This window comes from Microtus pennsylvanicus, chromosome 13 (genome assembly GCF_037038515.1).
Source record: "Microtus pennsylvanicus isolate mMicPen1 chromosome 13, mMicPen1.hap1, whole genome shotgun sequence".
In the NCBI taxonomy this organism is placed as follows: Eukaryota; Metazoa; Chordata; class Mammalia; order Rodentia; family Cricetidae; genus Microtus; species Microtus pennsylvanicus.
Genome location: NC_134591.1, coordinates 372,188 through 444,276, shown reverse-complemented (window position 1 = coordinate 444,276; position 72,089 = coordinate 372,188). Strand labels below are relative to the sequence as shown.

General features: G+C 38.6%; 1 long non-coding RNA gene across 1 annotated transcript; it reads right to left on the bottom strand.

Moving 5' to 3' along the window:
- Positions 1 to 28,526: 28,526 nt before the first annotated feature.
- On the bottom strand, positions 28,527 to 69,510 carry LOC142833447 (uncharacterized). The gene is made up of 4 exons (XR_012907409.1): positions 69,421 to 69,510; positions 36,847 to 36,973; positions 36,596 to 36,656; positions 28,527 to 28,891 (listed from the first exon to the last, which is right to left on the bottom strand). It is a non-coding gene; the product is annotated as an uncharacterized LOC142833447 (long non-coding RNA).
- Between the last annotated feature and the right edge of the window lie 2,579 nt (positions 69,511 to 72,089).

Below are 72,089 nucleotides of genomic sequence, written 5' to 3'. Positions count from 1 at the left end.
AATGCATAACTCTTTGTAGAAACCAGTAAAAACCTATGAGTTATTTCTTTTATATTTGTTTGATATTTTTCATGTGAAACAGATATTTAATATGTATTTCTTGCTGTCCTAGCAGTGATTGCATAGACTAGGCTGGTATTCAACTCAGAGGAAGATAGATATACATGCCTCTGCCTTTTGAGTATAAGGATTAGAGGTATGATTCAATACATCTGGCTTTTTCATCTTATTTTTCTTTTTGTAGGTAGGTATTAACCTTTCATACAGTTTCTCTTATCTGTACTCTGTACTCTTGATCTGTTTACATATCTTTCATTGTTGGTCAGTAGGCATTTCTCTTGTAAGGTGATATCCCATTCAAAGGGTCAGAAATGACAGAGGTGAGCCTCCTATTCATTTTGCTTCTAAAGTGACTTGGTGATTAAATTATGATGTCTGTGTCATGGAGTAAGTATGGGGAGCACCAGAATTATATGACTATACTGTCAAAGAAGTATACATTTACAGTGTTGTCAGAATCGTGCTTTTGGTTGTACACATGTATGGCATATTTTAGAATACAGTGACCCATGATGATGTGCATGTCGACTTCAATTGGGAAGAATGGACTTTGCTGGATCCTTCCCAGAAGAATCTCTACAAAGATGTGATGGTGAAGACCTACAGAAACCTCACTACTATATGTAGGGCTGAATTATCTTTCATGTTTCAAATAAGGGGACAACTGTTCATTGGTTAATGGTGCTCTTTTGTAATATGATTGAGAAAGTAGAATGGGGTAAATAAATCAGGCATGGTTGTAAGGTTTACTACAAATGGTGGCTAAATTTTTTTTACAATTTTTAATATATAATGTCTGGCACTATATTTTAGGATACAGTTGGGAAGACCATAATGTTGAAGAACATTGTCAAAGTTCTAGAAGACATGAAAAGTAATTTTCATTTATAAATATACAAATATACCTCTGAAGAATTGTAATACATCCTATATGTTTTAAACAACAGCAGCAGTGTATATAATAACATGCATTGATAATTATTAAATTCTCACAAAATCATATACCTTAATTTCAGATAGGTGAACTGCATTTGCAAGTCATTCTTTTAAAAAAGAAGTCAAGGAAACAATGTCTTTACTTATATTACCATTTGAATCATAATACAATGAGAACTATACTGTAAAATTGTCTGTTTATTTCATATTATTCATATTATAAAAGATATACATGTTGAAAAGATGATAAGTATATCTCTAAAACTCTCTATTACACTAATAGTCCATAGAAAAGGTAGTTTAACCCATATACTTGTGACTGTGTTAAGTTCAGTGAGGGGGCAGTTAGAGTCATGAATCAAGGGGCAGCTGTTGTGGAGAGGCCTTAATCCAGATGCCACAAGTCTATGAGGACATAAAGTGTGATCTCAATGTGGAAATCTTGTATTTGTTATTCTTCCTTTACTAGGTATATCATATGTTACTCTGGATACAAGCCACATGAGCATAGGGATGTGAAAAGATATAGCATACCTCTCTCTCAGAACAAACAGAAGATGTGTAGCAGTCTCCATGTTGAGTATACTTGTTGAATTTGATATAAAAGTATACAAGTAATTAGTTTTATAGCCTCATTGTTAATATATCAACAATCTCACATTTCAGAAAAGCACCATGAGTACTAGGACTGTACAAATATTTCTCTTTGTCCTAGTTTACTTAGCAAATGTAGTATCACTCACAGTAGAGGACACATGAATGCAATAAGAGTGGTAAAGCTCTGAGTTTTTTCAGTTCTCTTCAAATACACGAAAATTCTCATGTAGAAAAGAGATTCTGTAAATGTGAATCATGTATCTTCAAAGATGAAAAGCAAGCCTTAATAATGGGGAAAAACAAAATTGTAAACATGGTAATAAAACATTAACATTTAATTCCTCTTTAAAAAAGGACTAAATTGTAAAATTAATTCATACGGATAAAAAATTCAACAATGTATTAAATGTAGTAATGCTTTCACATGTACCATTATCATTGTAGGCATGAAAAAAGTCAAACTAGAGAGAAAACTTCTGCATATACTCAATGTATTAAAGCCATTACATGTGGCAGTCATCTTCACATGCCTGAAAAAACACGTACTAGATTAAAACCCTATAAAGGAAATGAGTGTGGTCAAGCCTTTTCACATCACAGTCATCTTCAAATGCATAAAAAGACATACACTGAAAAGAAACGCTATGAATGTAACCAGTGTGGTAAAGCCTTTGCATGTCACAGTTACCTCGAAAGCATAAAAGAACTCATACTGGAGAGAAACCCTATGAATGTAATCAATGTTTTAAAACCTTTGCACATAACAGTACTCTTCAAACACATGAAAAAAGGCATATTGGAGAGAAACCCTATGAATGTAACCAGTGTGGTAAAGCCTTTGCATGTCACAGTAATCTACAAAGGCATGAAAGAACCCATACTGGAGAGAAACCTTATGAATGTAACCAGTGTGGTAAAGCCTTTGCATGTCACAGTAATCTACAAAGGCATGAAAGAACCCATACTGGAGAGAGGCCCTATGAATGTAACCAGTGTGGTAAGGGCTTTGCATGTCACAGTGATCTAAAAAGGCATGAAAGAAGACATACTGGAGAGAAACTCTATGAATGTAATCAGTGTGGTAAAGCCTTTGCATGTCATAGTTACCTCAGAAAGCATAAAAGAACCCATACTGGAGAGAAACCCTATGAATGTAACCAGTGTGGTAAAGCTTTTGCACGTCACAGTAATCTACAAAGGCATGAAAGAACCCATACTGGAGAGAAACCCTATGAATGTAATCAGTCTGGTAAAGCCTTTGCATGTCTGCCTGCCTCTGCCTCCCGAGTGCTGATATTAAAGGTGTGCACCACCACCATCTGGCTTACACCTGGCTGGCTTTCTTTTGTGGTTTGCAAGGGGCTGTGAATGTTGGGTAAGGGACCAGGTGAAATTTACAAACAGCATGAAGTGGGATGCCCTATTCATATCATTTCTTGTCACGGAGAACAACATCCCAAAGCTACTCCATCATGGATCAGCTACTGCCTGAGACAATTGGTTTAAAGAAGCTTCTGGAAGGGTTTCAGAATCTTTCAGTGAGAATGGAGGGTTGATTGGGAGCCAGGCTTGGAGTGGGCCCTTGGGGACAGTGAGGGGAACAGGAACTGTTTTGTCTGTGTAGTCAGGAGTTCACACCATGGCAGGAGCTGTGAAGGTGTCCAGGGGCAGAAAACTTGTTTCTAGAGCCACGGGGAAGCCTGGAGATATGGCTCAGTGGTTAAAATTGCTTGCTGCTTTTCCAGAGGACCAGAAATATGTTCCCAGCAAGCCACTGTGGGCAGCTCACAGTCACCTGTAACTCCAGCCCTAGGTGACTCTGATGCCGTCTTCTGCCCTCTGCAAATGCTGCAAACACAGCACAGACATACATAATTTAAAATAAACAAGCTGTTATGGAGACCAGGAAGCCAGACCTTGGAGGTAATAATGCTGCTTCCAGAGCAGCAAGGCCACAGCTGTGCATCAATATCAGCACCCAGACCTGGGTTCTTCCTACCGCCCTTCCCAGAGTCAGAGCCACCTTCATTTGTTCTTGAATGAGTGAAGCCAGTAAGGGACTCCCGTCTCTGTCCTTAGGTCCCTGGAACTTCCTCAGGCACTCATTTCCTGGTGAGGATGCTGGGGTCCCTGGACTTGGCTTGGGATGGTGACAGGATCTCCTTGTCCACAGAGATGGAATTTATCGGGGTAGGTAGGCATGACCTGAGGAAAGGAATTGTGAGCACCTGGTCCACAGGGGACTTGGTCTGACTTTCCTCATGGGCTTAGCAGGGAAAGACAGGTTGGAGGTGGAGTGTGGACTTGGCCTCCGAGGCAGGTGTTTATTTCTTGAGGTCACTGTGTTTACATCCCTTTGCTGGATCTGTCATGTGTCTTGTGGGCATGGGGAGGGGCCAAGCTACCTTCTCCTGTACCCCTGAGACTCCAGGGCACCCCTGAACTGTGTGGCAGTCACTCCGTGATGTTTGGGGATGGTAGTTGTTCTCTATAGCAGGCAGTATTCCGGCCTTGGTCTGTGAGGATTCAGTGACACCATACTGCCTGATGATATTGTTCCCTGGAGATACTCAGCCCAGTGGCAGTCACTGATGTACATGAGAGACACGCTTTCCACACTACCTGTCCATGATGGCCCTAGGGCCTGGGCTTTGCTTGGTGACATGAGTGCCACCGAGCTCCCACGTGGATAGGTTTCCAGTGGGTTAGGTGGTGAGTGTCACCAAAGGTATACACAAGGGCAGGGCTTGTGGTGCTTGGTCTCCTGGTTAGATCCCTTCTCACAGGTCACAGAGGTCCTGAAGGCGGAATCCCTGTGGACTTTGGAGGAAACTGGACAGGAGTTTGTTATTGTTAATATTTGGGATTTTGTTCTCACTGTTGGAATTAAACCTGGGTCCCCGCATGCTAGGCAAGGGCTCTGCCACAGCAGAAGATCATTTCCACATCCAAACTCATAAATTCTCCCAAGCCTGGAACTTTCTGAGCCACTCACATGATGCCATGGATAGAATATTCCTCATGCGGCAACATAAGATGGATTGCCATCAACAGAGACCCAGTGCAAATGTTGCAGGGCTGACAGATGAATGGCAGGGTCGATGCAGAAGCTTTTTGGCTTATAGTTGGGTGGAATCTTCAGCATGACTTTTTTTTTTGAGAGCTAGCCTGCTGGCCTGGAACGTGCAGTCTTCAATCTCCATTGTAGCAATCTTCTGCTTCAGTTTCCCAAGTACTGGGATCACAGGCATGTATGCAGAGCTGCCTTTTTTTTGTATTTGTTGTAAAATCCAGAAATATCAAAAATCTAAAATGCTATGATCACAGGCATTTCCCACAGAGGATTCTTGACCTTTGGAAACATAGGAGACAGTATTTTTTGAGTGACTACTTCAATCCCAGCCTGAGGCCCAGCCTCACATAGCCAGTGAGATGGAGAGTCCCATGGTATGACATCACTGGGGAGTTCCCACACAGAGAGCTGTTAGGCTGGGGAAACCCACTCAAGAGCCTGACACTAGGTCCCTACCACCCTGGGGGCCTTAGATGACCCCAAATACAGAACCTTAATTGGCCTTACCTCCTACACTGTAAGTCAACTGCCCTTCAAAACAAATTGGGAGCCCAGTCACTCTGAGGCAGGAGGGTTAGGAGCCTAAGGCCAGTGTGGACTCCATGGGAGGACCCTGTTTCAGTAATCAAATGTGTGGGATAAAACCGGACTCTCTGAACATGGTGAACAATGAGGGCTGATGAGAAGCCAAGGACAATGGCACGGGGGTTTGATCCTACTTAATGTGCTGGCTTTGTGGGAGCCTAGCCAGTTTGGATGTTCACCTTCCTATATTTGGACGGAGGGGTGAGGACCTTGGACTTTCCACAGGGCAGGGAACCCTGACTGCTCTTTGGACTGGAGAGGGAGAGGGAGAGGAGTAGGGGAAGGGGGAGAAGGGTGGGAGGAGGGGGAGAAGGGTGGGAGGAGGGGGAGGGAAATGCGAGGCTGGGAAGAGGCGGAAACTTGTTTTTTTTTCCTTTTCTCAATAAAAAATAAAATAAAAAAGAGTCTAAGTCTTGCATTGGAAATGGTTTGGCTAAATCATAAGAGGAAGATAACTATGACTATCTAATCTTCAACCCCCTTGAAGGCCTGAGAAGGGAGATAATCTTACTTGAGTAGGCAGGAAGTGAAATCAAGCAGCTTCCAAAATGTGCAGTATATGAGAGAAGCAACTGGCTACCTGGGCAATCACTCAAAGTCTCATTTGCAATGTTGAAGCAACCAACTTTGACCAAGGCCTTAGTGTAACTGACAGACCATTTTCAGAGGCAGGAAAATTTTTAGAACCATCTTACCCTATTTTGGCAAGGTTTGGCAGTCTTTTTTCTTGTGTCCTGCTATACACCATGTGCTTTGTCAGTGGTCGATGAATGGGCAATTCCTTGACCAAAGGCCAATTGTGCCAAGAAGAAAACAAGCTCCAAGTGGCATATCTTTGCTGTTTAACATTCTCTTGGGAGTAGATCAGTGCTCTCAGGAGCAATTGTATTGTGTCTCACATCAATGGAACCCTAAGTTATTTAAATGCCATGTTCTACAGATCCTTGAAGTGGTTGAAAATTACCTATTTATGCACACATATTTCTATGTATCTAAAAAACCTAATTAATCTGACTATATGTATAACAAACTTGAATAACTATTGACCTATTATACTTAATACCTGTATAACTTAAAGACTAAGACTTTATATCAGAATATTAAACATTTAAACAACTTTGCAGTAAAAAGGAACAATGACCTCAAAATGTAAGCAATATATAAGTATCTTGATCAGAGGTAGGAATATATATTGTAATATGATAAATATATACTAAAATTGTATCAGTATACAAAATGTCTTAAAAAGGTAGAAACATGTATGCATACAATCTGATGAAATAACTTTGCATGGGTGTACAAATATTGTAAACAGAAATAACAAATATAATTTGAACTTTGATGTGGGAGTGTCATATATCAATCTGTTGATTTCACTGGTTAAGCAATAAAGAAACGGCTTGGCCCTCATAGGTTAAAACATAGGTGGGAGGAGTAAACAGAACAGAATGCTGGGAGGAAGAGGAAGTGAGCTAAGACTTGACAGCTCTCCTCTCAGGGGCAACGCCTCAGAGAGACGCCATGCTCCCCACTCCCAGGCAGACACACGCAATGAAGCTCCAACCCAGGATGGACGTAGGCTAGAAGCTCCCTGGTAAGCCACCTCGTGGGCTACAGCAGATTATTAGAAATGGGCTAGTCCAGGTGCGAGAGTTAGCCTAGAAGAGGCTAGATAGAAATGGGCCAAGCAGTGTTTAAATGAATACAGTTTGTGTGTTGTTATTTCGGGCATAAGCTAGCAGGCGGCCGGGGTGCTGGGGACGCAGCCCCACCACTCTTATTACAACAGAACTTGTATTAATATACAACAAACTATACAAATGTAAATTGTCCATAAGTAATAGCTCAAAAATTTTTACTTTATTACTCACTATGATTATTATTAGTATGAATAAGATCACACAAAATTACCTGTTACCCCATTCAATTTTTCTCTTTGTTTTCTCTTTAGATTATTGTCTAGTATAATTGCAAATGATTTCTGAGTAGTCAATAGGGTTTTCAAAGTTTTTCTTTGAAGTTCTGACCAGAATGTTGTGAGAACGTGCACCATTTTAGCAGCTAATACCCAAAAAACTGAACTTTATTTTAGTGCTGTCAGCATCATGATTTTATCTTAACCAGGTGGAGTCATTGCTGTGGGGCCACATCTTCCTGGAAACTTTAAAGATTATTGGAGGAAAGGGATCTGTAGAAAAATCTAATGTTTATTGTGGAAAACTAAACATCATTTATAAAGACATATATTCAATAAAAATACAATATAGACAAAATAGGCATGGAGAAAGAAAAATTTTCTATTTTGTAACCTACGTAATTGACAGAATCTCCTCTTTGAATCTTTCTAGGAACAATTTGTAATTCCCATTTAGGCATTTTTTTTTTTTTACTTTTTGAAACATTCTTTTTTAAGGTATCTGCATTTGAATCAGATAACAAAATGTCATCCATGTAATGGTAAATTACAGTCTTATAAAATTGCTTACATATTATTTTCAATGACTGACAAAGTTTTGGCACAGGGTGGGGCTTTTGAGCATTCTCTGTGGGAGGATGGTTCATTGGTATTTCCTAGTAGGCTGAGAATTTTTATAAGTAGGCACTGTGAAGGCAAATTTTCCTCAGTCCTGTTTTGTAGAAACAATCCTTTAAATTAATAGCTATGACAGGCCATCCTTTTGATAACAGACAAGGCAGAGGAATTTCAGATTATAAAGAGCCCATAGGTTCAATAACCTTGTTAACAGCTTCAAGATCTGTTGCCATTTTCATTTTTCAAATTTCTTTTTAACAACAAACACAGGAGAATTTTAAGGACTGGTAGAATTTTTAATATGTTGAGCATCTAGTTTCTCCTGTACCAACTGTTTTAAAACTTTCTGTTAGAGACCATTGTTTAAACCATATTGCTTTCTCAGTTAACCATTTTAAAGGCAAGACCATTAGAATCTCTGAAGATTTGCTGGTTGTTTTGTGTTTTTGTACAGCCTGAATGTCTGATGACCTTTGTCTTAAGTTTTTTTTTTTTTTTTAGTTTTTCGAGACAGGGTTTCTCTGTAGCTTTGGAGCCTGTCCTGGCACTAGCTCTTGTAGACCAGGCTGGCCTCGAACTCACAAAGATCCGCCTGCCTCTGCCTCCCGAGTGCTGGGATTAAAGGCGTTCGCCACCACCGCCCGGCCTGTCTTAAGTTTTTGGTACTGCAGGAATGTTAACCTCAATATTTCATTGCTGCAACAGTTCACAACCGCATAAATTTATTGCAGTATTAGCTACATAAGGCCTCAGCCTTCCTTTTATTCTTTTGGCCCAATGCTTTTACCCCATTTCATGCATTGTTTTACTTGAGATAGGGTTTTAATTCCTAGGAACTGAATATCTGCTTCTTGATGAGGCCAATTCGGATGCCAAGATTCTGGAGTAATAATATTTACATCTGCACCCATGTTTATCAAGCCCTCAATAACAATGCCATTTACATTTTTAGCTTTGGTCTTTGATCATTTATAGAAGTCTGCCAGAATATGTTTTTTTATTTCCTACTAGAGTTTTTGATTTATCCTCCATATCTATTTTATCATTCAGACCAGTATTGTTTTTTTTTACATTAGGCACTGGATTTTTTAAATTTTTTTGTGGGACATGTTTGCCACAGTAACTGAGAAAGATTGGGCCATTGGACCTGTGAAAGGCCCACAAGGGAGTTCTCCAATGGTATCGGATTGTCCTGTCTCTCCTTTGTCAACCTACATTATTGGACCAATGTTAGTCTTTGCCATGCCTCCTACAGACACCCAAAGGCTGAGTCCTCCTATTCTTGCCATTTCTATAGTAGATATTATTTCTAGGAATTTCTTGTCTAAAATCCTTTCTCAGATGTTCTATTTTACCACAATTAAAACATTTAGCATTTTGCTGTTTCCTTATACCATTGGAAATCACTTCTCCTACCCAATTTATTATTATAGTCAAATGTCTCAACATTCATTGTATCCAGATCCATTCATCCATTAGTACTGATCTGACCTTTAGAGGCCCAAGGATCGTTTTCCATTCTAAGTTGTCATTTTTAAAAGCTAAATATTTAATAAGTATACATCTATCTTCTGGGTCTGTTACTCCTATTTGTCCAGCCTTAGTTAATCTTTGAAAAAAAAGTCACTAAAAGGTTCTCTCTGACCCTGTTTAACCCTAATATATATTTTTTCTATTTTGGTTTCTGAATCCTGTACCAAAAATTTAAGGCTGCTGTGCTGCATAAGTATAAGGTGTGTTTTTTGTAAAGAGCCTGGTCCTTAGGATCAGAGTAAGGACCCTTGCCAAGAATTTGATCTCAGGACCTCTCAAGTTCTTTTGCTTTTTACTTTTGTTCAAAAATTTTTGTCTTTTTTTTCCAATAACCTTTTTAGAGAAGCTGCAGTCCATCTTGTAGGACCCCTGAGATTAACTGAAGCCAAGCTTGTAGGTTAGCCTTATTGCTTGAAGCCCACGTTTTGATCATTTTCCTAACAAAGGGTGAATGTAGGCTGTAAGAAATGATTGCTTGGGGCTGGAGAGATGGCTCAGTGGTTAAGAGCATTGCCTGCTCTTCCAAAGGTCCTGAGTTCAATTTCCAGCAACCACATGGTGGCTCACAACCATCTGTAAAGAGGTCTGGTGCCCTCTTCCAGCCTGCAGGCATACACACAGACAGAATATTGTATACACAATAAATAAATAAAATAAATATTTAGAAAAGAAAGAAATAATTGCTTACTTAATTTCTTTTAGATCACTCATATGAATGGGTTCCCATTTATATTTTTTGACTACCTTAGGGTACTTGGTGACAGATGGTCAGTTAGAACTCTGGGTAAGCCATCCAGGAGTTTGGTACATACTAATCGGGCTAAATTTTGTCTTTGTAACTTTTGTCCCTGCTCAAATTTTTGATAATTTTTTTTAATCTTTAAATTTTTTTTTACTCCTGCCTTTTGTAAAGTCTGGATCTCCTGTCCAGTATTTTTTTCTAATGCCCTCCTTGAAGATTTCAAAGTATGAAGTCTGTCCTTGTACAGAATTTTTTTACAGTTTTTTATTGATTTTTATTGAGCTCAATATTTTTCTTTGCTCCCCTTCCTGTTTCTCCCCTCCCACTTTCCACCCTCCCCTGAAGTCCCCATGCTTCCAATTTACTCAGGAGATCTTGTCTTTTCTACTTCCTGTGTAGATTAGATCTATGTAAGTTTCTCTTACTGTCCTCATTGTTTGTTGTCTAAGTTCTCTGGAGGATAAAAAAAAAAAGATGGAATCTTTTTTAGATTCCTCTGTTGAGAGTTCTCTGTTTAGGTCTGTAATCCATTTTTTAAATTGGATTATGTGTTCTTTTGATGACCAATTTCTTGAGTTCTTTGTCTATTTTAGAGATCAGACCTCTGTCTGATGTGGGGTTAAGTGAAGATTTTTTCCCATTCTGTAGGTTGTCGTTTTTTCTTGTTGACCATATCCTTTGCTTTACAGAAGCTCTTCAGGTTCAGGAGGTTCCATTTATTGTTTCTCTCAGTATCTATGCTGCTGGGGCTATATTTAGGAAGTGGTCTTCTGTGCCAATGTATTCAAGTGTACTTCCCACTTTCTCTTCTATACGGCTCAGTGTGGCTGGCTTTATCTTGAGGTCTTTGATCCATCTGGACTTGAGCTTTGTGCATGATAATAGATATAGATTTGTTTTCATTCTTCTACATGTTGTTATCTAGTTATACCAGTACCATTTGTTAAATATGCTATATTTTCTTCCATTTATAACTTTAGCTTCTTTGTCAAAAATCAGGTGTTCAAAGGAGTGTGCATTAATATCTGGGTCTTCTATTGGGTTCTGTTGGTCCTTCTGTCTGTTCTTATGCCAATTCCAGGCTGTTTTCAGTACTGTGCTTTATAGTAGAGTTTGAAGTCAGGGACTGTGATGCTTCCAGAAGTTATTTTATTTTACAGGATTATTTTGCCTATCCCGGGTTTTTTGCTTTTCCATATGAACTTGAGTACTGTTCTTTCGAGGTCTGTAAAGAGTTTTGCTGGGATTTTGCTGGGCATTGCATTGAATCTGTAGATTGCTTTTGGTAAGATTCTACTTACCCAAGAGCATGGGAGATCTTTCCACTTTCTGGTGTCTTCTTCAATTTCTTTCTTCAAAAATTTAAAGTTCCTGTCATCCAAGTCTTCCACTTTTTTGTTTAGAGTTACTCCAAGATATTTTATGCTATTTGTGGCTATTGTGAAGGCTGTTGTTTCTCTAATTTCTTCTCTAGCCCTTTTATCATCTGTGTCCAAGAGGTCTACTGATTATTTTGAGTTAATCCTGTATCTTGCTACATTACTGAAAGTCGTAGAAGTTCTTTGGTAGAATTTTTGGGATTGCTTATGTAAACTATCATATCATAAGCAAACAGTGAGAGTTTGAATTTTTTTTCTATTCTGATTTCTATCCCCTTGATCTCCTTTTGATGTCTTATTGCTCTAGCTAGGACCTCAAAAATTATATTGAATAGATATGGAGAGAGTGGACAGCCTTGTCTTGTTCCTGATTTCAGTGGAATTGCTGGGAGTTTCTCTCCAATTAGTTTGATATTGGCTGTTGTCATGCTGTCTATTGCCTATATTATGTTTAGGTATGTTCCTTGCATCCCTGTTCTCTCCAAGACCTTTATCATGAAGGGATGTTGTATTTTGTCAAAAGCTTTTTCGGCATTTAATGAGATGATCATGTGGTTTTTCTTTTTCAGTTTTTTTATATGGTGGGTTAGATTGACAGATCTCTGTATGTTGAACCATTCCTGCATCTCTGGGATGAAGCCAACTTGATCATGGTGGATGATGGTTCTGATGGGTTCTTGGATTTGATTTGCCAGTATTTTATTGAGTATTTTTACATCAATGTTCATGAGTGAGATTAGCCTGTAATTCTCCTTCTTAGTAATGTCTTTCTATGGTTTGGGTATCAGGGTAATTGTAGCCTCATAAAAAGAGTTTGGCGATGTTCCTTCTGTTTCTATTGTGTGGAATAATTTGAGGAGTATTGGAATTAGCTCTTCTTTGAAAGTCTTGTAGAATTCTGAGCTGAAACTATTTGGTCCTGGGCCTTTTTTGGTTGGGAGACTTTTAATAGCTGTTTCTATTTCTTCAGCAGTTATAGGTCTGTTTAATTTGCTTATCTCTTCTTGATTTAATTCTCATAAGTGATATTTATCCAGAAAATTGTCCATTTCCTTTAAGTTTTCCAATTTTATGGAGTACAGGTTTTCAAAATATGACCTGATGATTTTCTGTGTTTCCTCCATGTCTGTTGTTATGTCCTCCTTTTCATTTCTGATTTTGTTAATTTGGATATTCTTTTGCTGCCTTTGGTTAGTTTGGATAGAGGTTTTCTGTTTTGTTGATTTTCTTGAAGAACCAACTCTTTGTCTCACCGATTTTTTGTATTGTTTTCTTTGTTTCTATTTTGTTGATTTCAGCTCTCAATTTGATTATTTCCTGTCTAGTTATGTTAGCTGAGTTTACCTCTTTCAGTTCTAAAATTTTCAAATGTTCTGTTAATTCACTAGTGTGCTTTTTCCAGCTTCGTGTAAGTGTTTAGTGCTATGAACACTTAACACTGCTTTCATTGTGTCCCATAAATTTGGGTATGTTGTGTGGTCATTTTCATTGAATTTTAGGAAGTTTTAAATTTCTCCCTTGTTCCATCAATGATTCAGGTGAGCATTGTTTAATTTCCATGTGTTTGTGGGTTTTCTGGAATTAGTATTGCTCTTGACTTCTAGTTTTAAAACATGGTGATCTGATAAGGTACTTTGGGTTATTCCAATTTTCTTTTATTTGTTGAGGTTTGTTTTGTTACCAAGTATGTGGTCAATTTTTGAGAAGGTTCCATGAGATGCTGAGAAGAAGGTGTATTCTTTTCTGTTTCGATAGAGTATTCTATATATGTCTTTTAAGTCCATTTGAATCACAACATCTGTTAGTTCTCTTATTTCTCTGTTCATTTTTTGTCTGACTGACCTGTTTTGTGGTGAGAGTGGAGTGTTACAGTCTCCCACTATTAGTGTGTGGGATTTTAATATATTATTTAAACTTTAGAAGTTTTTCTTTTACATATGAGGGTGTCCTTGTATTTGTGGCATAGATGTTCAGTATTGAGATTTCTTCTTATTAGTCTCCTGTGACTAATATGAAAAATGACCTTCTTTATCTTTTTTGACTGATTTTAGCTTGAAGTCTATTTTGTTAGATATTAATGACCAGTGATTGCTGTCTCCTGTTAGTTTACTTTTCATTCTTGGTAATGTTAATTTGTGTGTTTTTCTCTTTGGGATTTGCTGCTATGAGACCATCAATTGTCTATGTTTTTGTTGGTGTAGCCAACTTCCTTGGGTGGGACTTTTCCTTCTAGTATTTTGTGTAGGGCTGGGTTAGTAGCTAGGTATTAGTGAAATCTAGTTTTGTCATGAAATATCTTGTTTTGCCTTACTATAGTGATTTTAAGTTTTGCTGGATATAGTAGTCTGGGCTGGCATCCATGGTCTCTTAATGACAGCATAACACTTGACCATAACCTTATGGCTTTCATTGTCTCCAGTGAGAAGTCAGGTGTAATTCTGATAGGTCTACCTTTATATGTTACTTGGCCTTTTTCCTTTGCAGCTCTTAATATTCTTTCTTTACTTTAGATGTTTAGTGTTTTGATTATTTGGCCAGAGGACTTTTTTTTAAAATTGAGTCTATTTGGTGTATTGTAAACTTTTTGTTTCTTCATAGGCATATCTTTTTTTTAGGTTGGGACCATTTTGTTCTATGATTTTGTTAAATATATATATTTTATGTGCCTTTGAGTTGAACTTCTTCTTCTATACCTATTCTTAGAATTTCTTTTCATTGTGTCCAATATTTCCTGGTTATTTTGGGTTAAGCTTTTGTTAGATTTAATGTTTTCTTTGACTGATAACTCTATTTCCTGTACTGTATCTTCAGCACTTGAGATTCTTTCTTCCATCTCTTGTATTCTGCTGTTCATGCTTGCTTTTGTGGTTCCTGATCGTTTCTCATGATTTCTGTTTCTATAATTCCCACAGCTTGTATTTTCTTTATTGTCTCTATTTCAGTTTTTAAGTCTTGAATAGTTTCTTTCATATGTTTGATTTCCTTTTCTTGTTTTTCCCTGAGGGATTTGCTGATGTCTTCCAAATTTTGTTTGTCCTTTCCTCCATTTCTTTGAGGGAACTTCTCATTTCCTCTTTAAGAGTTTTAAACATTCTTTTGAAATTATTTTTAGGTCATTTTCTTCTGCTTTATCTTTATTTGGTTGTTCAAGTCTTGTTGTTGTAGGGTCTTTAGGTTTACTGCTATTGTGTTGCTATTTCTGCTGTAGCATGTGACCTTACCTTTTCTACTCATCTTTTCCTCTAATAGATGTGGTTGGGGCTGTCTGAGATTCTGTTGATTAATCTTTTAGGTGCTAAAGAATCCAAAGCTCAGATGGTTGTTCCTTGTGGTACAGTCAGTGCCACAGTTCTAGTTTACCCATTGGTTACTCTGTGTTCCTGGAGATAGCTCAGTGCTCCTGTGTTTTTCTCTGCTCCCTTGGAGTTTGTTGTCTCAGGCCTACTAGGTTGCTGGCTTTTACCTGTTTCTGTAAATCCTGGTCTGGATCCCCTCCTGTAGATGTCCCTTGCCTGGAGTTGGTCCTGCAAAGGTTTCTGGTCTACTGACTCAGCGTTCCCAGGCTTGGGTGCACCCAGAACAGCAGAGGACCTAGCTCAAGCTTACTCCCTCAGAGGTCCCAGACTCATGGTTGGACCCGCAGAGGTTCCAGGTCTCTGCCTATTGCCTTTGATGTTCCAGAACAATGCCCAGGCCCACAGAGGTCCTGGCTAAGGCCTACTCCCTCTGACGTCCCAGACTCATGCCTGGCCCCAAGAGATCTCTGGTTCCTGCCTACTCCCTTGGAGGTCCCAGATGCACGCCTAGACTGGCAGAGGTCCTGGCTCAGGCCTAGTTCCTGGGAGGTCCTAGGAACTCATGCTGAGACCCACAGGGATCCTGGCTTAGGTCTACTCCCTTGAAGGTCCCAGGTTCACGTTGGGACTCTCAGCAGTCTCTGGCTCTGGCTCGCTTGCTCAGCGGTTACTCCCCAGTACCTGTTTCAGTGGAGATCGCTTACTCTGGATCTTGGACATAATTTTTATGGCATACATATTACCTTCATGGACAGACACTCTATCCATCAATCTATCCTAACTGTTTAACAGATTTTGCTTAATACATTCAACAGCTTGAATTCTCTCAGACAGTGTCTCTTCACCCTCCATCATTGACTGGGTTTGGGCCATCAAATTGGTTGTATCCTTCTCCAGAGTGCCGATTTTTCCTTTCAGCTGGTCATTATCAGTCTTAAAGTGCCTCATTCATGGCTCATTAGTTATCAAACCATTTTTAAAGGTGAAAATATGAAATACAAAGCTAATCCCTGGAATGAAATATAGGGATGTAGGATGGAAATCACATAAGCCTTGCATAATACCATACATGGTATAAGTTAAAAAGCTGTTGTCTTGTATTGATAAATTACTTGTTATGTTGACATTATAAATCTCACCTGTCATAAGGTATATCGAATTGAAGTATGTGCAATAACTGTTACCGGCCAGCAGGTGTCGCAGTTGTATTTGCCTGGTAGGAAAATCCTAGCCAAGGACTTTTCAAATTGGTTTTAACCCATTAGTTACTGAAAGATATGCTTAATTTAGGATCAGTTATTAAAGTGATCAAAGTGATTTTGAGAGTTGGTGACGAGGATAAAGAGAAAATCCAGAGCCTTCCATCAGTACAAATCACAAACCCTGTACTCCACAAAGATCCCTCTGTGGCCGCAGCATGGGTACTGGAGGGACAGGAAGGCAGCAATGCCAACAGAGACATCCAGGGAACCCCACACCCCACCTGTGCCTTTGCAATGTGCCCGGGAAGCGAGACCCAGAGCAGCTCTGGGATGCCACTGAGGCCAGAGATTGCTATAGAGCCATGCACAAGGAGGATCAGTGCCCAAATACCTACGTGTGATCCAGTGGTGGCTGGGTGGAGTTGCGTGGGTCCTAAAAAGTGGATGTAATGGTCCCCAAGCCAATTGTTGAAGGACATGGGTCAAAGAATCCCAGGCTAACTCCAAGATATACCAATTATATTTTTCTTTATTATAAGGGGCAAACTCACAAAACAGGAACGAGAAGTCCAGCATCAGCTGTGTAACATGGGAACCACAGAGAGAACCCTGGGCAGGCCAGTGGTTTTCTCCAGGTACCCAAAAGGTCACTCCCTATCCTGGTCCACCCTCTTAAAGATCATTGGCTAACAGAGATTCCCCATCAAAACAACATTATTCTTACCCTTGGCATGCAATCTATTCTTATAGGTAACTGGTTTTTTGTTTAAACCTTTTTGTGGTTGGTGTATCTATTTTTGCCTAATTTAATGGACTGATTTTGTATTTTCTATGTTTTTGGTAGTCTTTATATTTTATTTTTAATCTTTGAGTTTAAAAATGTGCATGATTTTAGGAACACTATGTGAAATTGATGCTCTAGATCATTTAGACACAGAGAACAGAGAGAAAATTCTTTGTACTCTTACTTTGGCCACTAAAATTTGAGCATTGTTATAGACCTAACTCAGGGCCTCCAGTCTGCTACTGAGCTACATCTCTAGTCGTTGTTATTTAAGTTGGGTCTTAGTATATAGCCTGGGATGGCCTTGAACACTCATTTCTTCTGTCTGTACCTTCCTAGTTCTGGACCACCACACTAATCAGGAATCTGTCTAATCTAGACCTTTCTTGATGTTTTTCCCTTCTTTCCCCCACCCCCAAGATAGAGCTCCAGGCTAGCCAAAGCTATATATAGGTAAACCCTGTTTTGGGGTGGGGGAGAAAGAGGGAGAGGGAGAGAGATGAGGGTAAAGAAAGTGTCATATAAGTTAATATACAGAAAAGAGTTCTGTAACACAGTTGTTTCTAATTTAGTCTATTTTTCATTTTGCTGGACTTTTGTACCTTTATTATTATTACAAAAATAATATAGCATCTATTCTAAGATTAATACAGTCAGGTTCAAGGGCATATGCCTGTTATCCCAGTTTCAGAGATAGGTGAGAGATAGAAGGATTGCAATTTTAAGGGCAGCTTAGGCAACATAGAAAAGACCCTAGGGTTGTAGGAGGAGATGGATATAGATGCACATAGATAGTAATCAGAGAACAAAACTGCCCTCATTGTCAATGTGGCAATTTCTCAGAAAATTAGGAAACATCCTTCCTCAAGACCCAGTAATACCACTTTTGAGTATCTATTCAAAGGATGCTCAATCATGCCACAAGGACATGTGCTCAACTATGTTCATGGCAGCATTGTTTGTCATAACCAGAACCTGGAAACAACTGAAATGCCCCTTGACCAAAGAATCGGTAAGGAAAATGTGGTACATTGACACAATGGAGTACTATAAAACAGAGAAAAATAATGATATCTTGAATTTTGCAGGCAAATGAATGGAGCTAGAAAACATCATTTTGAGTGAGGTAACCCAGATACAGAAAGACAATTATCACATATACACACTCATAGGTGGTTTGTAAACATAAAGTAAAGAAAACCAGCTCACAAATCAATCTCAGAGAACCTAGACAACAATGAGGACCCTGAGTGACATACATAGATCTAATCTACATGGGAAGTAGAAAAAGACAAGATCTCCTGAGTAAATTGGGAGCATGGGGACCTTGGGAGAGGGTTGAAGGGGAGTGGAGAGGTATGAAGGGGAGCAGGGAAAAATGTAGAACTCAATGAAAATAATAATAAAAAAACATAATCTCAGTCTTTTCTTGGATTTTATTAACCAAATAGTTTTTGATATTTAATATTCCAACAAATTTAATCATTGAAAATGTGCTTTGATATGTTGTCTTCCCCTTTAGGAAGTATTTAAAGAAAGAATTGGCTATATGCACGTTTGAGGTATTAAAATCTTTGGGTCCCATCACTAGAACTGCTTAAAGAACTTAAGAATATAGTAAGTTTTTAACCATTGTGATGTGAAGTTCCTTTGTTTCAACTTTAAGAATAGTAACTAACCTTTTACTTCTGTGTCACTTTTCAGGCTGTAGAAGGTGATCATACTTCAGTTAGTATTTTGGGCATTAGTAATGTCCATCCTCTCTTGGTTCTTATCCAATGAATTCCAGAGCTAGAATCACATGACCTACAAATATTCATCTCTGATTGGCTGAAAAAAATTGTTGTATTAATAAACAGAGCCGAACTATGTGTGTGAATGCAAACATGGGAATGAGAATCATTGAAACCCTTGAATCCCATTCTTCCCTACATCGAACTTGTGCTGAATCCATCAACTACTACGATTGCTGAGAGTAGATGAATCTGAGTTTATTCACCCATATGCCATTCCTGTGACTCATGCAATTCTGACAATGGCACGGAAACTCAATCTTGAGAGTGCACTGCAGTATTTTAATTTGGAATTTCTGTGCCTGCCATTGAGAAATGGCCTGGGTCTGCATTTTCCTTCTCTGCTTGGTTTTGCTTAGATCAGGATCAATTACCCCTTGACACTGCTAACAAAGGAGGAAAAAGAAAACAATTATATAGGTAATGGTACAAATTGTGGAATATAAATGAAGATTGTCACATTCTTAAGTAGGATAAAGTATCTATAACAGTTTATATGAAATTTTTATTTTGTGCCTGTATATAGTTTAGAAGTGCTTTATTACTTTTGAAATAGTTCTGTATCTTATATATTTTCCTGGCTAAATGCTGAGTAACTTTAGGAAACAAAAATGAAAGTAGTATAAAAGTGGAGAAGAAATAGTAAACCGTTCCACTGCAGGAGTTGTGTTCTCATGTAAAACATTCAGGCCTCAGGTAGCTAATAATTTTTAATATGCCTTATTATTAAAACTTTTATGTGTGCTTTCTGGATATTTGGAAGACTTTAAAAGATTTGAAATTTGTGGTTTTGTTCTAGCTCAGAGGTTCTCAACCTGTGAGTCCTTTGGGGGCCATCGAAGGACCCTTTCACAAGGGTTACCTAAAACCATTAGAAAACGCAGATAATTATATTTGCTTTGTAACAGTAGCAAAATTACAGTTATGAAGTATCACTGAAATAATTTTATAGCTAGGGGTCACTACAACAGGAACTGTATATTAAAGGCACACAGCATCAGGAAGGTAGAAAACCACTGTTCTAGCTTGATAATGAAATCCCACTTCCAGTGTTACCTTTTATAATTTTTTTTAACTTTTATGCCAAAATGGATTTAAAAAATGACTGAAACCAAGTCTGTTGTATAGCGATAAAATTAAGATTGCAGCATTGTTGATAAAGATATTTGTAATCACATTATATGTTCACGATGGTGAACTTCAATGATGAAGAGACTTGTCTACTTTATTTCAGAGGTTCTGATAACATATATTTTTGTTAGTTTTTTTTTTACAGGAAATGGAATGGGTTTTGAAGCTTTTATCACTCACTTAGGTATGTTGGTTGTGGCAGTGTGCACAAAAAGAGAATAAGCAACAGTTATGTTCCTGACCACAGTTTCTGTGATTCTCTCTGGGTAAGACTTCAGGATGCCACCTCAAACTCTTCATTCTATCTTTCCTTTAAGATGTATAACAGTTCTCACCTTTAATCTCAGCACTCAGGAGGCAGAGGTAGGTGACTCTGTGAGTTTCAAGGACAGCCTGGTCTATAAAAGCTATTTTCAAGGCAGATTCCAAAGCTACAAAGAAACCCTGTCTCAAAAAAGAAGTATAACAGTTTGATGCATTTATAGGAGACGGTTTTGTCTGCCAATATTCATTTCTAATGAATTAATGTTAAATCAATGTATTTTTGTTGCTTACTTCAAAAACATAAAATGGTTCTCCTTGAAGAAAATAATTTTAAGAATATTTAGAACCTTAGAAAATGCAGAAGAAACAATTTTTGTAAGTCTCTGATAAAGACTTAATTGTTTTACAGTACATGAAAATTGTTACTTGTTTTGAGAACATCATTGAGTCAGCATTTTAGCTTTCCTTAATATTTTCTTCACACAAATTATGAAGTAATAATCTGTAAGAATATGTCATTGCAAAGACATGATGTAATTTTAGTCATTTTAATGTGTGCTTTACTTCATTAGCACAACATAACCATTGTTCACATGCCTGGGCAAAGGCCCTTTTGTCAGAGCACCATCTATATCTATGACAATGGACAACAAAAGGTTTCTGCTCCTCTCAGATTCCCTGCCATGAATGAGGTCAGTATATGTAGCTTCTTTGTTTTTTAGGACCCTAATTGATTGCAAAATCCTAAGAATATTTAGAAAATACATTGTAAATATTTTCCTAAAATGCTATGATATACTTTTCTATCTCTGTGAAATATGAACTAGTGATGAAGTAGCTTCAAGCTTTATTCTCCACACAGGTTAGAAAAGCTTTTTGAGATTGGCTAATTTAAGAAAGTCATCTAGATGAAGTAGAATATTTGTCAGAATGATTTTCCTAGTAAGTTTCTTATTTCTCATCATGACTATTGAAGGTAGTTTTTAATTAACATTATACTGTTACATAATACTCAATAAATTTTGTAGGGGAAAAGTAATTATCTCTATTTTAGATAATAGTAAAGCTCTTTTAACTTTTAAAAATAATGCCCATTGCCGCACAGTAGTAAATCCAACACTCAGGAGGCAGAGGCAGGTGGATCTTTGTGAGTTCAAGGCCAGCCTGGTCTACAAGAGCTAGTTCCAGGACATGCTCCAAAACAAAAGCAAAAAAAAATTCAACTTGAAAAAACAAAACCAAAAACCAGACAAACAAAAATACCCATCAAAAAGACTTACTGATTCATAAAAGTAATGTCTGGTTTATCTCAGTTAAAAATAAATTTGATGTTGATGCCTTAGGTATATACTTCTCTATTTATGTTGTGATCCTGTTGAAAAATTGACTTTCACTTCTATTTTCAAAGTATTTGCTTACTTTTATATAAATGATTTCCTCTTATTTTTACTTAATTTTTAAATTTAGTTATTTATCTTTCCATCGGTTGGTATCAAACCCAAGCTTCATACATGCTAGACAAGTACTCTACCATGGAGCTACATGTTCAGCTCCATAGTATCTCAGTTCATCGTTTAGTTTTGTGTTTTTTAGGATAGGGTCTTATTATCAGCTCATGATCCCTTTGCTTTGGCCTTCACCAATGCCAGGACTTAAGTATGTGCTACCAGCTTTACACTGTTTAAATGTGAAGAGAGAGATATATTTCAAATTGTATGATTTTAAATAATTTTTGTCATTTGTTGTTTAATTTTTAGAAATTTACTTCCTGTTGCAAATTGGTTCAGCTGAGCAAAGAACCACTACTCCTCCGCCATCATTAATAAGAAAATGTATAACTTTGTCTCATGTAAAATGTTAGCTGCTGGGTGGTGTGAGCTGACACATGGAGTTACAGCCAATGGCTGTGTCTCAATCATCTGAGCTGATTAACTGTGTCAAGCAGGACTGAACATATCTGCATGGGAGAGTTCACTAATGGAAACTAAATGCTTAGTAGTTCAAGCTCTCCTCCCTAAACTGTACACCCACCGGTGTCTGTCTTCATTCACACGGAAGGAATTAATATATGATGGAAAATCACACACTGTGACCCATCAGATCCTTCTTTGTAATGGACACCCCGGCCACCCATGACCTTAAACTTCAGTCTGTGATCTAGCTATTGTCCAGTGTGTCCCCTGCAGTGCACACTGTACACTGTTCCTACTCTTATGGTCTAAAGCTCATGACCTTAAACTTCAGTCTGTGATCTAGGTATTGTCCAGTGTGTCCCCTGCAGTGCACACAGTACACTGTTCCTACTCTTCTGGTCTGAAGGGAGGAGCCATGCTCTATATGACTCAAACTGATAATTTTAGAACTCACAATAAAATCCAGAGAAGCTGGAGGACACTCATTTACTCATCTATTATCCTTCTCACTGAGCAGTTAAGGCCCAGTCTTGAAGCAATTGCAGAACTTGCTTTCTGGGCAGCAGGAGCAGGATTAGGTGTTCAAAGCAATTCTCAAATATGTAGTGTGAGATAAGCCTAAGCTACAGGAGACAGAAATAAATAATCAACAGAATTTGAGAAAAAAAATGGAAAGAAATTCTTAATGACCTGGAAATAATAGGGAATAGAAACAAATAGATTAGAGCAGAAATTAGAGCATTTAAAGTAAATAAAATTTAAAAAGTGAAAATAGCAATTATCTTTTAAAAAACATAAATATAATTTTTTTAAAAACACAGTTATACTGACTTTGGACAAGAGAAAAACACTCCCTGGTAAAGAGACTGACATTAAAAAGGCATGACTTCACCATGCCCCATGTGCAGTGTCAGCTGCTGAGACCTGTGACCTGAAACACACAGCTGCAGCTAATGGATAGAATCGTGACAGGCAGGATTGGACATATAAGCATAGGAGAGTTCCCTTGTTAGAAAGTCAATATTTATTGACTCAAGCTAACCTTCCCGAATTACACAGCCCAAATCTAGCCTGCCTTCATTCTCATGACAGATTAACATATGCTGGGAAATTACAAAATCACTGATCCTGTCACAATCAGGTCCTATTTCATAATGGTGACTCCAGCAGATGTTTGCCTACCTACAGTGTATGCAATAAACTATTCCTCCTATTCTGGTCTGAAAGTGGAAGCCATGGTCCGCATACAAATCCTTTTCCTGTTACTGTAATGGACAGTTGACTACATGTCTTAAATTTTCAATTTTAGAGCTCAGTGGTCATTGTGTTTTCATCCAAGAATTTAGTTTAATTACAAGGACAACAAGGTCATTGCTCTGGGGAGCAATGGTGTGGGATCAAGGCTACCTAATCCAACAAAGAAATGTTTTTCTCAGAAACATTTTTCTACAATGCTTGAGGTACTGCTATTCTAGAATTAATATGTCTTCCCAGTGATAAATCATTCACACACTTAAAGTTTAATAGACATAAATTCCGTTAGTAACAGTATGCATTCATGGTGGTTAATGCTAAAAGAGGAGACCACCTGGTCCAGATTTTGCATTCCACATATGCTGTCATCCTTAAGTCTTTTTTTTAGGTTCAGGCCTGAGGTTATACATTGAACAGTGTAAATAGGGACAAGTCTAGCCACTTAGGCAGATGGAGATTTACAGAACAAAACTATCTTTGAGATTATGCATTATGATAAAAATAAAATATATCACAATGTATGACTTAAAAGAGAAATAGATCTTAATATATGATCTAAATGATATATTTAAGATGTACTGATGCTACAATCCTCACATATACAAAGGACATAGAATACAAATTAAAACAATGTTATGGGAAAGTCACCTATCCACACTGTGATTGTTCTTAAGTCAACAGCTGTTCTGAGCCATTCTAACCTCAAAATAATCCTTCTTTTGCCTCCAAGCTAGCTGTCTCAGAGAAAGGCCACAGATGCTTTTTTGATGAACAGCCCTGATTGGTGTTTATTTCAAGTCTGTGACATTACTGTACAGAATCTCGTTTTTTAAGTTTTATTTTATGTATATGGGTGTTTACCCACAGGTGTCCCTGTGCAGTACCCGCAGAAGCCAGATAAGTGAATCAGATCCCTTGGAACTGGAGTTGCAGGAGATGGTTAGCAACCATGATTTTTGGCAATGTAACCTGTGCCAACTGCAACAACACCCAGTGTTCTTAATTGCTAAGCTATCTTGCAAGCTGCATTTTTATTTAAAATTTATTCCCAAAATTTTCTTTTCTAATTCCTTCCTTAAGTCTGTATGAATAAGGATGTGCAACTATATTAATAAAACCTGCTGGGTCCATTTCTGTTGGTTTTGTGTTATTGTTTCAGAACTGAACATGTTGTTTCAGATACATAAATAGGGATCTCATCCCCGCCTGAGGCTAATTCACCCAATTGTAGGAGAATTGCAATCTTTATTGAGCAACATAATTCTGACCCTTAAGTGACTTAGGCTGACTTGGACAGAAAACATTATCAAGAATAAAAAACTTAGATTGGCAAATACCTCATCTAACATTTGCTGGTGCCACAGCCCTGAAGTTGTAGGGCTGCAGGAAAGACTATGGACACTGTCCTGAGCAAACCACAGGCTCCCTGGGTTCAATGGGCCTTCCACCATACCCTACTGACCATTCTCATTTTAGATGACTTTGAAATCCTGAAATTCCTGCCTCCACTTTCTAAGTACCATGGTTATACATCTGTAACCATGCTTGACTTAGTTGGCTTTAACTCCATTTAATCATTCGTTAGAAAGTTGGGGTGAGTAAGATGAGCAGTTACACTTAATTATATTAAAACTCCACCAATCTCCATGAGCCTGGGTTTCAACCATCTGTAGAATAAAGACAGTACTGTGCTCTAGTCTCTTGATGAATTATAATACAAAGATAAAGAAAAACAATTTTGCTCATAGTTGGAAGACAGTGGACCTTAAGACAGGAAGGCTGCATTTGATGGGAGTCAACTGTTACTTAGATCAACCAGTCACACGTTATTGCTATTAATGGCATGTTCATGGGACTGAATAGAAGGCTCAGCACTTAAAACACTGGCTGCTCACCCACAGGGCCTGACTTTTGATTTCCAGCACCCAAAAGACAGCTTACAATTGTCAGTAACTCTAGTCACAGGGGATCAGACAACATCTTCTAGTCACTACTGGTTCCTGGCATGCCATTGGTATACTCACTGGCAAAACTTATACACTTAAATTAAATTTTATTCTTTTCTAAGGTAATAGACACATGAAGAAAACCCTTTTAACAATATGTAATCATATATATAGATGTCTTTCCACCATTTGCATATCTGGTTCCCTAGGAGGCCAGATGAATGCACCAGATCTCTAAGACTGGGAAATACAAGTCATTCTGAAGAATCAGATATAGGTGCCAGGAATTAAACTTCAGTATCCAAGAGGAGCAGCACTACTGAGCCAACTCTCCAGGTCATAATAATGCTAAAGATGAAGATGAGCTACTATTCCTTCTGTCTCCTATCACTTGAAGGTGAGGAAAGTCCCCTCTTGATGGTTGTCAAAGAATTTAATGGATTTCTTTACCTCTCCATATTGTTTCTGAGTTTTATTGTTAACACAGTTCTCTTGATGTAAGACTATAAAAGCTTCTGTTAAAACCATTCAGAGTCCAGCCAGATTATATTAGGAAAAGTTCCAAAATTTGAGATAAGATTTTATTTTTGGAATTTTTGACCCAGGGTATGTCCACAGAGCCATAGCTGCAATGGAATTCACTATGGGCGCCAAGATGGCCACAGACTCAGAGACTGGCCAAACACAATCCTTCAAGTGCTAGGATTATAGCCATACACCTCTAAATCCAGTTGAGGTATATGTTTTTAAATGACCTATCATTGAATCAGAGAATGAAAAATAAAGTATGATTTAAAAGGGACCATCATTGTTCAGATGAAGAGTAAATTTCTTGAAATTCTGTAATTGAAATGTGCAATCATTTAATATGTGCTCAATAATTGGGTCATTGTCTTTACTTTATTAACTTTATCCATGTAAAAATGTTTGAACAGTGTTTGTGTGTATACACCTGGGCAACTCACAGGTGTCTATTATTTTCTTCCCCTATGTGAGTTTTAGTGATGAAACCTAGGGATTTCTTTGACTGCAATTGGTCTCAATTGCACTTATTCAGGATTAAAAATTATTTATGTGTGTAGGAGTGTGCATATGCCACTTCCCAAGTTTAGAAATAAAAGAAAAAACTTGTAGGAGCAATATGGATCACCCAGAGATAGAACACAGGTCATCAGGCTTATCAGCAACCAATTTTAATGAATGAGACAATTAATTGGAATTCAATTGTGGTTTTTGAGAAAGTGTTATAAACAAATGTTTAGTCCCCAGAATAAGCAAGTTAAAAAAATGTTTGTGCCATGGACCGGCTTAGGGGAGCCACTCAGACCATGGGAGAAGCAGGGTCCTGGTAACAGGAAGGCACAAGTTCGGTGAATGACAGACAGACACAACACACAAGAGAGTGGTTGGAATCTGCTGCGATTTTACTGAATTCATGTTTTCATTATATAGTATTCAAACAAAGAACAAATCAGAAGGTCAGGTGTCATTGGTTGACACAGTATGAAAGCTTCTTTTAGTCACATCAGCAATATCTAAGAAAAGTACATTATCAGGAACAGGTGTTAGACATAAAGCATCCTTAGAAGAGGAAATCTTGTCCTTGGGACTGTAAACCTCAGACAAGTGGTTTCATCTTAAGAATAGAAAGTTTCTGTCTCATTATCGCTATCATGGCCCTTCCTCTTCCTAACCCTTTATTTCATCTAGTGACCAAATATACCTAATCAGTTCTCTGCACCTGTTGAACTATACTTTTTAATACCTTCTTATGCAGCAGACATCATGGGGGTTGGGATCTAGCAAGCCTATCCATAAAGTTCAAAGTATTATATAACAGTTTTTGTCCATCAACATTAACCCATCTATTCCCTTGCTCATCATACACCCTGTGTATAACAAAGGTTCTGCTGTAGTCTTATACATTCCCATACTGTGCTTCCTTATCCCAGAGCTGTTTCTGAAGAGAATGATCCTTGTCTTGAATATATATAAAAACTATCATTATTATGAAAGAATTTGTGCAAAGTTCATATCCCGCATAGCCATCTAATCGAGAAACCCGTCTATGCCTCAGCGGTGGCTAATACCAGGCTGTCTTCCATTGACCTCCAGGAAGGCTAGTCCCATAGGATACGTAGCTCCCATCCGGTATAATGACATATGTCATGTCACAGAGATGACACTGGAGTTGGTGTGGCAGTTTGATCATACAAATATTTTCCTATGCAAAGAGGATTTTGCATTCAAATTATACAGTGTTCATCTGTCTTGTTTACAATCTGAAAAGAGGACAATAGTTTACTATTATAGTATTCCTCATAATCTTATTTGAGGACCAGGGAAATGGCTCCATGGGAAAGGTCTGTGGTGTGCAAGGATGGAAAACTGACCTTGATTATCATATTAAGAGGACCAAAAGTAGAAACTGCAAAGTGGTCTTCTGGTCTCCAAATATCTGCATTGGTCCTAAAAACCCATAATCACATTGCATACACACCGTAAATCTTTGTTACAAAATAAATCTTAGTGCCCTTACATTACCTGACATCTTTGGATAATTTCCTTAGAAGGCAATTCTTCAAGATAAAATGGTTAACTAATTGGCAGCAGGGAAGCATGGAACATCAGTATTATGTATATATATTCTAATATATATTTACAACACACATATAAAACATCAAGCTATGGTATGAGATACACAGTTGAATGTTCATTATCCTACTTTATTACATCTCTACCAAATAAATGAAAATACTGTTTTGAGTACACACACGAGATCATTAATGTTTCTTATATTCTCTTCTATTAAGCATTTTTAACATTAACATTGTTAAATTGTGTTGACCAAAGAGCAAATGTTGTGAGTACTTCATCTACCCTTAGACTTGTACTAAGGAGGTAGACTCATGAGGATCAAGAGTTCAAATATATCCCTGAATCATTACTAACATTTAGGCAAAACTGAATAACAAACAAGAAAATCTCAAGGGAATTTGTGGAAATATGAAAAACAAAACCAGGAGCAACAACCCACCACCATTTCATAGATACTCTTACTTAAAAAGTATGATCACACACTGCCTGATATTTAGATAAAAAAATGAATCAATTAGATGATGGGGTTACCATTCTACACATTATAGTAGAAAAATACAGATTAACAAAAGTCACGGAAGAAAAATAAGGACCACAAAATAAACTTTACTAAATGGATTTGTCACACATGGAGCACACTTTAGTATCTACCTCAAATGTTTCAAAGTAGAAACCACAAGGCAGTGATCTCTACCATCAGTCTTCAGTGAGCATGGTAAATAATTTACTTCCTTCAAGGCTATAATGAAAAATAAATGGATCATTATTTTTTTCTTGAAGCTGAAGACAACTGTAATGTCTAAAGCCTTTACAAAATCATTTTCAGAAAGCGTTTTCTTTTATGTGAGTTTATTCATATTTCTGTCTTTTAATTGATACACATAGGCTTCAAAATATTTAGAGCACTAGAAACATGGCTGGGCAGTTAAGAAATGTTTGCTACGTGGCCCAAGGTCTGATTTTTTGACAACCTCCTGTAATTTCTGCAATAAAATCCTAGGATCTAATATATCAGAAACCAGCATGCACATTCACATACCCACACAAAGCACACTGATATCACATAATCACAATTAAAACAACTCTTTAAACATATTTTCAGTCATGAAAGTTTTTCTCATGTAAGAATTCATTCCTATAATATAGGTGTTAAGGCACCTAATGGCTTACAGAGTTTTTCTTCACCATGAAGCAATCAGGCAGGCTTGAAGTCTGAGAAATCAATCCTTCTAAGTTGATGGAATCATTTGGGAAGACTTATGAAATGCTGTCCTGCTGGAGGAAATAAGTCACTGTGGGTAGGCTTTTCTAGTTTACACCCTCTGCTTCATGCTGTAAGTTAAGGATTTGAGTTCTTAACCTGTTTTAGCTGTCATGTTAGACAGTTGTAGCAATAACACTTTCTTTCTTTTTTGAGAAAGTGTTTCTCTGTAGCTTTGAAGTCTGTCCTAGAACTAGCTTTGTAGACCAGACTGGCCTCAAACTCACAGAGACCCACCTGCCTCTGCCTCCTGAGTGTGGGATCAAAGTATGCACCACCACTGTCCAGCTGTCATGTCACTTTCATGGTGATCCTGTATGTATCCCGCTGGAGCCAAAGGCCAACTTAATTTTTATAAGTTGACCTAGACATTATATCACAACAGAAAAGGAACAAATATAAATCAATAAAGTTTTACACTTGAATCAGTGATTCCATTCAATTGAGGAGAAATATAAAATCTAAAAGGGTTACATTACTGTTTAAATTCATAGTGCAAGTGTTACAGCTCGGGGGGGGGGGAGTTATGCTGACTGCCAGAAGTCAGACTATACCTACAGCTATGAAAGGAAGGTAGTCTGGATATTTATAGCTGTGTAGAGAAAGATACCCTGATCTGATGTGGGATTCCCCTCTGTGTGATGTGATTACCATTAATGAATAACGAAACTGCCTTGGCTTGTTGATAGGGCAGAACTTAGGTCGGCAGGGATAACTGAACTGAATGCTGGGAGAAAGAAGGGAAGAGTAAGTGAGATGCCATGGAGATGCTGAAGACAGATGCTGGGAATTTTACCCAGTAAGTCACAGCCACAAGACCATACATAGATTAATAGAAATGGGTTAAATTTATATGTAAGACTTAGCCAATAAGAAGCCAGAGCTAATGGGCCAAGCAGTTGTTTAATTTATACAGTGTTTGTGTGATTATTTCAGATCTAAGCTAGCCAGGTGCCTGGGAACCAAACAAGCAACCTCCCTACAACACTGACTGTCAGAAGTCAGGCTATACCTACAGTTGTGAAGAGAAGGTATCTTGGGATGTGGGATTCTCCTCTGTATGCTGTGAACATGATTTATTACCATTGGTAAAAAAAAAGTTGCTTTGGCCTACAGCAGGGCAGAATATAGTCAGGCTGGAAGAGAGAGAGAGAGAGAGAGAGAGAGAGAGAGAGAGAGAGAGAGAGAGAGAGAATAGGTGGAGTAAAAGAGATGTAGTTGTTCAAGCAGAAAGATGCCAGAACAGAACATTACTGATAAGCCACAGCCTGTGGTGAGATTAATAGAAATGGGTTAATTTAAGATGTAAGAATTAGTCAATAAGAATCTTGAGCTAACAGACCAAACAGTGTTGTAACTAATATATTTTCTGTGTGACTATTTGGGTCTAGATGGCGCCAGAAACTTCCTGAACAGTCTCAAATTACAATCCTGGATATCTACAGCTGATAGGAAAGCTACCCTGACTGTTATTAAGTCAGGCTATGCCTGAAACTGTGGAGAAAAGGTATTCTGAATAGTTATAGCTCTAAAGAGAAAGGTACCCTCACTGACCTGTCAGGACATACCTACAGCTGTGAAGGGAAAGTATACTGGATACCTACACCTATAAGGAGAAAGGAATCCTGACTGTTGAGAAGTCTGGCTATCTCCTTCTGCTCCTGATTTGGACCTTGAGATTTCTGTCCGGTGCTCCCATGTGGGTCTCTGTCTCTGTCTCCTTTCATCATCTGATGAAGGTTAATATTCATGAGGATGCCTATGTGTTTGTCTTTGGATTCACCTTCTTATTTAGCTTCTCTAGGAACATGAATTATAAGCTCAATGTCCTTTATTTATGGCTAAAAACCAAATATGAGTGAGTACATCCCATGTTCCTCTTGGAACTCAGGACCACGAGGGGTACACCCACACACTGAGAAAATGGGGATGTTCTATCGGGAACTCACCAAGGCCAGCTGGCCTAGGTCTGAAAAAGCATGGGATAAATCCGGACTAGCTGAACAAAGCGGACAATGAGGAATACCGAGAACTCAAGAACAATCGCAGTGGGTTTTTGATCCTACTGCCTGTACTGGCTTTGTGGGAGCCTAGGCAGTTTGGATGCTCACCTTACGAGACCTAGATAGAGGTGGGCAGTCCTTGGGCTTCCCACAGGTCAGGGAACCCTGATTGCTCTTCGAGCAGATGAGGGAGGGAGACTTGATCGGGGGAGGGGGAGGGAAATGGGAAGCAGTTGCGGGGAGGAGGCAGAAATCCTTAATAAATAAATAAATTAAAAAATAAATAAATAAATAAATAAATAAAAACCCTGGTTCGATTCCCGGAAGTCTGGCTATAACTGAAGCTGTGGAGGGAAGGTAGCCTGATAGCTAGGGCTCTGAAGAAAATGGTAGGCTGATTGTTAGAAGTCAGGCCATACCTACAGTTGTGAAAGGAAAGTGTACTGGATACCTACAGCTATGACAAGAAAAGGTATCCTTGTAGAGGCCCCAAACCATGAGCCTATTTCCACCTTGTCTGAAGGTCAGAGTTTCAGGGTGGCAAAGTTGTTAACAGGTGTGGTTACACACCCTGACCTAAGGTGTGGTTGTTTTGTGTTTTGGACTTTAAGAGGGCCCAGGCAGATAAATCCACTCCCCCTTGAGCAAAGGTGAGAGAATTCAAACATACTTCTGCTCCTTCTTTTGAATTAAGATATTTGGCCTAAGGAATGACTGCCTTTAGGATCCTTGGTCTAGGGTCGGTTCACTGCCTGAATAACAGAATGTTTTTCTCAATAATCAAGGACTTGATGGATCAAAGTATTGAAGCAAGTAACTGTTCTAGTTGTCCTTGGCATTGTGTTAAAGCAGTCTTCTGTCTCCCCCCCCCCATTGTATTGGGGTATAAACATAATGGGAAATTAAATGCAGGCAGATTTACATTATTCACTGGAACTCCCTGCCAGTACTATCCTATGCTTCTGCTTTATTATTTTCACTTGTGTCTTCATTCTCTTTGCTTATTTTTCTAATCCCCAGGCCCCTACCCTGGTAACTGGTATACTTGTCAAAGATGGTCCCTGACAAATACTGGCTATTGGGAAGTCCGGCTATATGTGAGGCTGTGTTCCAGTGGGAGATGTTCTCCATGCAGGATGTAGCAATACTGCTCCTCTCCAAAAGAGCCATCACAGCTGGGCCCTGCTTCATTCTGCTAAGAGAGCTTCAGAACAGAGATGTCCATGGCTGTTATACTCCACTTCCCTAAGGGAGTTTCCTAGCAGAGATGTTCGATGTTTCTCTGTTTCACCCCACTAGGGAGTTTCCTAACAGAGATGCCAATTTTTTTCTCAGCTTCAGCCCAAATTGTTACTTCTCTGCTTCACTGGAGTTAATGGGAAACTTGCAGAAATGTTGAAGTCGCTGGTGAAGAGTTGCTACTTCTGCTCTGCTCCTTTAAGGGAGTTTGCCAGCAGAGGTGACCAAAGCTTCTCTGTTCCAATCCACTACAAAGTTTCTTACCACTACAGTGAAGGTTTTCACCCAAAACTCATTCAAGAAATTTAATTGGAAGGGAAGAATCCAGGAGAGGGGCTCTCTCTGCCAGGGCAGAAGCCAGCTGAACATGTACAGAACTTATATAGGACTTCATAGTCACAGAGTATTCCCAGGGAGAAGGTTCTCATGGTGGGAATTGGTTAGATGTCAATCTCTGATCTTGAACAATGCAGAGATTGGCTGGATTTCATGTTCAGGGGTTGGTAGATCTTGAGCTTAGGGATTAGCTGGTTTTGTGCTCAGTTGGTCAAGGGTAGAGTGTGTTTCTTTGGCTTTTGTTTTAGAGTCAAAGTGTGTTCTATCACTTGCCTTTTATAGTCTTTTAAGTCTGATTTCAGGGTCAGGTGTTTCTTTCATTGGCTCTGGATTCAGAAACAAAGTGTATTTCCTTGTCTTGGTTTTAGAGTCAGGATGTATTTCTTTGTCTCCAGTTTCAGAGTCAAAATTATGTATTTCACTGGCTCTGATTTCAGAGTCAGGATGTGTTTTTTTTGACTGGCCCATTTACCCTACACATAGGACTTCATAAATTCATTTTACCATGAGTTTGTAAGTACAAACAGTATAAAAATGACATCATAATGCTTGAAAAGATTGTTAACACTGACAAATTTATTTCTACAGAAGAAATAGCTCTGTGTTGTAGGCAGAAGATCCTTGTTCATTCCTGGCTGCCTAGACCCAAAATAATGACACAGAAACAATATTAATTAAAACACTGCTTGGCCTATTAGCTTAAAATTCTTTTTTTTTTTTTGGGACAGGGTTTCTCTGTGGCTTTGGAGTCTGTCCTGGAACTAGCTCTTGTAGACCAGGCTGACCTCACACTCACAGAGATCCGCCTGTCTCTGCCTACCTAGTGCTGGGATTAAAGGCATGCACCACCACCGCCCAGCTAGCTTAGAATTCTTATTAACTAACTCTGACATCTTTTTTTTTTTTTTTGGTTTTTCGAGACAGGGTTTCTCTGTGGTTTTGGAGCCTGTCCTGGAACTAGCTCTTGTAGACCAGGCTGGTCTCGAACTCACAGAGATCCGCCTGCCTCTGCCTCCCGAGTGCTGGGATTAAAGGTGTGTGCCACCATCGCCTGGCTAACTCTGACATCTTAAATTAACCCATTCCTATTATTTTGTATTTTACCACAAGACTTGTGATTTACCAGTAAGATTCCAGGGCATCTGTCTCCAGACTCCAGATACATGGAGTCTGACTCCACTTTCTTTTCTCCTCTATCTCTGCTTGGAATTCCTGCCTTGCTCTATTCTGCCCTGCTATAGACCCAAAGCAGCTTTTTTTTTATTAAACAAAGGCAACAAAATATATTCACAGCGTACAGAGGGGAATACCAAATCACTTTGTAGCTGATTATAAATGTTTTGGCTAAAGATCTGACCAAATACTGTATAATAAGAAGTCCTCTTTTTTATTTCAGGTCAATGTCTACTGTAATATGCAAAGATTTTAAAAGATTGCTGCAAATAAAAATTTTACTCCTATATAAAGCACAAATTTTTCCACACTGAATACATTTATAGGGTTTCTCTGCAGTACGATTTTTTCTCATGATTTAGATTATTCATACATGCAAATGCTTTATCACACTGATTACATTCATAGAGTTTATCCCCAGTGTGTGATCTTTTATGCATTTGAAGAGTACTGTGACGTACAAAGGCTTTACCACACTCATTACATTCATAGGGTTTGTCTCCAGTATGTGTTAGTATGTCTTTGAAAATGACTATAATAAACAAAGCCTTTACCACACTAATTACAAACACAATGTTTCTCTCCAATATAGGTTCTTTTATGCTTTCGGAGGTTACTGTGACATGCAAAGGCTTTACCACACTGATTACATTCTGTAGTAATAAGGGCGGTGGGGCTGCATTCCCAGCACCCTGGCCGCCTGCACTGCTAGCTTATGCCCTGAAATAATTACAGGGACACTGTATTCTTTTAAACATGCTTGGCCCTTTAGCTCTAGCACTTACAGGCTAATTCTCACATCCTGATCAACCCATCTCTAATAATCTGTGAGAACCGGTCTTACCGGGAAGATTCTAGCATAGTCCATCCTGGGTCTGAGCTTCATGGCATGTGTCTGCCCAGGAGCGGGGCATGCCATCTCTCTGAGGTGTCTGCCCCGAGAGGAGAGCTGTTGAGTCTGAGCTCACTTCCTCTTCCTCCCAGCATTCTGTTCTGTTTACTCCACCCACCTATCTTCTAACCAATAAAATGGGCCGAGGCAGTTCCTATATTAGCCAATGACCTTCCTCCATCAACATTCATAGGGTTTCTCTCCAGTATGGCTTCTTTCATGCCTTTGTAGGTTACTGTGACATGCAAAGGCTTTACCACACTGGTTACATTCATAGGGTTTCCCTCCAGTATGAGTTCTTTTATGCTTTCTGAGGTAACTGTGACATGCAAAGGCTTTACCACACTGATTACATTCATAGGGTTTCTCTCCAGTATGGCTTCTTTCATGCCTTTTTAGATCACTGTGACATGCAAAGCCCTTACCACACTGGTTACAATCATAGGGTTTCTCTCCAGTATGGGTTCTTTCATGCCTTTGTAGATTACTGTGACATGCAAAGGCTTTACCACACTGGTTACATTCATAAGGTTTCTCTCCAGTATGGGTTCTTTCATGCCTTTGAAGATCACTGTGACATGCAAAGGCTTTACCACACTGGATACATTCATAGGGTTTCTCTCCAATATGCCTTTTTTCATGTGTTTGAAGAGTACTGTTATGTGCAAAGGTTTTAAAACATTGATTACATTCATAGGGTTTCTCTCCAGTATGAGTTCTTTTATGCTTTCGAGGTAACTGTGACATGCAAAGGCTTTACCACACTGGTTACATTCATAGCATTTCTTTTCAGTGTCTGTCTTTTTATGCATTTGAAGATGACTGTGATGTGAAAAGGCTTGACCACACTCATTTCCTTTATAGGTGTTTTTTCAGGCATGTGAAGATGACTGTCACATGTAATGGCTTTAATACATTGAGTATATGCAGAAGTTTTCTCTCTAGTTTGACTTTTTTCATGCCTACAATGATAATGGTACATGTGAAAGCATTACTACATTTAATACATTGTTGAATTTTTTATCTGTATAAATTAATTTTACAATTTAGTCCTTTTATAAAGAGGAATTAAATGTTAACATTTTATTACTATGTTTACAATTTTACAATTTTGTTTTTCCCCATTATTAAGGCTTGCTTTTCATCTTTGAAGATACATGATTCACATTTACAGAATCTTTTTTCTACATGAGAATTTTCGTGTATTTGAAGAGAACTGAAAAAACTCAGAGCTTTACCACTCTTATTGCATTCATGTGTCCTCTACTGTGAGTGATACTACATTTGCTAAGTAAACTAGGACAAAGAGAAATATTTGTACAGTCCTAGTACTCATGGTGCTTTTCTGAAATGTGAGATTGTTGATATATTAACAATGAGGCTATAAAACTAATTACTTGTATACTTTTATATCAAATTCAACAAGTATACTCAACATGGAGACTGCTACACATCTTCTGTTTGTTCTGAGAGAGAGGTATGCTATATCTTTTCACATCCCTATGCTCATGTGGCTTGTATCCAGAGTAACATATGATATACCTAGTAAAGGAAGAATAACAAATACAAGATTTCCACATTGAGATCACACTTTATGGCCTCATAGACTTGTGGCATCTGGATTAAGGCCTCTCCACAACAGCTGCCCCTTGATTCATGACTCTAACTGCCCCCTCACTGAACTTAACACAGTCACAATATATGGGTTAAACTACCTTTTTTATGGACTATTAGTGTAGTAGAGAGTTTTAGAGATATACTTATCATCTTTTCAACATGTATATCTTTTATAATATGAATAATATGAAATAAACAGACAATTTTACAGTATAGTTCTCATTGTATTATGATTCAAATGGTAATATAAGTTAAGACATTGTTTCCTTGACTTCTTTCTTAAAAGAATGACTTGCAAATGCAGTTCACCTATCTGAAATTAAGGTATATGATTTTGTGAGAATTTAATAATTATCAATGCATGTTATTATATACACTGCTGCTGTTGTTTAAAACATATAGGATGTATTACAATTCTTCAGAGGTATATTTGTATATTTATAAATGAAAATTACCTTTCATGTCTTCTAGAACTTTGACAATGTTCTTCAACATTATGGTCTTCCCAACTGTATCCTAAAATATAGTGCCAGACATTATATATTAAAAATTATAAAAAAAATTTAGCCACCATTTGTAGTAAACCTTACAACCATGCCTGATTTATTTACCCCATTCTACTTTCTCAATCATATTACAAAAGAGCACCATTAACCAATGAACAGTTGTCCCCTTATTTGAAACATGAAAGATAATTCAGCCCTACCTATAGTAGTGAGGTTTCTGTAGGTCTTCACCATCACATCTTTGTAGAGATTCTTCTGGGAAGGATCCAGCAAAGTCCATTCTTCCCAATTGAAGTCGACATGCACATCATCATGGGTCACTGTATTCTAAAATATGCCATACATGTGTACAACCAAAAGCACGATTCTGACAACACTGTAAATGTATACTTCTTTGACAGTATAGTCATATAATTCTGGTGCTCCCCATACTTACTCCATGACACAGACATCATAATTTAATCACCAAGTCACTTTAGAAGCAAAATGAATAGGAGGCTCACCTCTGTCATTTCTGACCCTTTGAATGGGATATCACCTTACAAGAGAAATGCCTACTGACCAACAATGAAAGATATGTAAACAGATCAAGAGTACAGAGTACAGATAAGAGAAACTGTATGAAAGGTTAATACCTACCTACAAAAAGAAAAATAAGATGAAAAAGCCAGATGTATTGAATCATACCTCTAATCCTTATACTCAAAAGGCAGAGGCATGTATATCTATCTTCCTCTGAGTTGAATACCAGCCTAGTCTATGCAATCACTGCTAGGACAGCAAGAAATACATATTAAATATCTGTTTCACATGAAAAATATCAAACAAATATAAAAGAAATAACTCATAGGTTTTTACTGGTTTCTACAAAGAGTTATGCATTCACTTGAACTCTTTATTCATCTACCAGAAACCTGAAGTGTCCCAATTTTAACTGCAATGTAAATAAGATTTTACTAAAAGCACTGTGTGTTTAAAGTTACAAATTGACAAATGAAAACAATAGCAATGAATATGCTGATTATAAATAATCAACACAGAGCAAAAAAGATAGATCAACAGTAAATAGTCCTCCTGGTCTTGCATACAGGTGGGCTCAAGGACTTACATGGGGGATCATAACTATCCATTGTTCCCAGCTTAGGGTTTCTAATACCATCTTTTGATCAATGTAAAGACCAGGTACTCACATGGTGCATATCCATGCATACAGGTAAAATACGTAGAGGTAGGCAGAGTAGATAGGGTTGAATTCTGGAAGGAAGAAGGCAGAGTCATAGAGAACCACCATGGAGGTGCCAATATCAGACATGTTGCATCTTTCCCGGTAAGCCACAACCTTGTGGTGATATCCAGATTACTAGAAATGGGTTAAATCAATATATGAGAGTTAGCCAATAAGAGGCTACAGATAATGAACCAGGTAGTATTTAAATTAATACAGCTTCTGTGTGATTATTTTGGGTGTAAGCTAGCCAGGACGACAAGCAATCCCATCTTTGTCGCCAAGAAGGGAACAAAGGGCCACCCTCCTCCTCCTACAAAAATATTCTTTTTAAAATAAAAATTCAAAACAAACAAAACAGGCAGGAAGAAGTTTATGCACCTGCAATCCAATGACTCAGAAGGCACAGGCAGTATTAATGTCATGAATACATGCCATTCTGGGAAACATAATGAAACCTTCTGACAAATTTTAAAATTCAAGATATGGGCGAAGCTCAGTACAATAGCATATGCTTGATAGGAACCGTCATACAACAATATTGAAACAAAAGCCAGGAATGCTGGCCCACTTTTAATCCCAGCACATGGGAGTCAGAGTCAAAAGATCTGTGAGTTTGAAACCAGCCTGGTATATAGAGCTAGTTTCAGGACAGCTAGGGCTACAAAGACAAACCTTGTCTCCAAAAATAAACAAACAAAAATGAAAACAGTGGGCTATTAAACCACCTAGGCACCAAATAGCAGCTAATTCTACTGAATCTTGTGTGATTTAGTGTTAGAATTTATGATGGTGGGGAAGTTATGACAGCAAAAGAAGAAAGCTGACTGATTAGTTTCAACCACAACATGGTAGGCACAAAAAACAGGAAATGGGTTGAGGCTACAGAAACTCATATTGTGGGATTCCCTTCTGTATGCTGTGATTATCATTAGTTAATACAGGAACTGCTTTGGGCTTAAGCAGAGCTATGGGAAAGAACTTAGCTAGGTGGGGAAAACTAAACTGAATGCTAGGAGAAAGAAAGTGGAGTCAGGGAGAAGTCATGGAGCCCCACCAGAGACAGATGCTGAGAACTTTACTAGGCCACAGTCACATAGCAATACACAGATTAATAAAAATTGGTTAAATTAATATGTAACTGTTAGCCAGTAAGAAGCTAGAGCTAATGGGCAAAGCAGTGATTTATTAATACAGTTTCTGTGTGATTATTTCAGGGCTGAGCAGCTGGGAACTAACAAGTGGCTTCCCACAACAAACTGGTGCTTGTGTGGCCAACTAAAATCCACTTAAAATCTTAGAGAGCTTGGAAAAGGATTCTAGACACTAAAAAAATAAAGTTTAGCCACATTTATTTCCCCAAATGGGGTTTGCTTACTGGTGACATGCTGCGGTTCCTTTAAGAGAGTTTTTCTGATTTAGAGATAGCAGGAAAAAAAACCTGCACCATTTTGAAATGCCGGCTTTCTGGACTGTGCTGCCACCGTGAACTCTTGACTTTCTGGAGGACCAGCTATGGGATCTGTGAGCAGATTGCTACTGGCAACTTAGATCCCCTATATGCCTGAAAATGGGGCAATGTACATGGCTCTCAGAGGCAGCAAGCATACCTCTGCCATGTTGGACTGGATGGAGCAAGCAGGCAGGCCGTATTTGCTCTACCAATGGCACAGCTTAAGTTCCACAGTGCTTAGCATTTTAAGAAGCGCTCCTAAACAGTAAAGAATTACAGACACACAATAGGACAGATTCATACCTAAAAGACCTCTAAATGAGACATGGTGTGTTTAAAAAATGTACATAGGCTTGGGAGAGAGAAGAAAACTATAGAAAGTTATAAAAAGAAGTAAATGGTTTATAAAAACGAAACAAAGTCTTTAGAGAGACAGAGTATAGACAATCATAAATTAAAGGAGTAAAGATAATAAAATAAATATTAAAAAGTAATAGAATAAAAAAATAAGCCACATAAACATGGACTATATACAGAGTCTCTGGATTATGTATATTATTGTGTTTTCTTTAATTTTTTTTGGCTGTAAAGGAGCTAAGTAACCAACATATATATTTTAAAGGTATCATGTCTTCAGGATTTGGGTCTAAGGATTTGTTGCTTTGCAAAAGAGGTTCTCTTTTTTTTCCACAAAGGATGAGAACCTGTGGAATCCCTCCAGACTAATGTGGTTTGATGAAGCAAGACCGCCCAAAAGGTCACTATGAACACACCCAAAAAATTACTTCACCAAATAAAGAGCAGGAAGCAGTTTGAAGAGAATTATGCCCATATTCCCAAATACTGTTCATAAATGTTTGTTTACATTTAAAAGGGAATATGCTATAGAGATTTGCATTGGTATGGATCTTGGTTCATTGATACTATTTTAAGGTCAATTTTATTTATGCATTTCTGCTCTTGATTAAGTCATTGTATTTGTTTAGCTCATTTAAAAATGTAATGTATAATTAAAATATAGGTAAATAGAGAGTCATCTATAATAGTAATAGTTAGAAGCATATTAGATTTTCTCGATGTATAGAAATGTATTTCAGATAGATAGGGATTCTTCAAATCTTTCATAGACTTTCAGAATATGACCTTTAAAATGTTTTAAGAGCTTAAGACTTTTCATGACAATGAGACACATCTGCTTCTGGCAGCAGCAATCTACTTCAAGAGGATAATCAGCATCGAAGAGGCTCCTTATGGAGTTGGTTAGCCATTTGGGCAAGAAACTGCTCTAGGCTGGACTGCTTGATGAACTAGACATGCAGGACTCACAGGGTTCCTGATTCATGAAAGCGTCCGCCAGACATTCTGCAGGACACAGAAGAAGGCAAATGATGGACTTTTCCATTGCAAGGCAGAACAGGTCTTCAAATTTCCTACTTTATGGAAAAGTCTGCTTGATAGTATGGACCTGTGAGCTGAAGATTGAATGCCCCCAACAACACAGAATAACTTTGGGTGACTATCCAGGCAACAAGATGTCTTTGTCATTTCTAGAGTTTTGGAAGTTGCTTACAATATACTTCCTGTTTACCTAGGTAATATTATATCCTTCTGGAGTCTCTGTTGGAGTTGAAGAATTGGGAGGTGATCTGGAATTCCTCTCTCTATGCTGTGATTATCATTGTTTAATAAGGGAACTGTTTTGGACCTATAGCAGAGCTATAGGGCAGAACTTAGGTGGGGCAGGGGTAACTAAACTGAATGCTGGGAGGAAGAATGCGGAGTCAGAAAGAAGTTATGTAGCCTTGCCAGAGACAGATTCTGGGAACATTAGCTGGTAAGCCACAGCCACATAGTGTTATACAGATTAATAGAAATGGGTTAAATTAAAATGTAAGAGTTAGCCTTAAATAAGAAGCTAAAGCTAAAAGACCAAGCAGTGATTTAATTAATACAGTTTCTGTGTGATTATTTCAGGGCTGAGCAACTGGGAACAAACAAGTAGCCCTCTTTACTACATCATATCACAGCCTCAATGAGAGATTTTATCCAGAGAGGCTCCTCCTACTAATGATTTCACAAGCAATCAAATGAAAGTTACCAAGAAGAGGCACATGTTAAAATACATCTTCTAATCTGGGAGGTTTTCATTCAATCAATTAAATTCTAACCTGGGTCACTAGAGGCTTATGTTCATCCAAGAAGAAAATTAATTTGGTCATTTCAATGATACTCATAGTCTGCAATAGCCCCTACACTTTTCAAATGTTAAAAGTCTCTTCTGATGCTCAAAACAATCACTTGACAGTGACTTGTGGACAGAGGTTTCTGTCCTACTTGGTCTCAGTCATTCAATCCCAGAGAAACACACAGAGGTCTACATTAATTATAAACTGGTTGGCCTATTAGCTCAGGCTTTTTATTAACTAATTCTCACATCTTACATTAGTACATAATTTTTGTCTGTGTTAGCCACAGGGTTTGGTACCTTTTATCAGTGAGGCATTCTCATCTTGTTTCCTCTATGTCTGGGTGATGACTGCAGACTTAGCCTTTCCTCTTCCCAGAATTCTCCTGTTCTGGTCACCCCACATATCCTTCCTGCCTGGTTACTGGTAATCAGCATTTTATTAAACTAATACAAGTGACAAATCTTTGCAAGGTACAAGACCAGTGTCCCACAGCAAATAACATCTTGTAAAAATCAGAAAACAGGGATGGAACTTGGTCGCAGAGGCGGACAGAACATTGTCGCAGAGGTGGACCAGCGGCAGCAGAAGACGCAGGCCACAGGAAACAGGAACCATTGTGGCAGCAGATACAGGCTGCAAGGACCGCACACCGAGACCAGATCGCCGCACATCAATTAAATCAAAGAGGTAGGCCTTTGGTTGGTGAAGTCCCTGGCAAAGGAGGAGCCAGGCCCTATTCCTGAAGACCCTTCTGAGGGGTGAGAGGGACCTTGGCCCCCCGGCAGGAACCAGGAAACAGAGTGAGGGCATTTTGTAAGAGGAGCCCCTGGCCAGCAGGGAAACCTGAACCAGTTTTAAAAAAACCCATTAGATAGCATCCATAGGAGGAGATGGGCAGGCGCCAAGGCAAGAATTCACCCAATAATCTGAAAAACAGCATGAAAACACCAGAACCCAACGATCTTACAACAGAAGGTCTTCAACACCCTAACACAGAAGAAGTGGAAAAAATTGACTTTATGAAAGCAATAGAGTCCCTTAAACAACATGTGAAAAATGCCCTTATAGAAATGGATGAGAAGTATAACCAAAAGTTTGAAGAAATGAGTAAATACGTACATAATACCCTGGGAAACCAAGAAAGAACAATCAAACAGGTAATGGAAACAGTTCAAGATTTGAAAACTGAAATGGAAGCAAGGAAGAAAACACAAACTGAAGACCAGCTGGATATGGAAAATCTAGGTCAACGAGAAGAGCCGACAGAAACAAGCATAATCAATAGAATACAAGAAATAGAAGAAAGAATCTCAGATTCTGAGGACACCATAGAGAAAATAAATGCAATGATCAAAGAAAACTGCAAAGCCAACAAATTCTCATCACAAAACATTCAGGAATTTTAGGACACAATAAAAAGACCAAGCCCAAGAATAATAGGAATAGAAGAAGGAGAAGAGTCACAGCTCAAAGGGCCAGAAAATATTTTTAACAAAATATTGGAAGAAAACTTTCCCAACATAAAGAAATATATTCCTTTGAATATGCAAGAAGCATACAGAACACCAAAGAGACTGGATCAAAGAAAAACATCTCCTCGCCTTATAATAATCAAAACAAAAAATATACAGGTTAAAGAAAGAATATTAAGAGCTGCAAAGGAAAAAGGCCAGGTAACTTATAAAGATAAACCGATCAGACTTACACCTGACTTCTCTATGGAAACAATGAAAGCCAGAAGGTCCTGGATAGAAGTACTGCAGAAGCTAAGAGACCGTGGATGCAAGCCCAGACTACTATACCCAGCCAAGATTTCATTCACTATAAATGGAGAAAACAAGACATTCCAGGATAAGAACAAATTTAAACAATACGTAGCCACGAATCCAGCCCTACAGAAAATAATAGAAGGAAAATCGCAACCAAGGAATCCAACATTGCCAACACTGCCTACAATAACTGAGGCATCTAGCGACCCTTCACTAGCACAACTCAAAAAAGGGAGACACACAAATTCTACTTCCAAAAACAATAAGAATATCCAGAGTTAACAACCACTGGTCATTAATATCACTTAATATTAATGGTCTCAATTCACCTATAAAAAGGCACAGGCTAAGAGATTGGATACGAAAACAGGATCCAACATTCTGCTGTTTGCAAGAAACACATCTCAACCACAAAGACAGGCATCTACTCAGAGTAAAGGGTTGGGAAAAGGTCTTTCAAGCAAATGGTCCTAAGAAAAAAGCAGGTGTGGCCATATTAATTTCTAACAAAACTGACTTCAAACTAAAATCAATCAGAAGAGATCGAGATGGACACTTTATACTCATAACAGGAACAATTCTTCAGGATGATGTCTCAATCCTGAATATCTATGCCCCTAAAATAAAAGCACCCACTTATGTAAAAGAAATATTACTAAAACTCAAGGCAGACATTAAACCACACACACTAGTAGTAGGAAACTTCAATAAACCTCTTTCAGCAATGGACAGGTCAATCAGACAGAAACCTAAGAGAATTAAGAGAACTACTGGAGGTAATGAAGCAAATAGACTTAACAGACATCTATAGAACATTCCACCCAAATAGGAAAGAATATACCTTCTTCTCTGCAGCTCATGGAACCTTCTCGAAAATTGACCACATACTTGGAAACAAAGGAAACCTCCACAGATACAAAAAAAATATCAGTGTCCACCTGTGTCTTATCAGATCACCATGGATTACAGTTAGAAGGCAAAAACCATGCTACCTCCAGAAAACCAACAAACTCATGGAAACTGAGCAGTCAATTACTGAACCACACCTGGGTCAAGGAAGAAATCAAGAAAGAAATTAAAGTCTTCCTTGAATTTAATGAAAATAAAGGGACAACATAATCAAATCAATGGGACACTATCAAAGCAATGCTAAGAGGAAAGTTCATAGCACTAAGTGCCCACTTAAAGAAAACGGAGAAAGCATACATTGGAGACTTAACAGCACACCTGAAAGCTTTAGAAAATAAAGAAGCAGACGTGCCCAGGAGGAGTAGAAGACTGGAAATAATTAAACTGAGGGCTGAAATCAACAAAATAGAAACACAGAAAACAGTCCAAAGAATGAATGAAACAAAAAGTTGGTTCCTGGAGAAAATCAACAAGATCGACAAACCCCTATCCAAACTAATTAAACAACAGAGAGAGAACACGCAAATAAATAAGATCAGAAATGAAAAGGGGGACATAACCACAGACACAGAGGAAATTCAGAGACTCATTATATCTTACTACAAAAGCCAATATGCCACAAAACTAGAAAATGCTAAAGAAATGGACATTTTTTTAGATAAGTACCATATACCAAAGCTGAACCAAGACCAGGTGAACAATCTAAATAGACCTGTTAGTCACGAAGAACTAGAAACTGTTATCAAAAATCTCCCCTCCAAAAAGAGCCCAGGACCATATTGTTTCATTGCAGAATTCTATCAGAACTTCCAAGAAGAGCTAATACCTATAGTCCTTAATGTATTTCACAATATAGAAACAGAAGAGGCATTGCCAAATTCCTTTTATGAAGCTACAGTTACCCTGATACCAAAACCACACAAAGACCCAACCAAGAAAGAGAATTACAGGCCTATCTCACTCATGAATATCGACACAAAAATTCTCAATAAAATACTGGCAAACCGAATTCAAGAACACATTAGAAAAATTATCCATCATGATCAAGTAGGCTTCATCCCAGAGATGCAGGGCTGGTTCAACATACGAAAATCTATCAATGTAATCCATCATATAAATAAACTGAAAGAAAAAACCATATGATCATTTCATTAGATGCTGAAAAAGCATTCGACAAAATTCAATATCCCTTTATGATAAAAGTCTTGGACAGATTAGGGATACAAGGGTCATACCTAAAAATAATAAAAGCTATTTACAGCAAGGCAACAGCTGACATCAAATTAAACGGAGAATAACTCAAAGCCATCCCACTAAAATCAGGACACGACAAGGATGTCCACTCTCTCCATACCTCTTCAATATAATGCTTGAAATTCTAGCAATTACAATAAGACAACATAAGGGGATCAAGGAGATTCGTATCAGAAAAGCAGAAGTTAAGCTCTCGTTATTTGCAGATGATATGATAGTACACATAAGCGACCCCAAAAACTCTACCAAAGAACTCCTACAGCTGATAAACACCTTTAGTATTGTGGCAGGATACAAGATCAACTCCAAAAAATCAGTGGCCTTTCTATACAATAAGGATAAGGAAACAGAGAAGGAAGTTAGAGAAGCATCACCTTTCACGATAGCCACAAATAGCATAAAATATCTTGGGGTAACTCTGACCAAGGATGTGAAAGATCTATTTGACAAGAACTTTAAGTCTTTGAAGAAAGAAATTGAAGAGGACACCAGAAAATGGAAGGATCTCCCTTGCTCCTGGATTGGGAGGATCAACATAGTAAAAATGGCAATTTTACCAAAAGCATTCTATAGATTCAATGCAATCCCCATCAAATCCCATCAAAATTCTTCTCAGATCTGGAGAAGACAAAAATCAACTTTATATGGAAAAACAAAAAACCCAGGGTAGCCAAAACAATCTTATACAACAAAGGAGCGTCTGGAGGCATTACCATCCCTGACTTCAAATACTGCTACAGAGCTACAGTATTGAAAACAGCTTGGTATTGACATAAAAACAGAGAAGTCGACCAATGGAATCAAATAGAAGACCCTGACATTAACCCACAAATGTAAGAACACCTGATTTTCGATAAGGGAGCTAAAAGTATACAATGGAAAAAAGAGAGCATCTTCAATAAATTGTGCTGGCAAAACTGGATGTCAGCCTGTAGAAGAATGAAAATAGATCCATATCTATCACCATGCACAAAACTCAAGTCCAAATGGATTAAAGACCTCAATATCAGTCCAAACACACTGAACCTGATAGAAGAGAAAGTGGGAAGTACTCTACAACATATGGGCACAGGAGACCACTTCCTACGTATAACCCCAGCAGCACAGACATTAAGGACCTCATTGAATAAATGGGACCTCCTGAGACTGAGAAGCTTCTGTAAAGCAAAGGACACTGTCGCTAAGACACACAGGCAACCCACTGACTGGGAGAAGATCTTCACCAACCCCGCAACTGACAAAGGTCTGATCTCCAAAATATATAAAGAACTCAAGAAACTAGACCGTAAAAGGCTAATCAACCCAATTATAAAATGGGGTACTGAGCTGAACAGAGAATTCTCAACAGAAGAAGTTCAAATGGCCAAAAGGCACTTAAGGTCATACTCAACTTCTTTAGCGATCAGGGAAATGCAAATCAAGACAACTTTAAGATACCATCTTACACCTGTCAGAATGGCTAAAATCAAAAACACCAATGATAGCCTTTGTTGGAGAGGTTGTGGAGAAAAGGGTACACTCATCCATTGCTGGTGGGAATGCAAACTTGTGCAACCACTTTGGAAGGCAGTATGGCGGTTTCTCAGGAAATTCGGGATCAACTTACCCCTGGACCCAGCAATACCACTCTTGGGAATATACCCAAGAGAGGCCTTATCATACAACAAAAGTATATGCTCTACAATGTTCATAGCAGCATTGTTTGTGATAGCCAGAACCTGGAAACAACCTAGATGCCCTTCAGTGGAAGAATGGATGAAGAAAGTATGGAATTTATACATATTAGAGTACTACTCAGCAATAAAAAACAAGGACTTCATGAATTTTGCATACAAATGGATGGAAATAGAAAACACTATCCTGAGTGAGGTAAGCCAGACCCAAAAAGAGGAACATGGGATGTACTCACTCATATAGGCATCCTCCTGAATATTAACCTTCAGCAAGCAATGAAAGGAGACAGAGACAGAGACCCAAATTGGAGCACAGGACTGAAATCTCAGGAGCAGAAGGAGAGAGAGCACGAGCATGGAACTCAGGAGCGCGAGGGGTGCACCCACACACTGAGACAATGGGGATGTTCTATTGGGAACTCAGCAAGGCCAGCTGGCCTGAGTCTGGAAAAGCCTGGGATAAAACCGGACTCTCTGAACATAGCGGACAATGAGGACTTCTGAGAACTCAAGAACAATGGCAATGGGTTTCTGATCCTACTGCACGCACTGTCTTTGTGGGAGCCTCGGCAGTTTGGATGCTGAACTTACTAGACCTGGATGATGGTGGGGGTTCCTTGGACTTCCCACAGGACAGGGAACCCTGATTGCTTTTCTGGCTGGGGGAAAGACTTAATTGGGGGAGGGGTAGAGAAATGGGAGGCGGTGGCGGGGAAGAGACAGAAATCTTTAATAAATAAATAAATTAATAATAATAAAAAAAAATCAACCAAAAAAAAACCACCAAGGATAGCCTTTGCTGGAGAGGCTGTGGAGAAAGGGGTACACTCATCCATTGCTGGTGTGAATGCAAACTTGTGCAACCACTTTGGAAAGCAGTGTGGTGGTTTATCAGGAAATTCAGGATCAACTTACCCCTGGACCCAGCAATACCACTCTTGGGAATATACCCAAGAGAGGCCTTATCATACAACAAAAATATATGCTCTACTATGTTCATAGCAGCATTGTTTATAATAGCCAGAACCTGGAAACAACCTAGATGCCCTTCAATTGAAGAATGGATGAAGAAAGTATGGAATATATACATATCAGCGTACTACTCAGCAGTAAAAAACAAGGGCTTCTTGAATTTTGCATGCAAGTGGATGGAAATAGAAAACACTATCCTGAGTGAGGTAAGCCAGACCAAAAAAGAGGAGCATGGGATGTACTCACTCATATTTGGTTTCTAGCCATAAACAAAGGACATTGAGCCTATAGTTAGTGATCCTAGAGAAGCTAAATATGGAGAACCCAAAGAAAAACATATATAGGCATCCTCCTGAATATTAACCTTCATCAGGCGATGAAAGGAGACAGAGACAAAGACCCACATCGGAGCACCAGACAGAAATCTCAAGGTCCAAATCAGGAGCAGAAGGGGAGAGAGCACGAGCAAGGAACTCAGGACCGCAAGGGGTGCACCCACACACTGAGACAATGGGGATGTTCTAGCGGGAACTCACCAAGGCCAGCTGTCCTGGGCCTGAAAAAGCCTGGGATAAAACTGGACTCGCTGAACATAGCGGACAATGAGGAATACTGAGAACTCAAGAACAATGGCAATGCGTTTCTGATCCTACTGCACGTACTGGCTTTGTGGGAGCCTAGGCAGTTTGGATGCTCGCCTTACTAGAACTGGATGGAGGTGGGGGTTCCTTGGACTTTCCACAGGGCAGGGAACCCTGATTGCTCTTCGGGCTGAGGAGGGAGGGGGACTTGATTGGGTGAGGGGGAGGGAAATGGGAGGCGGTGGCGGGGAAGAGACAGAAATCTTTAATAAATAAATTTAAAAAAAATCAGAAAACAAGTTACATCTTTCCAACATACAATGGTATAGAATATGGAACACCATTTACACTGCAAAATAGAGAAATGGAGACATAGTGAGAGAAGATTGAACCAAGAGAAGATTGAAGCATAGCAGGACAAATATCAAATCCTGTAGCTCTGTCTCTGATACACAAGGCTTCAGTTTCAAAGGGCTTAGATGGCCCTATCCCTGCATCTAGTTTTCGTTGTGTTTTTGTTTTTTTTTTTTTTTTTGAGACAGGGTTTTCCTGTAGTTTTAGAGCCTGTCCTGGAACTAGCTCTTGTAGACCAGGCTGGCCTCGAACTCATAGAGTGCTGGGATTAAAGGCATGCACCATACCACCCAGCCCTGCATCTTTTCATATATCTCTGTGGTTAATTTCACTCCCTATATTCAGCTAGTTCTCCACAGAAGATGTTTTATAGTTTAGGCATCTCAATATCTTATGCTATCAAAATGCAACCTAGGCTGTATCAAAATACAACCCTGGCTGTTGTGGAATATTATTTTAAGATGTGTTATATTTGTTTATGTTGTGAAACAATTGTTTCAATGATACAAATATGTGTTGCATTCTTTTATGTTGCATGTGTATAATTCTGTGAAGCTATGATACTGGGCTGGTCTAAAATACCTATTTGGCCTAATGAACAGTCAGTAGCTTGGTAGAAAAGTATAAGAAGGGCTGGCAAGCAGAAACAATAAACAGGAGGAGAAATCTTGGAGGAAAAAAAGGAAGGATGACCAAGAAAAGGAGAGAAAAGTATGGGCCAGTGACTCAGATACACAGCAAGCCACAGAATAAGAAGTAAATAAAAATTTATACAGAATAGAGAAAGATAAAAGCCCAGAAGCAAAAGGTAGATGGGACAATTAGTTTAGAAACGCTGGCTAGAAACAAGACAACCTAAGACCAGAAATTAATAATAATAATAATAATAATAATAATAATAATAAGCCTCAGTGTATGTCACTTTTTGAGAGCTGGGTGGCAGACCTCCAAAAGAGTAAAAACAACAACACCAGGTTTTGTCCTCATAGCTTCATGGTATGAACTCTCACAATCTCTTCACTGGGTTTCTGTCTCTGCCAAACATGGATGCCAGTAACAATGCTGAATTGTAACCACAAACTAAAAACCCAGTACCCTAAATTTTGATTCTTTCTTGTTTACAGGACCAGCACATGATGAGTGGTCCTGAAAAGCTTAACTTCTTAATTGACAGACACTAACACACTTGGACCACAGGTGTAGCAGATTTTGTATGAAATTGCTTCCTAGGATTAGGAATCACTTTGCTTACTCCTTACATAAATTGAAGATTTATGTGGATGGAGTCTTACTCCTGGAGCACCTTGCTAGACTTCCATTCCATGGCAAGGGCCTGTCTATAATAGTAATAAACTCCTTGAAAATCCCTGCTTCTTTCAGTAATTGGTGGCCACCTGAAACTACCTTTTCATTTTCATTTATTTCAGCCCCACGTGTTTTCTTTTTACTGTAGACCTGAATGAATCATCAGTAATAACCATCCAACAGATCCAATATTTCATTTAAGGAATCAGCCCATTTTTTTAAATTGTGCTTTACTAAATATCCAGGTAATAGAAAGATTTTGGAGCCAAAATATCAAACAACGACCTCTAGCTTAATCTGTTATGGAGTCTATAATTTCCAACTGAAATCCTATGATCTCAGTCTCTACTTTCTGGCATTCTTCTTAACATTTCTGTCTTCCTGGTCCTATAAGAACAGCCAATTTAGTTCTGTGTAAAACTTTCTATATTTTTTTCACCACCTAAAGTCTAGATATCTTCTACACTCTTTCAAGAGGCATCATTCCCAGGTTCTGCCTAGCAACAATATTACTTTTGGTTTTCCATTTCTTTGTCCTACTTGCATTTATGTTGCTCTGATTAAATCCTCTAACCAAATCAGCTCAGACAATGAGTGGGGGAATTTGACTTCATCATTTTTAGAGCTTAGGATAGAAAATCATGTTAATAGTTGAATGCAAAAATCCATGGACAAAGATTGTTTCCTGGCTTTCTCTCTTGCCCAGTCACTCCTTCATTCATGCTAAGATAGCTCCCTTTTGTAGCCCAAGCCCACTTTCTTAGGGATATTGCCACCCTCATTGGAGGAGCCTTCCCACGTGAATCATCAACACAATCTCTCCCAGATACAGCAGTCATGGCTTTTATGAACCACGCCACTCTGAACACAGTTGAGCAAATGTCCTTGTGGTAGGATCTTTTGGATATATGTCCAAGAGTGGTATAGCTGGGTCTTGAGGTGAATTGACTCACAACTTCCTGAGGACTGCATGTTGATTTCCACATTGGCTGTACAAGTTTGCACTTGTAAAATGAATCCCCTTGCTACATGTCCTTGCCAGTATTAGCTGCCCCTTGATTTATGGAGCTTAACAAATCTAACAGGTGTAAGATAAAATCTCAAAGTAGTTTTGATATTCATTTTCCTGATGGCTAAAGATGTTGAACATGTCTTAAAGTGTTTCTCAGTCACTTTAGATTCTTTTACTGAGAATTCTGTTTAGAAGTGTTCCCCATTATAGTTGGATTATTTGCTTTGTTCTTGTCTAGTTTCTTGAATTCTTTAATATCCTAGGTGAGGAAGCCCATAATCACATGGAAAAATATGATATTTACTCACTTATAGGTGGATATTAGCAGTTAAGTAAAGTATAATCACAGTAATCACAGTTAATCACAGTACAATCCATAGACACAGACAGGCTAAGTAACAACAGCTCTAGGGGAGATGCATGGATCTCCCTGGTAAGCAGAAATAGAACAGATCTTGTGGGTATACTGGAGGCAGGGGGGATGGGAAGAGGAAGGATCAGGTGAGCGAGGAAGAGACAGATGGGGAGAAGACAGGGAAAGACAGGGGATGTGGAAACTGTAGTGAAAACATTCTGGAAACTATAAAGGTGACCCTAGTGACTGTTCCTAGTAATCAAGAATATGGAGGTTGAACTAGCCGTTTTCTGTAACCACATAAAGCTCCCAGTGGGACTGGGACACCAAGCCAGCCACAAAATATTCAACCCACTTGTACCACCTGCAAGATATGCTGGGACACTGGTGACTCTGAGATTTCTTAATGGCCAATAAATGACTGGTCTAACTTGAAGCTCATACTATGAGAGGAAACCCATAACTGAAAACTGCCTAGATGGCCAGGAACCAGAACTTGAATGGCTCAGAGAACAAGGGTAGAACCAAATAACAGCTGACCAAGAAAAGATATCAATAAAATGATTCTTAACTATTTCTTGCTATAATCATAGGTTGACACCTGGCCTACTTGTTATTAAAGAGGCTTCTTCCAGGGGCTGATGGAAGCCCATCAGAGATCCTTACCCAAACATAAGCTTGAGCTGTATTGATCTTGTAGAAGGAGGGTGTGAGGATTGTAGCATTCAGTGGTTGAGGAAATCAGGAGAACATGGCCCACACAATCAACTAAGTAGGGCATATAGTGGCTCAAAGAAAACTGATGTAGCAATCACAGAGTCTTCATGGCTCTGTGCCAGGTCCTCTGCATACATGCTATAGTTCAGCTTGGGGTGTTTGTGAAACTCCTAACTGTAGGAGTCATGGCATCTCTGACTCTTTTTCTGTTCTTAGGACCCTTTTCCTTCTATTGCATTGGCCTTGTCTAGCCTTGAAATAAGAGTCTGTGCCTAGTCTTATTGCACCTTGGTATGATTTATTTTGTTGATTTCCCTGGGAGGTCTGCTCTTTTTTTTTTTTGAAGGGAAAAGGAAGCAGTGGGGCGGGGACAATGGGATTTGGTGGGGGAGGAACTGGAATGAGTAGAGGAGGGTGAGAATTGAATCAGGATATATAGAATACAAGAAGAATAAATACAAATAAAAATAAAATGCATTTAGTGTAAGTTCAATGATCCTTATAATCTGTAGCAGCCCAAACATCACAAATGTCCAAAGTCTCTTCTGACATTTTAGACAATCTCTTGACTGTCACATGTTGTAAAATAAAAAAAAAATAAAGATTTACAACATATAATGGCACAGGGCATAGTCCCATTCATAAAAACAGGAATATGACTGTGTTACACCTCCCATCTTAGGCAGACTCATGTGTATGTCACACCAGTGAGAACAGATAGGCAGACCACAAACCCATGAAATTTCCACACTCCCTACATTCCCACAGACATGATCTTTCAGCAACCCTACAGCTGCTACTACCAAAACCATGTACCCACCCCTATATCAGATGCATAGCCTCTGCTCAAGTGCAGGCCACATGAGCCAAAATAAAAAAACCAGGTAGGGAAACAGAGGTAAAGACTCTCTGCTGGACCAGAACCTATGGAAGTCACCAGAAATTCACATGGGTTTATCTGTGCACCTCCATTCTTTTAATAATTCCACAACACTATCCCCAATCCCACTTCCCTCCTCTTCTCTGTGTTGTAGCCTTCAACTTCAACTATCTGCAAGAAGTCTATGTAGGCCACCTTCCAAATGGCCTTCCTCAGTCTCTCAGTCCCCATCAACACTATCTCCAAATTCCCTATGGTCTCCTCTCCTTTCATGCCCAAACATTGGGTGAACACCATTTGTAAGATTTCCAGCTCTAACTTGGGATGAGAGCACCTGCTCAACCATAGGCCACATAAAGCAGAAAATTAGAAAGCAAATAGAAACCAAGCAAAATAACACCCATGCAACAAAGACAAACTGAGAGATGAGTACCTAGATCCACAAATTCCTAAAACCCAGATACTTGGACACCAACATAAAAACACAATCAACAACAGCCAGAGCAATAAGTCACTACCAGATTCCAGGTATCCTACTGCTGCAAGCTCTGAATATTCCAATAGAGTTGAAGCACAATTAAGACCAACTTTACGAAGATGACAGAAGTCCTTAAAGAAGTAAATGAATCCCTTTTTAAAAAAAGTAGAGAAAAGATAAATGCAGTATTGGAGAAAATTAATATATCCCTTAAAGAAAACCAAAAACAAACAAAGAAACAGTTGGCAGAAATGAAGCTGTTCAAGACCTTAAAATAGAAATAGGAGCAATTAAAAAATATGAACTGAAATAATTATGAAAATGAAAATCTAAATAATCAAATAAGATATTGAACAGAGAATTTCAGACTTTAAAGGCATGATCAAAGAAATGGACATATTGATCAAAGAAAATGTTAAACCAAAAATTTCCTGAAACATAACATCCAGGAAATCTGAAACACTAGAAAAATACCAACCCTAATAATAACAGGAAATGGAGAACTATCTCACCCCAAAAACACAGAAAAAAATTTCAAAAAAATTCATAGTCAAAATCTTTTCTAACTAAAATAATACAGGAGAACGCAGGCCACAGAATCAACTAAGCAGGGCTCTTAGGAGCTCACAGAGGCTGAAATAGCAATCATGGAGCCTGTAGGAGTTTGCCCCAATTCCTCTCTATATGTGTTATCATTTGTAGCATGCTATTTTTGTGCAACTCCTAACAGTGGGAGTGGGGAATGTCTCTGACTCTTTTGCCTGCTCTTGGAACCCTTTTTCTCCTACTAGATTGACCCATGCAGTCTTTGATATGTGCCTAGTCTAATTTCAATTTGCTATATATGGCTTTATTGATATCTCTTGTGTGTCTGCTCTATTCTGAAGGGAAATGAAGATTGAGTGGATCTGGTGGAGAAGGGAGTTGTGGAGAGGACTGAGAGAAATGGAGAACAGAAAAACTGCAGTTGGGATATATTATAAGAAAAGTGATGTGTGATGTCCTTCTGTATAAGTGTTGCTTTTATTGGTTAATGAATAAAGCTGCTTTGGCAAGGCAGAATATAGCCAGGTTGGAAGAGATATATAGAGAGTAGGCAGAATGTAAGAGAGGCCATGTAGCTGCCAAAGCAGAAAGACGCCCCAGAACCTTATCAGTAGGCCACAGCCTCGTGGTGACACAGAGATTAATAGACGTGGGTTAAGATGAAAGAGCAAGTTACTAAGAAGCCTGAGCTAGTAGGCCAAACAGTGCTGTAATTAATATAGTTTCTCTGTGATTCTTTGGGTCTGGGTGCCTGGGAAATGAATAAGCAGCCTGTGTTTACAAGAAGAATAAATTTTGAAAAGAGAGAGAGAGAAATGTGGACACAGTGAGGGAAGATTGGTTCATGGTAACACGAAAACTCAGTAGGGCAAACAACAAATCCTTTAGCTGTGCCTCAGACAGGTAGGGATTCATTTTCAAAGAGCTTAGATAGCACTATTCATGAAAAATTATATATATATACATATATATATCCTTATATATTTATTATATATATGTATATATCTACCTCCTATATGTAGTTCTCCATGGCAGATATCTCATAGCTTGGGTATTACAACATCCTATCATCTAAAAATACAACTCTGTCTTCATCTTCACAGCTTCATGCAATAAAAAGTTTCACAGTCTCTTCAGTGGGTTTCTGACTCTGCCAAACACAGATGGACAAAACCATGTTCAACTGAAACTAAAGAGGAAGAATTTATGACTTTAAAATTTTGCTTCTTTCTTTTTTCCAGAAACAATACAACATGGGTCCCTCCACAACACACACAATTTGGCTTCTAAGTTGTTGTGGATGCTACTATGCTTCGTTCAGAGTTCCAGCAGCTTCTGCATGAAGTTGCTTTCTCAGATTAGGAATCAGGTTGCCTATTCCTTTGAGAAATTGAAGACTTGGACAGATGAAATCTTTCCCTAAGTTACCTTCCTAGGCTTCAAACAATAAGAAGGGCCTTCTCTTTAATGGTTCTAAACTTCTTGAAATTTTGTCCTCTTTTTCATGACAGGACTGCCCTTTGAATCTTCCTAGTGTTGTTTTTCTCCACAAAACTGACTTTTTGTTTCTATCCACATCACTCATTTTTTTCCACTGTAGACCTAAATAAATCATCAGGAATAAATACCCAACCGAATCAATGCTTTGTCTAAGAAATCTCCCAACTACTTTTTTTTTTTTGTTTTTTTTTTGGTTTTTTCGAGACAGGGTTTCTCTGTGGTTTTTGGAGCCTGTCCTGGAACTCGCTCTGTAGACCAGGCTGGTCTCGAACTCACAGAGATCCGCCTGCCCCTGCCTCCCAAGTGCTGGGATTAAAGGCGTGCGCCACCACCGCCCGGCTTCCCAACTACTTTTTAAGTTGGCCTTACTCAACTTCTCAGGGAATGGAGAAAATTGGAATGATTTGGGAAGAAAATATTATACAAATGACCCATAGATAAATTTTTCATGAAATCTATTTCCCACTGAAATCCAATGAGCTCCACTGTGTGCATTACTTTCAACACCCCCATATTCCTAGTCCTACAGGAATTGTTAATTAAGCTCTGTACAGTTTTCTATTCCTTTTGCCACCTAAAGTCCTAATATCCTCCACATTCCTCCAAAAGACAACGTTTCCACATTCTACCCAGCAACAAAATCACTTTTGGTGTACCACATTTTGACCTAATTTATTCATTTCTTGCTGTGATTAAATTCCCTAAATAAAAGCATGTGAGGTAATAAACGGGTTTCTTTGACTGATATTTCCAGATCACAACCCACAACTGTGGAAGCTTAGGATAGAAATTCAAGTTACAAAATGAAGGCAAGAGACACTAAGGAAAAATATTTACTGGTTTTCGCTCTTGCTTAGTCACTCTCTCTTGTTCAGCTAGCCTACTTATCCCTCTCAGTCCCACTTTCTTAGGGTATTGAAACCATGAGTGGAAGAGAAGAGCCTTCCCACATGAATCATCAATCAACACAATTTTCCCATAGTTAGGAAAAAATAGCAATTTTGATCTGGGCAAAGCCTCAACTGATGTTCTCTCAAGATGACTCTAATCTACATCATGTTGACAGCTGAAGCTAATTAAGGTAGAGATGATAATATAGGAGAAGAAGATTTTTTAACACAAAATCAATATATTAACCATATCAAACATGAAGAACTGAAAAACACAGATAGGTCAAGAAATGAGAAAAAGTAAGCCTCTAAGATCAAGAGGAGAAAACTAAAACTGTTTCTCCACAGAAACTTACTAAACCAAGAAATGCTGATGGACCTATGAACACCTGATATTCAATAAAGGAGCTAAAAGTATACAATGGAAGAAAGAAATCATCTTCAACAAATGGTGCTGGCATAACTGGATGTCAACCTATAGAAGAATGAAAATAGATCCATATCTATCACCATGCACAAAACTCAAGTCCAAATGGATTAAAGACCTCAATATCAGTCCAAACACACTGAACCTGATAGAAGAGAAAGTGGGAAGTACTCTACAACATATGGGCACAGGAGACCACTTCCTACGTATAACCCCAGCAGCACAGACATTAAGGACCTCATTGAATAAATGGGACCTCCTGAAACTGAGAATCTTCTGTAAAGCAAAGGACACTGTCAACCCACTGACTGTGAGAAGATCTTCACCAACCCCGCAACAGACAAAGGTCTGATCTCCAAAATATATAAAGAACTCAAGAAACTAGATGTTAAAATGCTACTTAACCCAATTAAAAAATAGGGTACTGAACTGAACAGAGAATTCTCAACAGAAGAAGTTCAAATGGCCAAAAGACAATTAAGGTCATGCTCAACCTCCTTAGTGATCAGAAAACTGCAAATCAAAACAATTTTGAGATACCATCTTACACCTGTCAGAATGGCTAAAATCAAAAACACCAATGATAGCCTTTGCTGGTGAGGATGTGTAGTAAAGGGTACACTCATCCATTGCTGGTGGGAATGCAAACTTGTGCAACCACTATGGAAAGCAGTGTGGTGTCTCAGGAAATTTGGGATCAACCTACCCAGCAATAACACTCTTATAAATGGACAAATGAAAACATCAAATATTTATGTTGATCACAAATAATCAACACTGAGCAGGAAACATGTTTCAACAGTAAAGAGTACTCCTGGTCTGACTCAAGGAATTACATGGGGGGATCACAACTATTCATTATTCCAAGTTCAGCGTTTCTAGTTCCATCTTTTAATCAATATAAGGATCAGGCACTTACATGGTACATATCCATGTACAAGTAAATACTCATATTAAAATAAAAATTCAAACCAAACAAAATAGGCAGGAAGAAGAAGGTGATGCACCTGCAATCCAATGGCTCAGAAAGCACAACCAGTATCAATGTCATGAATACATGCCATCCTGGGAAACATAATGATACCCTCTGTCAAATTTTAAAATTCAAGATATGGGTGAAGCTCAGTACAACAGCATATGCTTGATAGGAACAAAAATCATCATAGAACAATATCAAAACAAAAAATCCAGGCCCACTTTTAATCCCAGTACTTGGGAATCAGGTTCAGGGGATCTCTGAGTTTGAAGCCAGCCTGGTATATAGAGCAACTTTCAGGACATCTAGGGCTACACAGACAAATCTTGTATTCAGAAATAAACAAACAAAAGTGAAAACTGTAGGCTACCAAACTGTCTTAGCATCAAATAGCAGGTAATTCTACTGAATCTAATGTGATTTAGTGATAGAGTTTATAATGGTAGGGAAGTCATGACAGCAAAAGAAGAAAGCTGACCAATTAGTTTCAACCACAACATAGCAGGCACAAAGAACAGGGAATGGGTTGAGGCTATAGAAACTCATATCACGTGTCCAATGAGGAATTTCATCCAGAAAGGCTCATCCTCCTACTGGATTCACAAGCAATCAAATGAAAGTTGCCAAGAAAAGAGACATGTTCAAATACATCTTCCTATATGGGAGGTTTTTATTCAATCAATTACATCCTGACCTGGGTCACTATAGGCTCATGGTCACCAATGAAGAAAAATGCATTTAGGGTTACAGTTGGGAATCACTTTGCTTACGCCTTCCATAAGTTGAATGCTTATGTGAATGGAGTCTTACCCTTAGAGCACCTTGCTAGGCTTCCATTCCATAGCAAGGTCCTTCTCTATAATGGTGATAAAATCCTTGAAAATCCCAGCCTGTTCCAGTAATTGACTGCCATAAGAAACTGCCTTTTCATTTTCATTTATTTCTGCCCCACTTGTTTTTTTTCCACTATGGTCTTGAATGAATCATCAGTAATAACCATCCACCACATTCAATATTCCATTTAAGAAATTAGCTCATATTTTTAAATTCTGCTTTACTAAATTTCCAGGTCACAGGCAGAAAAAGACATATTTTGGAGCCAAAATATCACACAAATGACCTCTACCTTAATCAATTTCAACTGAAATTCTATGATTTCAATCTCCACTTTCTATCATTTCTCTTAACATTTCCATCTTTCTGATCCTACAAGAAAAGCTAATTAATTCTGTGTACTACTTTCTATTTTTTTGCCACCTAAAGTTTTGATATCTTCTATACTCTTCCAAGGGACATCATTCCCAGGTTCTGCCTAGCAACAATATTACTTCTGGTTTTCCATTTCTTGTTCTAACTTGCATTTATGTTGCTCTGATTAAATCTTTTAATGAAAAGCAGCTCAGGCAATGAGTGGGGGTATTTTGGCTTCATCATTTTGGGAGCCTAGGATAGAAAAGCAAGCTAATAGTTGAAGGCAAAAATACATGGACAAAGATTGTTTCCTGGCTTTCTCTCTTGCCTAGTCAGATTGGTGCCTTTTGTATCCCAAGCCCGCTTTCTTAGAGATATTGCAACCCACAGTGGAGGAGCCATCACACATCAATCATCAATCAACACAATCTCTCTCAGATATAGTAGTTTATGGCTTTTATGAACAAAGCCACCATGAACACAGTTGAGCAAATGTCCTTGTGGTAGGATCTTTTGGGTATATGTTCAAGAGTGGTATACATTGGTCTTGAGGTAGATTGACTCCCAATTTCCTGAGGACTGCATATTAATTTCCACATTGGCTGTACAAGTTTGTACTTGCAACAGCAATGAATCCCCTTGCCAGCATTAGCTGTCACTTGTGTTATGGATCTTAACAGTTCTAAGACTTGTAAGATGAAATCTCAAAGTAGTTTTGATATTCATTTCCCTAATGGCTAAGGATGTTGAACATGTCTTCAGGTGTTTCTCAGTCACTTTAGATTCCTTTACTGAGAATTCTGTTTAGAGGTGTTCCCCATTATAATTGGATTATTTGGTTTGTTGTTGTCTAGTTTCTTGAGTTCTTTAATATCCTAGGTGAGGAAACACAGAATCACATAGATAAACATGGCATGTATTTACTTATGGGTGGATATTACCAGTTAAAGTATAATCACAGTAATCACAGTTAATCACAGTACACTCCATAGACACAGAAAGGCTAAGTAACAAGAACAGCTCTACGGGAGATGAATGCATCTCGTTGGTAAGAAGAAATAAAACAGATTTTATGGGTGCACTGGAGGCAGGTGGGGATGGGAACAGGAAGGATCAGGTGAGTGAAAAAAAGACAGGTGGGGAGAAGACAGGGAGAGATAACTGGAATAGGGGAACTTTTAACAGGGGATGTGGAAACAGTGTAGCGAAAACTTTCTGGAACCTATAAAGGTAACCCTAGTGAGGACTCCTAGTATGCAAGAGGAGGTTGAACTAGCCATCTTCTGTAACCACATAAGGCTACCAGTGGAACTGTGACACCAAGCCAACCACAAAACATTCAACCCACACTTGTACTACCTGCAAGATACGCTGGGGCACTGGTGACTCAGAACTTGCTTAGTGGCCAATAGATGACTGGTCTAACTTGAAGCTCATACTGTGAGAGGAAGTCCATAACTGACACTGCCTACATGGCCAGGAGCTGGAACTTGAATGGCTCAGAGAACAAGGGTAGAACCAAATACAGTTGACCAAGAAAAAATATCAATGAAATGATTCATAACTATTTTCTGCTATTATCATAGATTGCTGTTTAGCTTAATTGTTATTAAAGAGGCTTCTTCCAGGGGCTGATGCAAGCCCATGCAGAGATCCCTACAAACAAAAAGTAGGAAGGAGTATGGAGAGAACTACTACCAAATTCCCAAATATTGTTTATAAACATTTGTTTACATTTAAAGGAGCCATGAAATAGAGATAATACTTTGCATTTGCATAGATTTTGACCTATTGATAAAAATTTAAGGTCAATTTTGTTTATATATATATATGTTCTTGTTTAAGGTATTATATTTGTGCAGCTCATTTAAAGATGCAATACAAATTAGACCCCCCCCCCCAAGCCTGCCCTGTTGTCTGCAAGATCCTTGGCTCAGGAATAGTTTCCTGCTCCTGCACCAAGGCTACCCAACCAGAGGGGTGAGTGCCTGCCTATCAGGCAGGCCTGAAGGTCCCCTGCAAGGGAGCGAGGGCACTTTCACCTTGTGCTGCAGGGTCTCCTGTGTTCTATTCGACCCCGCCCTGCTTCCCACGTTAGCCCTTCTGTCCGTGGGTCTTTAGGCTACCAGGCTTCCCTGTTTCAGTGCTGAGGAGTTCCATCTGGATGGTGCTGAGGACTTCCATACAGACAGGAACAGTTCCTGCTTCTACACTGAGGAGATCCACCCAGAGATTCAGTCACAGCAAAGACTGAACCAAGACACCAGGCCTCTCCTGGCTCCATTTGAAGGAAGTGATGGGCAGGCACCAATGCAAGAATTCCTCCAACAACCTGAAAGGCAACATGACATCACCAGAATCCAGGGATCGCAAAACAAGAAGAACTGAACACCCTACTCCAGAAGAAATAGAAGAAATCGACTTTAAATGGAACTATATGAAAATAATAGAGGACCTTAAACAGGAGGTGAAAAACTGCCCTAAAGAAATAGAGATGACAAACAAAAAGGTAGAGGAAATGAATAAATCTCTCCAAGATACCCAAGAAAAACAAGAGAAACAAGAAAAAGCAATCAAACAGGTAAGGGAAACGGTTCAAGACTTGAAGAATGAAATGGAGGTAATGAAGAAAACCAAACCAAGGAAGGCAGGAGATGGAAAATCTGGGTAAACGAACAGGAACTACTGAGACAAGTATTACCAACAGAATACAAGAGATAGAAGAAAGAATCTCAGACACTGATGATACCACAGAGAAAATAAATGCACTGATCAAGGAAAACAGCAAATACAACAAATTCTCATCACAAAACATTCAGGAAATCTGGGTCACAATAAAATGACCAAATCAAAGAATAATAGGGGTAGAAGAAGGAGAAGTACAGATTAACGGTCCAGAAAATATATTTAATAAAATTATAGAAGAAAACTTTCCCAACCTAAAGAAAGTTATTCCTATGAAGGTTCAAGAACCATAGAGAAATAGACTGGATAAAAAAAATCTCCATATAAGAATTAAAACTCAAAACATACAGAATAAAGAAAGAATATTAAGAGCTGCAAAGGAAAAAGGTCAAATTACTTAAAAAGGTAAACCTATTAGACTTACACCTGACTTCTCTATGGAAACCATGAAAGCCAGAAGGTCCTAGATAGATGTACTGCAGACACTAAGAGACCATGGATACAAGCCTAGACTATGTTCCTGTGACAAAAGTTCTTCCCAGACACACAGCTCATTGACATAAAAGCCTAGCCCAGGAACAGCTGCAGGCAGTTGAAGTAGTTTTGGGAAGACAGGCTCATCCTGTATTGGATGTAGTGGCATTTCATTTATGTTGTAATATATAAAGCTTGCCTGAAGTTCAAAGAGTAAAACAGCCCCATTGGTCAGTCTTACTGACCAGGCAGTGGTAACACACACCTTTAATCCCAGTAGCCATACTAGCTGCTATAGAAACCAGTCCTAGAAAGGAATATAATATAATATAATATAATATAATATAATATAATATAATATCCCCAATTTCTCCAAGATTTTATTACTCATGTTCCAGTTGGACAGTCACAGCTTGGAAAGCTTAGAGAAAGCACTGCCATCATAAGGGGATGAAGAGGAGGGAGGGGTTCAGGCTCCGGTGGCAGCTGCTGGGGAACAGGAGGTGAGGTGGCAACACTCTGAGAAGCCCTTTCCTCATCATGGACTTAGAGAAGATGATCAGTCTAAGCCTCTACTGATTTAAGGCTTATTCCAGGAAACCCCAAATCTGCCTCTACCTATGCAGCCCACAGGCAGTGATGCATACACACAACAGAAAGGCCAGATGATGCCCGAGTAGGCAAGGGAGGCCAGGCAAGCATAGTGTTTTAATAAATGTGTCTTCTAGAGGCTTTCAACATACTCAGACCTATGGGACACTATGAAAGCAGTGCTAAGAGGAAAGTTCATAGCACTAAATACCCACTTAAAGAAAATGGAGAGCCGGGCGGTGGTGGCGCACGCCTTTAATCCCAGCACTCGGGAGGCAGAGGCAGGCGGATCTCTGTGAGTTCGAGGCCAGCCTGGTCTACAAGAGCTAGTTCCAGGACAGGAACCAAAAAGCTACGGAGAAACCCTGTCTCAAAAAAGAAAAAAAAAAAGAAAATGGAGAAAGCAAACATTGGAGACTTAACAGCCCACCTGAAAGCTCTAGAAAAAATGAAACAGACTTACCTAGGAGGAGTAGAAGACTGGAAATAATCAAACTGAGGGCTGAAATCAACAAAATAGAAACACAGAAAACAATCCAAAGAATCAATGAAACAAAAAGCTGGTTCTTGGAGAAAAAATCAACAAGATTGATAAATCCCTATCCAAACTAGTTAAACGACAGAGAGAGAACATGCAAATTAAGATCAGAATGAAAAGAGGGACATAACCACAGACACAGAGGAAATTCAGAGAATCATTAGATCTTACTACAAAAGCCTGTATGCCACAAAATTGGAAAATGTAAAAGAAATGGACATTTTTTTAGATAAGTACCATATACCAAAGTTGAACCAGGACCAGGTGAACAATGTAAATAGACCGAGAGTTGTGCAGAATTAGAAGCTGTTATCAAAAACCTCCCTACCAAAAAAAGCCCAGGTTCAGAGGGTTTCAATGCAGAATTCTACCAGAACTTCCAAGAAGACCTAATACCTATACTCCTTAATGTATTTCACAACGTAGAAACAGAAGAGTCATTGCCAAATTCCTTTTATGAAGCTACAGTTACCCTGATACCAAAATGACACAAAGACTCAACCAAGAAAGAGAATTACAGGCTAATCTCACTCATGAACATCGATGCAAAAATTCTCAATAAAATGCTGGCAAGCCGAATCCAAGAACACATTAGAAAAATTATCCATTATGATCAAATAGGCTTCATCCCAGGTCTGCAGAACTGGTTAGACATATGAAAATCTATCACTGTAATCCGGCATATAAATAAACTGAAAGAAAAAGCCATATGATCATTTCATTAGATGGTGAAAAAGCATTTGACAAAATTCAACATCCGTTTATGATAAAGGTCTTGGAGAGATTAGGGATACAGTGGTCATACCAGTTAGTTCCTTGGGCAACTGAGGAGAGGGAACCTGAAATGGCACTATCCTATAGCCATACTGATGAATATCTTGCATATAACCATAGAACCTTCATCTGGTGATGGTTGGAGATAGAGACAGAGACTCACATTGGAGCACTGGACTGAGGTCCCAAGGTCAAAATGAGGAGGAGAAGGAGGAAGAACATGAGCAAGGAGTCAGGACTGCAAGGGGTGCACCCACACACTGTGTCAGTGGGGCTGATCTGTTGGGAGCTCACCAAGGCCAGCTGGACTGGGACTGAATAAGCATGGAATAAAACCGGACTCTCTGAACATGGCGGACAATGAGAGCTGATGAGAAGCCAAGGAAAATGGCACTGGGTTTTGATCCTACTGCATGAACTGGCTTTGTGGGAGCCTAGCCTGTGTGAATGCTCACCTTCCTAGACCTGGATGGAGGGGGGGGACCTTGGACTTCCCACAGGGCAGGGAACCCTGACTGCTCTTTGGACTGGAGAGGGGGAGGGGTGTGGGGGTAGGGAGAGAGGAGGGGAAGAAGGGGGAGGAGGGGGAGGGAAATGGGAGGTGGGGAGAAGGCAGAATTTTTTTCAATAAAATAAATAAAAGGAAATACAAATTAATAGATTGTCTTTTATAACAGTTAAACTTTTAGTCATGTTAGGCTTTCTAGAAGTACAGAGATATATTTCAGATGGGATAAGTATTCTTTAAATCTTTCAAAGACATACATAATATGGCATTTAAAATGTTTTAAAAACTTAGGACTTTTCATGACAGTGAGCCACATCTGCCTCTGGCAGCACATATTATTTCAGAGAGGTTGATGGGCATTAAAGAATCTCATTATGGAATTTGCCTTCAATGTGACTAGCCATTTGGGCAAGAAACTTCTGCTGGAATTGCTTCATGGTATGTTTTATAAACTGGACACTCAGGACCCACAGAAAAATGACTGCTAAAGTTGCCTAAAGAAGGTGAGAAAGTCATTCAAAGTTCCTGCTCCATGCAAGAGTCTGCCAGACATTCTGCAGGATCCACAAAAAAAGGTGACTAACAAACTGCCAATATAGGCAGAACTGTCTTTGAAATTTCCTGCTTCATGGAAAAGTCTGCCAGACACTATGGGCCTATAGGCTGGAGATGGATGTCCCACTGTTACAGAAGAACTTTGGGTGACTGTCCAGGCAGCAAGATGTCTTTGTCAATTCTAGAGTTTTAGAAGTTGCTTACAACGTACTTCCTGTTTACTTAGGTAGTAGTATATCCTTCTGGATTCTTTGATGGAGTTGAAGAAAGAGACAGTTTTATAATTATAAAAAAATAGATTAGACATAAAACCTTAGACTCAAAAAGATGGAATAGATGATATAGTATTTTTCTTAACTTGCCAAGTGTAAAGGGACTAAATATTGTAACTCTAATTCTTGCTGGATAATGGTTTCATTATATGTAATCTTGTTATGTCAAAATCGAAACCTTCCTTTTTATTTAGACAGAAAATAGGAGGTGATGTGCGATTCCTCCTGTATGCTATGAAGATGTTTTATTACCATTGGTTAATAAAGAAGCTACTTTGGGCTTATGGCTTCACAGAATAGAACAAGTGGAAATTCCAAGCAGAGATAAAGGAGAAAAGAAGACAGAGTCAGGGAGATGCCATGTAGCTGCCGAAGGAGAAAGATGCTGGATGGAACCTTACTGGTAGGCCACAGTCATGTGATGACACAAAGATTAATAGAAATAGGTTAATTTTAGATGTAAGAGTTACTTAATAAAAAGCCTAAGCTATTGGCTAAGCAGTCTTGTAATTAAAATAATTTTTTATAATTATTGCAAGCCTAGGCACCTGTATACACCAGGATATAATAAAATTTGCAAGCTATACAGTGTACACAAGATTAATGTTTAAATTGAATTGTCATGTTAAACTTTCATGATTCCTTGACTACTAAGGGATCATACAAAGAAACACAAATCAGCCTGAACGTTTCACTATCTGAGGGAATTCAACTGGAACTGAAAAACCTATGACACAGGTCTCTCAAGGAAGTTAGGTCAGGCCAACTCCATGGTTCCCTGCAGAGCTTACAACCCACAAAAATTTTATGACTTTGACCTCCACTCTCTGCCATTACTCTCAACATTTCCATCTTCTAGGTCCCAAAAGAACAGCTGATTAGGCTTTTTGTTCAGTTTTATGATATCTGTAGCATTCTTATAACAGTCAACATTCCAAAGTCTTTTGCAGCACTTGAGTCCCATTTTTGTTCCAACTTTCTTCTCTGTTGCTGCTATTACATTATCTAATCAAAAGCAACTCAGGTAATGAGTAAGTTTATTTGGTTGTTAACCCTATTTCACAATTCTTAATTATGGGAGCTTAAAGCGGATACTCAAGCTAAAAATAATAGCTAAAGGCAAAACATGTGGAACAATTATTTTCTGGCTTTCTCTCTTGTTTTGTCAGTGTCTTGTGCTTAGCTAGCTCTTCTATCTATCCCAGAGCTGCTTGCTCAGGGATATTGCCAACACAGTGGAAAAACCTTCCCATATCAATCAAAACCAACACAATCTCTCTCAGACAATTTAATCAGACATTCTGATCTAGGAATACCCTAATTGGTGTTTTCTCAGATCACTCTAAGCTATGTCATGCTGATAGCTGAGGCTAATTAAGAGAAAAAGACAATATTATACAAAAATATTTTAAAGATCTAAAGGCAATGTACTAATAGCATCAGTCACTTGACCAGCAAAAACACAAACATGAAGATAGATATGCCAGAAAATGGAAAATGGCAAACATATAAGATAAAGAAGAAAAAACTAGTACTGTCTCTCCACAGAAACTTCCCAAACCAATAAAAACTCAAGGAACTAATAACATGAGAAATTTTTTGAATACAAAGTTAGTGAGACCATTATTTTCCAGAAATGAAGAATATTCTTAAATAACAATTAATAAAATCAATAACATAGATGACAAAGACACAAAGACATATTGTGCTCCTTTAAATAAAAACTACAAGATTTTAACCAAAATCAAACTCTAAGAAATCACTGACCAGCACTCATCCTATAGACTTCAGTTCTCTCTCCTTTAACAATAACAAAAAATGGCTTGGGTGAGGAGGGATGTTCCACCAAAATTGGAGAGATTCCCTTGAAACCTTCTCATGTCTTAACTTCGTAGAAAATAGTTTTGACTACTAAAAGGATCTCATTATCTTATAGTAAGGAATAGGATGTCTCCTAGGGTCACTTAGACACCATTTGTATCCCATGATTGATAATTGCCTGTAAGTCTGCAATCAGAGTGAGGAAATGAAAACATTTTTAAACAAAATGCAAGATAACAGATTTTTTAAAGAATCAGTGTACACCTAAAGCAACTTGTTTTACTTTAATTGCTTTATAAGTCAAAAGTACTTTTGAAAACAAGTTTATTGTTATTTTTTGCATATATTTTACATGAGTTAGAATATCTTCCATATGTATGCAGGTGACATACAAAAAAGAAGGGTTCAGATGCTTTGGATCTGAAATGGAAGAGTTATGAGCCTAACAACTTGAGTTAGGTATCTGAACATAGGTCTTCTCCAAAATGAGTATGTGATGAGCCATCTGCCAACATCCCCATAATGGCTTTTATCAAATAAACCAAAAGTCTCTCAGATTAACAATAATAGCAACAAAACCAAAATAAATAAAGAAGTAAATAAATGACCCTTGGAAACATGATGCATCAAAATTAAGATGATGTGTGTGGTAAATTTGCATGATAAATACATTAAAATGACAATGCAAAACAATTTATAACAGGAAAACTGATTACAAAGTTATATTCATAGTGGAAACACCCAGAGTAATCAGTGGGATTATGAAAAAATAGTACACAAATTGACATAATATGAATTCTTGCTGGGTTGTGGTGATGCACACTTTAATCTCAGCACACGGGAGGCAGAGACACGTGGATCTTTGTGAGTTCAAAGTCAGATGGTCTACAGAGCAAGTTCCAGGACAGGCTCCAAAGCTACAGAGAAACCCTGTCTTGGGGGGAAAAAGCAACAACAATCAAGAATGTGTACAATATTTGAGAAAGAATAAAGGAGATGGAGAGAAAAAGAAGAGAGAATAGGCAGAAAAATATCATTAACTATTAATAAAAAGACCAAAGAAAACTTAGAAGACATGTGATCTTAAAAAATGTTACTCGCCTACCTATGATTCTATGTGTAGAGAAATTAAATAAATAAAGACTTCACAATTTTCACAAAACTACCTCAAAATGACCCATAAACTCTTCTTTCTGACCCTACAGCTACTGGTATTTGTTCCAAACAGCGAGGCCCCATGCTCTAGAGACCTCTCCTTCGGTCTTGTTATGTTTTCAGGTAAACCCAGTCTCACTGATGCCCAATACCAAAGCAATATAGTATAATTTCTGCTTCCTGTCACATGGATTATGGCACAAGATATAGATTCTGCCCTATCTACCTGCCCAACACCATACACACCTAAGAAACCTCTGCAGCTCAGAAACTCTTTTTGTCACCTGGAACTAAATATCACTGAATGACATCATTGTGGCTAGTAGTATCAGACAAATTAGAAACATTTTAATCATGTATTGCTAAAAGACAGTCAACATCACCATAGTTCTGCCAGCTTTTAAATTATTTGAAACATTTATAAGACAAACTTGAAAGTAGAATGTAATATTCAGAACTTCTAGAAATAAAACTATAAGTTTTCAAATCTGTCTTCCCACTGCACACCAAAAGCATGACTCTGTGTGTACACTGGACAGTGATATTACAAGTATAATATTCTACCTTGCCGGGGCTGCAGAGTGTCCCTCTTCCCAGGAAATCCATATACAGGGAGGCACAGAGGACAACGACCACTGCCCAGGTCATTACATAGGGCAACAGAACCACAGCCTGGCTCATGGTCCATCCAAATCCCAGCAGAAATGACAGTTCAACAGACCTTCTCTGAACACCCTATACTCACCATGGCATAGCTTGTGGTATTCCTAGGGCTGGAGAGATGGCTCAGTGGTTAAGAGCACTGACTGCTTTTCCAGAGGTCCTGAGTTCAATTCCCAGCAACCACATGGTGGCTCACAACCATCTGTAATGAGATCTGGTGTCCTCTTCTGACATGTGGGCATACATGGAGGCAGATTTTTGTATGCAAAATAAAAATAAATAAATCTTTAAAAAACAAAATAGTATAGTTAAAAAAACTCACTTCAATAAAAGTAGAAAAGAATCCTGAAAAGAACCTGCAAGAAACCTGCCACTATTATACCTGATTGCTAAGACTTTCAAGAATCTCTCCTTGGCTAGGGCCATTCATCTTGGCCTCAGAATATTGTCAGCTCCCCTACTGGGTGATCAAAGATCAAATGACTCAGATAGCACAGTACTTCCTGTTCTGTCCTTCCAGCCCAGTGGTCAGGGCCCTAGATAGAAAGTGAGTAATTTAGTAGATAATCCTCCACTTTCAAAGAGCATATCCTGTTCCTCATCCAAAGCACAGGGTCTTTTGTGTGCACATCCTATTACACACTCAATGTGCACTGCAGCCAACCCATTGCCTCATACCTGGGAAATCTTGCAGCGAAACACAGGTCACATTTACAACTGCTATTAAAGACAAGTGGGCCATGAATTAGAAGACACTGAGGGATTGTGGTAAGTCTTGGGAACAGGCAAGAGAATGTGGATACAATACTGGAAAGAACCTGTAAACTATCTCCTGCTGGTGCTCCTAATTGCCAACCAGAGTCCCTCATTAGCTAGGACCACCCAGCTGGGCTTCCAGACATTGGCAGTTACCCTACTGGGAGAGCAGAAATCAAATGTCTTAGAAAGCAAAAATCCTCCAGGTTTGTCCTTCCACACTATGGTCAGACAAGATACTAATCTGGAAATTTTGTAGTTTAGTAAAATCTTCCATTTTCCCAGAGCACTTCCTGTTCCTCCTCCAAGGCACATGGTCCTATATGTACACTTTCCATTACACACTCAAGGTCCAGAGTAGCCAACCCCTTACTTCATAGCTGGGAGGTCTTGCAAACAAACACAGGTCACAAACAGTAATTGTTATTAAACAAAAAGAAGCCATGAGAATTAGAACACAACAAAGGGTCTATGGGAGGGCTTAGAGGCAGGAAAGAGATAGTGGAAATAATGTATTTATAATCCTGAAAAATTCTGTTAAAAAGTTGAAACAGATTTTATGGTCATGTGCCCCAGAGACCAGGGATTTGTATCAGAGCACACGAAGTGCTACTCACATCATTTCTCTCACAGTATACATCTTAAACCTAGAAAATAAATCATGGTAGGCAGGGCCACACCATTTTATCCAGCTCTTCTATTTTACTTGAACTACTGTAACTACAGTAATTTGCTTTAATGATAAGTTAATTTCTTTATATAGATTCTTGTATGCATGGTCTGTGGACCCATGAAATGGCCAGTCAGCACATTTATGGAACATTTAAAATTGATTACCTCACTACTCACTGCTAATGTCAACTACTGTCACAGTAGGAAAGCTTTTACCTTCCTTCTTTCCCATCCCTTTTTCTGATGTGACGATACTGGCTTTAGAATTGGTCCGTGAACTCAGTTATTACACAGGTCCCACTTCACTTGTAAATTCACAATAAAATCTAAAGAAGTTGGAGTATACTCATTCACTGATCTATTTCTCCTTCACACAGACCAGTCAAGGTCCAGCATGGTAGGAGTTGCTGGACTGTTTTTGCAGCACTAGGTAGCAGAGGCAGGATTAGGAGTTCATAGCAATTCTCAGTTACATAGTATGATGCAAGCCCGAGCTACAGGAGACACTGATCTAAACCAGTTTTTCGCAATCTTCCTAGTGCTATGACTCTTTAATACAGTTACTCATGATGTAGTATTCTCCCCACCTATAAAACAATTTTCACTACTACTTCATAACTATATTTTTGCTGTTATGAATCATAATATAAATATCTGTACTTTTTGATGGTCTTAGGCCTGTCCTGTGATAGGTTCATTTGATCCACCAAAATGAGTCATAACCCACCAGGTTGAGAATCACTGCTCTAATCTGAAATAAATAAAAAGATGAATAAATAAACAGCTCTTAAAAATGAAATTCAAAACCTGGGAAACATTAGAAAATACAAGATTATAGCAGTTATGCCTTTGAAGAAAATGAAATCTAAAATATGACAACCATTAATTGATTTCTTAAAATAATAAAAAATAATTGAACACTTAGTTATACTGACTTTGTTTTTCTTTTTTTTTTTTGTTTTTTGGATTTTCGATAAGTTATAATGACTTTGAAACAGAGTAGGCACTTCCCTGGTAGGGAGAATGCCATTAGTAAGAGAAAGCATGACTTTGTCCCATGTAAAATGTTAGCTTCTGAGTGCTGTAAGCTGACACATGGAGTTACAGCCAATGGCCTGTGTCTCAAACATCTGAGCTGAATTCACGGTGTCAACCAGGATTAAATATACCTGCATGGGAGAGTTCACTAATTGGAAACTAAATATGTAGTTGTTCAAGCTATCCTCCTTAAACTGCACACCCACTGGTGTCTGTCTTCATTCACATGCAAGAAATTAATGTATGATGGGAAATCACACCAAAAGTCACACACTGTGTCAATCA